This window comes from Mus musculus, chromosome 5 (genome assembly GCF_000001635.26).
Source record: "Mus musculus strain C57BL/6J chromosome 5, GRCm38.p6 C57BL/6J".
NCBI lineage: Eukaryota > Metazoa > Chordata > Mammalia > Rodentia > Muridae > Mus > Mus musculus.
This window is the reverse complement of record NC_000071.6, coordinates 91855196-91927284: the sequence shown is the minus strand read 5'-3', so window position 1 is coordinate 91927284 and position 72089 is coordinate 91855196. Positions and strand designations below refer to the sequence as shown.

At 42.8% G+C, this 72089-nt stretch overlaps 1 long non-coding RNA gene across 5 annotated transcripts; it reads right to left on the bottom strand.

The window, feature by feature from the left end:
- Positions 1–17538: 17538 nt before the first annotated feature.
- Gm36357 lies at positions 17539–65544 on the bottom strand. Of its 5 annotated transcripts, XR_389334.1 has the most exons (4): positions 65253–65544; positions 19454–19564; positions 18886–18996; positions 18438–18461 (listed from the first exon to the last, which is right to left on the bottom strand). It is a non-coding gene; the product is annotated as a predicted gene, 36357 (long non-coding RNA). The 5 variants fall into 5 exon arrangements; XR_389333.3 differs by having other exon boundaries at positions 17539–18996; XR_389335.3 differs by having other exon boundaries at positions 17539–18996; positions 65388–65544.
- Positions 65545–72089: the final 6545 nt, after the last annotated feature.

Sequence of the window (72089 nt, the reverse complement as noted above, 5' to 3'; positions counted from 1 at the left end):
CTTGGGATCCCCTGGGATCAGTGTCAACTCAGAACCAGTATCCAGCAGACCCCGAAAAGTCTGATTATTTCCTTTTCCCCAATGTACAGTTACCCTTGTAAAAGGCCGTAGGTCCCTCTGGGGAAGAACTGGAGAAAGGGTAACAGCAAAACCTTTGAGTGTCTTATCAAGATCCTTCCTCAGAGGAACCTGGCCACCCCTTCATTCAAGGGGTTCTGGATCTGCAAACTGTCTCAAGTCTGGAAATTGACTCACTGGCCGAGATTGCTGTTTACCACGATCTAATGTAGCCTTTCTTTCATTTGGCTGTTTACCACGATCTAATGTAGCCTTTCTTTCATTTGTTTGAGAATTTTTCTGCTTATACAGATCAAACAAATATGCAGTAGGCTTCCTATGTATTTCATTCCTGGAAACACCATGATTGGTTAGCCAGTACCAAAGGTCCAACCGAGTCATGCCATTATAAATTTCACCTCTCCTGTGCTGACCATTACTGGGTATGTTATTATAAACATTCTTTTGTCTACGCTGTCCATTATAATAACTAGAATCACCTTGTCTCGGGCGATTCAATGCTGCCACCTGGCCCTTGTTACCTCGGAATCCAACTAAACCCAGTGAATTTAATTCATCTAATTGAGCAGAAGCATCTCCAATGCTAAGATCTGGCACAAGGAAAAGGGAAAGAACAAAACCCTTCAAATGTGCTGGTGCCCCTCTCACCAATTTGCGTCTTATAGAGCTGGTGAAAGGCATATCTTCTGGACCTTCCCATTGTGGACAATTATGCTTTACACAATATATCCACTCTAGCATTGCAATTTCCCTAAGTCTTAAAATCCCTTCATCAACACTAAGCCACGGAATATCAGGCATCTCCAAGTCATTTCCAGTAGGCCATCTTTTGATAAACACCTCAGCCAACCATTCAAACAAACTTTTGACACCTTTTTTAACTATGCGAGCTTCCGTATTAAACCTAGAATCTCTACTCAGAGGACCCATGTCAATAAACTCAGCCTGCTCTAGTTTTATGTTCCTTCCACCCTTATCCCACACCCTTAAAATCCATTCCCACACATATTCACCAGGTTTCTGCTTGAATGAATTAGCAAACTCATTAAGCTCCTTAGTAGTGTAGCGAATTTCCTCATGGACTACACTTTCTACCTCCCCTCTAGGAGCCTGTTTTGCTTTGAGTCTGGTTACAGGTCTAGAAGAAACTATTGGTGGGCCGTGAGCAGACTCTGCAAAATTAATTTCCTCATGTGGGGAAGGCATTATTTCAAGAGGTGGGGCTGAGGGTACTACTTCCTCAGGTGGGGCAAACCCTTGAGAATCTGAGGATTCAAAATTCTCAGCTTCAACATGGTCTTCCCACACATCCCCATCCCATGTTGTAGGATCCCATTCTTTGCCAATTAGAGCCCTTACTTTAACTGTCGACACACTCTGAGGCTGAGACTTGAATTTTCGCTGTAGTTCAGCCAACCTTACAATGAGAGTTTCTGTTTGATTTTCTGCAACTTGAGCTCTATTGCTACAAGAGAGAAGATTCTCCTCAAGGACACACTTAGCAACTTTTAGATCGTTTACTTGTGTCTGGAGCCTTTCGATTTTATCACACAACTCCTTCCTTTCATTCATCATTTTTTCCACAGATACTAAGAGCAGCCAGCCTGTAAAATCATTTTTCGATTTTTTCCCCATCTTGTAGAAAGCTTTGTGCACTGAATCACCTAATTCATTAAGAAAATCAAGGGCATTAGCTTCTTTAAGTTCGGAATATAGTTTCAACCATGGGTCTTCAAAATTCTCTGAGCTCCCAGGAGGGAGAGAATCTGGAGAGGTTTCAATAGTTGAAAGTGCTGGTGGATCAACAAGCCAATTCCAGAATTTTAAAAGATTCATCCTTGTACTTCTGTTACTCTAGAACCACTCCTGGTACCAACTTCTGTATTAGTCAGGGTTCTCTAGAGTCACAGAACTTATGGATAGTCTCTAGATAATAAAGGAATTTATTGATGACTTACAGTCGGCAGCTCAATTCCCAACAATCGTTCAGTCACAGCTGTGAATGGAAGTCCAAGGATCTAGCAGTTACTCAGTCTCACGCAGCAAGCAGGCGAAGGAGCAGGAGCAAGAGCAAGAGCTAGAGCTAGACTCCCTTCTTCCAATGTCCTTATATTGTCTCCAGCAGAAGGTGTAGCCCAGATTAAAGGTGTGTTCCACCACACCTTTAATCCCAGATGAAAGGCGTAGCCCAGATTAAAGGTGTGTTCCTTAAACTCGGAGATTCAATCTTCTGGAATCCATAGCCACTATGGCTCAAGATCTTCAAACCAAGATCCAGATAAGGATCTCCAAGCCTCCAGATAAGGGTCACTGGTGAGCCTTCCAATTCCGGATTGTAGTCATTCCAAATATAGTCAAGTTGACAACCAGGAATAACCACTACACATGGCCTGCTGTTTCTTATTCCATTGCAAAACTAAAAGCATACGGCCAACCATTCACCAGCCCCTGACAGCAAATATTATTCTAAAATCAAACTATGGAATATTTTCTATTCAAATGGAGAACTACTAAAAGATGTATCATCACTTTAATTCCTATTTATTGGAAATTCCAGGTGCTACAGAGACCATAAAAACAATAAATAGGAGACTGGAGAAGTAGTTTACTTGCTAAGAGTGCTTCCTGCTCCACTTGAAAACCTGAGTTAAATTCTCAGCAGTCATGACCGGAGGCTCACAGCCACCCATAATTCTAGCTGCAAGAGATTCTGACACCTCTGGCTTCTGTGGGCACTGCCACTCAAGCACACAGACCACGTGCATGTGATTTAAAGTAAGTTAAATCTTAAAATAGCAGTAATTGGCATCAGTGGTGGAAAAGCAAGAACATAACATAAAAGTGATGATATGATTTTATATTTAGAAATATATGACATTAGTACATAAAAACACAAAAATAAATGAGAAGGTTTGCTTAGGTAACTGATCCAAGATTTGTGTGTAAATTCTAGGATTCAGGATACAGACTCAGGAGGACTGCTATAAATTCAAGGCCAGTCTGGGCTGAAATGTGAGTACCTACTTAAAACTAACTTTAAGTATTTTTAATTAAGTAGTAATAAGCATGAGTTAAGAGACATAGGATTTTTATAAATGATAAAATCCACACAATACTTAGAAACATGTTTTGAAAGAGAAAAGCCCAGGAATTATATGAAGAAAGTTGTAAGGTTTAAACATGTGACATAAAAGATGATAAGAACAAGTGGGTGGAAACACAGTGTCTATAAGTTAGTAGTTTGTGTATGTTTTGTAAGTTAGTAGTTTGTGTACATGTGAGGCCCGAGTTTGCTTCCTGGCATCACAAAATCAATCAATGAGTAAACATACAAACAAATGGGCCCTTAAACATTTTAGCTTTTTTTTTTTTATGAGTTTGTAGAAATTTTAAGACTTTCAGGACACTCTTTGTTTAATTCTCCATGTACAGCTGATCTCTAAGCCCTGACCACCGAGTGCTCCCAGGGGATGCATACCCTCCTGGCACTTTTATTCTGACCATCCTGCTTGGCTGCCCCACCGTGAGGTTGCCTTCTTCCCTTGCTCCTGCCTGATTCCTTAGGCCATGATGGTGGTGGTGGGCTTTCCTTTGTTCTTCCTGGCTAAGCTGTGGGTGATCAGAGCCCACTCTCCTGTGATGAGGATGCCCAGTTGTTTGAGTTCATCCAGCAGTTAGGGCTGAATTGTTTTGGGAAGGAAAGCGGGGCAAAGCACAGAAGGATGCTAAGAAGGGGGGATCATTTCTCTTTCTTTTCTTCTTCAAGGCATTCAAATATAGAGATTTTTCTCTAAGTCAGATTTAAGTGAACCTCACTAGTTTTAACGTAGAGGGCTTCCATTGTTCTTCAGTTCCAAGATTATTGGTTTTTGTTGTGACTTTCTACTTAAGCCAGGTGCTAGTTATTTATTTACACAAGACTTTGTATCTAACATGATTTTACTTGATTTTGCCAGCCATATTAAGAGCCAACATTTTTGTTTTTCTGATATAACAAAGAAAGCCGACCAGCATTTGTATGTTTAAAATGCATTTAAGCCATCACCAGGGTCCTACAACTGGAGACCAATCAGAATGCTAAGCTTCTTAGAGATGAGGAACTGTTGCCCCGGGATGTACTGCCCCAGGAGAATGTTGATTCTCTGAAGTCCGAGGTATCTTACAAATCTTTGCTAGATTAATGCTGTCAGACCAGTTTGATCCCACAGAGAAGCTGTGCTTTCCTGGCAGCTTCCAGGGGAGTGGGTGTTTGCTTCTTATACCATCAGGTTTCATCTCCAGAGCTGTCAGCACCTCACTTCCCAAGGCTAGAAGGCAAAAAAGCTGGGGAAGAAAAAGCCATCTCCGAGAAAGCCCCAAACTCACAGTTAGGGATGAGCCCCAAACTCACATGATGAGTTATGTAATTTCTGCCTCTGTTTGATTAATAATGTGAATCTTTGTTTCTGACTTTACAGTACATTGGCTACTATACTTGCAGAATTGGTGATATCATACAACCAAAAGATGCCCCACCATGACACAGGGCCACATGTTCCACTATGTTCAGAGCGGCCTTATTTATGATAGCCAGAAGCTGGAAACAACCCAGATGTCCTACAATGGAGGAATGGATACAGAAAATGTGGTTCATTTGCACAATGGAGTACTACTCAGCTATTATGAATGAGGACATTATGATTTTGCAGGCAAATGGATGGAACTAGAAAATATCATCCAGAGTGACATAACTCAGACCCAAAAGGACATGCATGGTATGTACTCACTGATAAGAGGATATTAGCCAAAAAGTAAAGAATACCCAGGATACAATCCACAGAACTCAAGAAGGTTAACAAGCAAAAGGGCCCAAGTGAGGATGCCTCAATCCCACTTGGGAGGGAGAAGAAAGCAATCATGGGAGGCAGAGGGAGGGAGGGACCTGGGTTTGGGAGAGGGGACAAGGAGGGGAGAAGGGGAACATGATCAGATATTGGGGAGGGGACAGGACTGAAGTCCTGAGGGCCAGCAGAAAGAATAGAAACAGGTAATCATGGGAGGTAGGTAGGGGAACCCTCTAGAATGTACCAGAGACCTGGGAGGTGAGAGACTCTCAGGACTCAAAGGGAGGGAGGGACCTTAGACTAAATAAATGCCCAACAGTGGAGAGAGGGAACTTGTAGAGTCCACCTCCAGTAGAAAGACAGGGTATCAAGTGGAGGGATGGGGTTGCCATCCCACAGTCAAAAACTCTGACCCAGAATTGCTCCCGTCTAAAAGAAGTGCAGGGACAAAAATGGAGAAGAGACTGAGGGAAAGGAGGTCCAGTGATAGGCCCAAATTGGGATCCAGCTCAAGGGGAGGTTCCAAGGCCTGACACTCTTACTGATGCTATGGTGTGATTGCAGACAGGAGCCTAGCATGGCTGCCCTCTGAGAGGCCCAACAAGCAGTTGAAAGAGTCAGATGCAGATACTTACATCCAACCAATGGACAGAAGCTGCTGACCCCTGCGGTTGAACTTGGGAAAAGCTGAAAGGAGCTGAGCAGGAGGGTGACCCCATAGGAAGACCTTTACTCCTGAGATCTCTCAGACACTGAGCCACCAACCAGGCAGCATACACCAGCTGATATGAGGCCCCTGACACATATACAGCAGAGACCTGCTGGGTCTGACCTCAGTGAGAGAAGATGCTCCTAACCCTCGAGAGAATTGAGGCTCCAGGGAGTTGGGAGGTCTGGTGGGGTGGGGGTGGGGACATCCTCTTGGAGATGGGAGAGGAGGTATGGGGTGAGGTACAGTCAGAGGGCAAGCCAGGAGGAGGATAACAACTGGACTGTGAAAAAAGATTAAAGAATTAAGGAGAGAGAGAGAGAGAGAGAGAGAGAGAGAGAGAGAGAGACCCTTCTAAGAAATGAGGTCACGGCACCAAATGTGCCACCACCTTGATCTTGAAGTTCCTGGGCTCTAGAAATGTGAGGGAGAATTTTTTTGTTGCTTGTAAGACTCATGCCTAGTATATGGTACATCATGAATGAACACAGACCAAAATATGAGTTTAAAATTTTTTCATTGTTCTGTCAATTATTCCTATACTTAAAAGCCCGTATTATCAAACATATACTGCTTCGTGGTCATTTGTTCATGCCACAGGGTATTTTAACAACTTATCCGAGTTTTTAGAAACTTGAGTATCAAATTATATATTTATAATAATATAAATATATTTAATTTCTTATTCATTTCTAGCAAGTTTATCTTCTTCTCTATCTCATCCAGCACTGCTTTTCTTTTAAAATTTAACTCATGACTCAGCTTAAGAACTTAGAAAGTGGGCTGGAGACACAGCTTAGTGGTTAAGAGCACTGACTGCTCTTCCAGAGACCCTGAGTTCAATTCCCAGCAACCACATGGTGGCTCACAACCATCTGTAATGGGATCTGATGCCCTCTTCTGGTGCATCTGAAGACAGCTACAGGGTATATGTATATGTATATTTATACTTGAGATATATATATCTCAAGAACGTGTACTAGCTTCAAGAAAGAGAAAAACATCTTAAAAAAAAGAAACTTAGAGAGCAATAATTCAATAATTGTATTTATCAGTATGTTCACTTCGTCCCCTGCTACCCTGCTTAGGCAAATTTTGCCTAAACTTTGTTTTTTGTCATTGTGTGGCTTTAAAAATAATTTTTCTAAATGTATATGCATTTTATGATAAGTATATCTGATATATGTATATAGCAAATAGATATGGTATATATGTTCATACATACGTATAGTAAGTATATATAGTAAATATGGGTGTTGTATACATATAAACATACATATTTGTGTACATATATGTCAGAATACAGTATTATCTGTTTTTAAACTTTAAATAGTGTGTGTGTGTGTATGTGTGTGTGTGTATATATATACATGTAAAAGCTCCTAGGACTCGTTTTTATTACTTAACATTTCACAGATTCAGCCATGCCATGGTAACTGCAAATTAGTTATCTTATAAACTGTTCTGCAATTTAAAGACATCATCCTATCGCAAGTGTTAAGATTTGTTATTTCAAACAGTGCTGCCATGAATATGTGTGTATGCCAAGACAGTAGTCACAGCAAGGGTTTCTGTCATACGTGTTGGGCACATACTATGTTAGACACAGAGATGGACATGTTTGTGTCTTTCTGTAGTGTCAGAATCTATTGGTTAACATCACAAATTCACAAAGTAAGTCAGTCTAGTTGGCCGGCACTTACCAAGTGCTCCAATTTCTGCTCGATCCACTTGAACTTTGGAGTGTTGTTTTGTTCAAATTGTGATTAATGATGGTAACTCTCAGATCACACATTATCTACATGCATGTGTGCCGTGGCATTGTGGCACCAGGAAAAGTCTGGAGGGCAGATAGGGAGTCCTACACAGGGACACAGCACTCACTGACCAAGCACAAAGTTGCAAACTACAGCCCAAGTGGCAGGCATTTCAGGTGTCAGTCTGGAGCTGGCTGAGTGTCAGGGCAGCAGGGTCTGTGGTTGGTCTCAAGCTTTGGGACAGAGGCAGAGAGGTCCCTCACTGGCAATATTCCCTTCCAAAGCTTGTGATGGGTGGCTAGATGACAGGTCAGTGTGTTCACCACATCTCCCAGGTGAGGAGGTTGTATCAGTGTGAGTGATAAGATCTATGTCTGGCTTTTTAAAATGTTTGATATATTCACAGATGTCATTAATTATGGTTATAAATAAATCATGAGTTTGTGCCTCCTGGTGTGCTGACAGGTAGTAGTTAATGAGTCATATTTTCTTGTCACTTACACTCAAAATGGAGTAACTCAAGTCAAAACTGTTGCCTTACAAAATGAAAATACTTAAGGCTAGGCAGCTTGAAATCTCCTGTTCTGTACAAAGCTGGATAACCCAGAGCAGAAACAGCCCAGTACCAATGTGTAAACTTAGGAGTGGAAATACTGAGATATATTCTGTGTAAAAGTTCAACTTTTATTATCATCTGTCTACTTATCTATCATATCTGTCTGTCTGTCTTAATTAGGGTTTCCATTGCTGTGAAGAGACACCATGACCAAGATAACTCTTACAAAGGATATTTAATTGGGACTAGCTTACAGGTTCAGAGGTTCAGTCCATTATCATCAAGGCAGGAAGTGTCGCATCCAGGCAGTCATGGTGCTGAAGAAGCTAAGAGTTCTATATCTTGTTCCAAAGGCAAACAGGAGACCACCTCTGTCTTCAAGATAGCTAGGAGGAGGGTCGCAAAGTTCTATATAAATGTGAGGTGAAGATGGGCTGATTACCAATTAATAACCAATGCTGCTGATGTAATCAGGTGTAGTTAAGTAATGAAGTTTCCATAAAAGTCTCCAAGTGACAGGCTTGGAGCACGTGCTGTTTGACGGGTGTCAAGGTGTTGGGAGGTTCGGGGTGCAATGGAGCCTGCGCAGATGCTCTGCACCTCCTCCCTCCATTGTGTGACCAGTGTCTCTCCATTCGGTTGTTCTCTCCTGTGGCCTTTGTAACAAATAAGCAGATGTAACTGAACTCTTCGCACCCACTGTGAACTGTACTACAGAATACTGATATTGCCCGCCTTTCCTTCCTTCCTTCCTTCCTTCCTTCCTTTCTTTCTTCCTCCCTTCTTCCCTTCTTTTCTCCCTCCCTTTTTCTTTCCTTCCCTCTCTCCCTGGTCCCCCCACCCCACCCCCCTCTGCTTTGAGACACTAGCCTGGCTTCAAATTCACAAGTTTCCTGCTTCAGCCTCCCAAGTGCTGGCATTTATTACCACACCCCACTGGAACTCCAAACTCGAATCGAAGCTGGACTAAGTGTGAGCATCCTGAGACTCACTACTTGTTCCTAGTGTCTGAAGTGAAGGAAATACTGGATGAATTTCCAGTTGGTTCAATGCTAACTCCTAATAATAATTCTCAAAATTGAAATTAATTGTGGGATCTCCCAGCTGCCGGGCAAAGGTTGAGAAAATTGATTAGAGTGAGAAAAAAAAATCACACATATTTCATGACAGAGGTATTTTTAAACGTAGTTTAGTAATGTCATCCAAACTGAGAATTTAACATAAACATGTTATAATTACTATTAATTAGGACTTATTCTTGACAGTTTAGTTCATGTTTCACTATTTATTTATTTATTTATTTATTTATTTATTTATTTATTTATTTATATTTTTTGACAAGGTGTCTCCTTGTAGTCTTGATTTTTCTGGAGCTGCCTATGTAGACCACAGTGGCCTCAAACTTACCGAGATCTTCCTGCCCCTGCTTCCCAAGTGCTGGGGTTAAAGGCATTCACCACCATGCCTGGGTCTACTACTATGTTTTATTTTTAGCTATTTTAATAGGCTTTTGTATTTTCCTCGTGGCTAGATTTCAGACTTCGTTATATCTATTTATTTATGTCTATACATATTATCTGTTGAAATTTCTTTTGTCCGTGTTTGCAGTGCCCATGGGGAGCCAGAAATGGACATAAGATCCCTTGGGACAGTAGCTATTGGCAATTGAACCTGGATCTTTTAGAAGAACAACCAGTGCTCTTAACCAGAGAACCATTACTGTAGCCCTGTTTTATGTTCTTAGCAATAATCGATCGATGATAAAAGAATTTTCTCTTGTATTTTTCCTAAAATGTTTTGTAGTTTTTATGATTCCCATTTAAGACCATGACTTATTTTTTGTAAAAAAAAAACAAAAAAACAAAAACCCCCCAAAACAAAAAACAAAAACCACCACCACCACTACCACCAAAAACAAACAAACCCCACGAAGCTTATATTACACTTTATTTGTTTGATTCTAAGTGTTTACTTGTTTAAGGACCATTTGTGGCTGCCCCAAGGCTGTCTTTCCTCTGTTAAATTGCTTTGGACCTTTCTAAGAATGTTTTGTCATGTCTGCCAGCTCTGTGGTCTGTTCTGGCCATCCGTGCCTCTTCCCTTTGACAGTACAACACAGAAAATCATGTAGGTTGACTCTTTCTACATGAAAAGTTTTATTCTTTAAAACTCTATTAGTGGTTCTACTTCCTCTGTCTACATATCAATTTGACAGCAATCTTGTTTACAACTGCAAAAGTCTTACAAGGGTTTTGATAGGAGTTATGTATTAACTTGGGAAGAATTCATAATTTTATCTTGAGCTCTTCCAGCCCCATAACATGGACATAACTCTAGACTTATTTTCTCTTCTTCTGTGGTACTGATTCTAGTATTTAAGTCAGCTTTTGTCAGATAACAACAAAATAGCACAGAGTGTGTGGCTTAAGTGGCTAATGTTTAACTCTACAATTTTGGAGGCTCAGAAGTCCCAGATAAAAGGATCAGCTAATTTGGTTCCTGTTTTATTATCAGGTGCCTTCTTTTTCACCCTTACATGGGAGGAACAAAACTCTGGAATCTTCTTCAGCCCTTATAAGTACACTAAGAACATTATGAAGGCTCCATCCTCATGACTTTGTCTAAATCTAACCACCTCTAAAAGGCATTGTGGGTTAAGAATTTAACACATGAATTTAAGGGCATACACATTTTTGATTGAGTTGTATTTAAGTATTTAATTTTCGAGTTCATGGATCATCTGTAGAAATATAATGAATTTGTATATGCATCTTACATTCTATGACTTTGACAAAGTTCTAATGGCTACTGAAGTCTGCTTTTGAACCCTTGAACTTTCTGTATAACTAAACCACATGTTGAATGAAGTGGTGAGTTAGCATACTTGTCTTATTTTTGACTTTTATGAATGCATTCAGCCTGTCGCCATCAAGGTTGGCTGTAGGGACATTTGCAAATAACCTTTATCAAATAGAGAAGAGTTTCTTTTCTCCTCCTCCTCCGCCGCCTCCTCCTCCTTCTCAATAACAATAATAAATAATAATAATAACAATAACAGTAATAATGAGTACATATTGAATGTTGTCAAATGATTTTTATGGTTGTGATTATTAGTACTGATTGCTACCTTGGCAGGATCTAGAATCACTTAGAAGACACACTTTGTCATATCTGAGAGACAGTTTCTAGGTTAGGTTAACTGAGGTGGGAAGACCTACCCTGAGTGTGTGTGGTCTTGTTTCAGGGGCTAGGGTTTTTTGGGCTGCATAAAAAGGAGGTTACCTGAGCACCAGCATTCACGCCTCTGCTTCCTGACTTGCACACACGATGACCATGTCTGCAATCGATGGTAATCTCAAACTATGAGCCAAGAAAAACACCTTTCTCTCTTAGGTTGCTTTTGCCAGGAAGTTGTCACAACAATGACAAAGGTAGCTAACATGTGCTCTAATCGGTATAATTGTAGTCTTTCATTGTTTTTTAGCTCATTAATATGTAGCTTACATTGATTTTAAAATGTTAAATTTATTTTGCATACTTGGAAAAAAATCCACTTGGCCATGTTGTATAATCTTGTGTGCACGTGTGTGTGTGTGTGTGTGTGTGTGTGTGTGTGTGTATGTGTAAAATGTCTTTGTATGGTTTTGCTTCATAAATAAAATTGGAATATGTTTAGGATTTCTTTGCATAGAGTTGGTGTTAATTTTTCTGTAAACATTTGATAAAAAATTTTCAGCAAGACCTTTTAGACCCAACGAATTCTGTTCTGGAAGTTGTAAGATGGTAAGTCTGATCTCTTTTTTTAAGTTGATAAGGCTGGCGGTACTTAACTGTAATACACAGCAACTCCTTAGAACTTTCCTGGGTTGTTAGGGTATCCTTTCCTGGTCATCTCATGATAGAACAACCTGTTGTTATGGTTTTATCTGTGCCCATTGTTATTTGCAAATTGTCTGCTTCTACAGTCCTGATTTTGAGGCATATGAGGCAAAAGGAAACAGGATTCACAACCATCATTCCTTGAGCCTTTAGATCCCATTTCTGCCTTCTCTCGATTTTCCAGAATCTTATGTTAGTTTTAGTCAAAGCATCCAAGATTTTTTAGTAAGAATAGGGTTTTTGTTTTGAGTGAGAATAGGGTGATTTGAATTTTCCCTCCCCATTTCCTAGAAGTAGAAGGCCAGAGTGGGGGAATTTACTGAGGGGAAATAAAATCTTTACTAGAGATAATATTCTAGTTACATTTTACTGCTGTGACAAAACACTCTGAACAAAAGCAGATTTGGGGAACAAGGAATTTATTTGGTTTATACCAAGTCACAGGTCATCACTGAGGAAAATCCAGGCAGCAACTGAAACAGGCACTCCAAGTAGAATCCATGGAGAAGCACACTTGTTGGCTTGCTTGCAGAAATATGCTTAGGGTTTTTTTTTTTTTTTTAAATATAGCTCAGGACCCCTTACTTAGGGACAGTGCTCCCTATTGTAGGCTGGGCTCTCCTATATTAATTAGTAGTTAGTAGTCAAGACACTCTCTAAGACATGCCAATGTAATCTGGAAAGTCAACTATGACTCCCTTCTCAGTTGATTCGGGGATAGGCCAAGTTGACAGTGAAAGCCAATAGGGACCAATTAGCTTATTCAAGGTCATATGGAAAGTGAGGTTTAAAGCGGGGCTTATAAACTATATGTTAAAAATGCCATGATTGAGGGATAATCCCTCCCTTTTCTGGGAATTTGAGTCTTATTTCTAGTGTCTGTAGTGGTTTGAATGAGAACGGGCCCCATAGGCTCGTATATTTGAATATTTGGTTTCTACAGCTACTTGGAGAGGACTAGGACATGTGGCCTTGTGGGAGAAAGTATGCCAACGGGCTTGAAGGTTTCAGAAGCCCACACCATTGCTAGTTACCTTGTTCTCTCTGTCTCTCAGCGACTGCCTCATCACCATCCCTTCCTGCCTGCCTGCTTGCCTGCCCGCCCGCTGCCATGCTCTCTGCCATGCTGACCTGAACTCTTACCCTGTGAAGCCACGGAAGTTGCCTTGGTCATAGTGTCTCTTGACAGCAATGGAAAAGGAACTAAGACCATGTTGTAGCACATGGTTCCCAATGAGTTCCTATTGGGAAGTTGAGCACTCCTTGTTTCTTGTTTATTGCATCAACATGTGGCCCTTGCTGAGCCACCCAACTCTCAGTCCAGTGTACAGAATGTGTTGGGCTGCCTTCTGCCTTTCTGACTCCCATTCCAGTGCTAAACAGATGCAGGCAATCTGTAGCCATCAGTTGATCCTGATAGTTGAAGCCCATGATGAGAAACACTGCGACGTGTTAGGAAGGAGGAATCACCAGCTGTGTCTTCTTTCACATCTGTCTGGGCGTAGCTCTCTAGCCTCAGACACAGTATATAGTGGTACTATTCTTTCATCACCATCTCCACCTTGAATTCCCTTCCACTACTTTTTGTGGATTGCCTAGTTTAAACTTTCAGTTTCCAAGCTAGTCCTTGCTAATTCTCTGATTTTCCTGGCTCCTGGAATTTCAACTCCCCCAAAGATAAGAAACTAAAGTTCTGTGGAGCTTCATTCTTAGGTGACTGATAACTCTCAATAGGGGCAAGTTTGAAATGTATGTTTTCCATTAGACTGAGCTGAAGCTGCACTTCTGCAGGACTGTACAAGACGGTACTACCACCGGACTCTCTCATTTCTTGTCCCATTGCCCTCTCTGTTCTCGTTTCCTTGGGAGCTCTTCCTTAATAAATCACCTGCACACAAAGTGTAATCTCAACTCTGCAACTGGGGAGGCTGGCCTAAGACATCTATCAAAGGAGTCCAAAGTAGACATGTGTGTGTTTGGAAAGTGAAGGTGTGTGGTAAGGAGCATTGTTACCATGGTCACTGCTGCTGAGGAAGACAGGGGAGGAGTCTCAGCCAACTAGCCATGAGCTTGTTGTTATGGAGACAGACATGCTGGGCTTTATCACAATGCTGATTTTCTCCAGGTATGATGTTGCTGTGGAAACTCAGAGCCCAAAGCCTCAAAGAACACTCATGTCTAATCTTAGCTACTTTATCCACCTGCTTATGGCTCATTAGCAAAAGTAGCCTGGTGCGATAGGAGATGTTCACGGTATCAGTATTCAACCCAGCTCTCTAGAGAAAGGCCACAGTCCCAGACTTTTTCCTGGGTGCATGGGAATCTTGGACAATCTTTTTTTTTTTTTTTTTAAAGATTTATTTATTTATTATTATATGTAAGTACACTGTAGTTGTCTTCAGATACCCCAGAAGAGGGCATCAGATCTCATTACGGATGGTTGTGCGCCACCATGTGGTTGCTGGGATTAGAACTCAGGACCTCTGGAAGAGCAGTCAGTGTTCTTAACAGGTGAGCCATCTCTCCAGTCCCCTTGGGCAATCTTAAAAATGAGGTTTGCCAAGTTAGACGGAAACGGATTCTTTTCCTGTGATGCGTGATTTTCAAAGCCACTGCTGGGAATTTCTCTACCACATGCTCATTTTAATCTAAGATCAAACAGATCCACTTTAGACACTGTCTTAGTTTGAGCCTATAGATTCTTTCAAAACCAGCCTGTATTCCCATGAATGAGAGCGGTCATGCTAACCCACAGATAATATCTTCTGTGCTAGACGAACCGAAATAAGAGTAAGTCTGGCTGTGGCAGCTCTAGTGGCGATGGCACTGATGATGAACTGAGTGTGGTTGTGCCCCCTGCCTGCTCCCCAGTGGACCACAGAGTGTCTCAGTTATGGTTCACTAGATAGAGACAATTTCATGGGTAAGGAGTTGGGATTTTGGATTAACCTCTGAGACGGGGAGAGAGTACTGAAAACAAGCTGTCTTAGTCTAAAAAGTTCCCTGCTTTGTCACTGAGAAGTGAGGATGACTTACAGCTTTCATGTTGAAATTAAACTCTGCCAATTATTTAAAATTTCAAGGTCTTCCCTGCCCATTTTACTACCTGCCACTCTTGAAAAACATCAGCTAGCCTGAGGAGTCTAGGTCCAATTTCAGAGGAGAACTGTGGGTGCAGTTAGGAGGACAGACATCATGGAGGGCTTCCCACAGGACACACTTTCCTAATAGTCTCCAAGGAGGCTGGGAAGCAACGATTCAGGGGACAGTCACAACTGTGCTCTTTCAGGGATCCAGAGAGCCTCCATGCCACTCAGGGGTAAGGACAGACGAGATGCCACTCTTGGCCCCCTAGCTCTTTCACGGTTTTCGGAGGGAGGATTTAAAGGGAATCTTCAAGCTTTTATTAACATTCTCCACTTCTGAAACCCCCCTATTTGCCAGGCTAGCAGAGGGAGATTAATTCCACCCCCTTTCTGCCTTCTCAGCCTTGAATGACTTGACAATAACGATTGCACCTCATTACACACCAGATCCAGGACCTGCATTGAGTGCCTGGCATTTAATTCTTGGCCTTCTAGCCCTGGAGTTATAACGGAGAACAAAGAAGAAGATGGGAGGGCGTGGCAAGCTGCCAGATAATATCTGGTTGTCCATTTATCTGTTGTTTGCTTACCAGTCACTGGGCGTGGCTTCTCAGCACTTAAAATTGTGACCTGGTGATGTGTGCCACCTGGATGTTTCTAACCATGTGTTGTAATTGATTTTGTACTTGCTTTATAATTTGAATAGAGGCATTCACGATTCTATGCCCCACAGATTGATCTGGGTCTACTAAGACTCAGCAGGAGTTCAGGGAAGTGGAGAAGCCAAGACCCAGTGATGACAGTATCGTTAACTACATGGACCGCAGACTAACAATGCCAATGCAGATGATGGATGGCGGTGATGTCAGAGATGCTGATGCGACCTGTTCAGCGTCCCTCTTGGTCTCATTCTAAGTGCTTTTCATGTAGCAACTCACTCGATCCTCATCTTCGCCGCATAAAATCAATACCATTAAAAACTTTTATTTTCCAGATGAAGGCACTGTTGCATCGTGATTAAATAACTTTTCCAATATCATACAGCCTGTAAATAGCGGATCCAAGTGAATCTCAAACTAGCTCTTAGCCATACAAAACACGGGGCTCCTAAGCAGCCACGATGACGTTTTGTTCATTTGTTGCTTTCTTCTGAGTATTTTATTGAGTGCCACCAATCCACATGTCTTCCCCGACTCTCCTCTGCTTACCCCTTGCATTTTGATGCTTATGGAGAGATTTCTAGATGCTAGTTACTCTGTTAAAGGATTTTCAGGTACTGTATCATGTAAGACTCAGAACAACAACGTTATGAAGCAAAGGGAGGTTAATCTATCTAGTGGGTCATCTAGCCAGATGTCATCGCTGTGCGCCTGAAATCCGAGCAGTGTGAATTACAAAGCACTGCGGGAATAAAGTACCACCCAGATTTTGTACATGCTATGCACTGGGAGATGCTCTTCCACAGTGTCAATCTCATTTCTACCTCCTGCCTCTTCATCTCAGGGTTGCTGAGTCATGTTAGCCACAGAAATTTACAAAGGGTGATGCTGTGGGCAAGGCAAAGCTGAGTGGGAGCTGATGTGGTCTGTGGACTTGGGCCTCTGAGAACACTGTAGAATTTCTTTAAAATGCCGGTGGCATTTGGGGGTGAGTATCAGGTCAGTCTTGTGGAGAGGCTGTGTTGTAGTCAGGAACTGTTAATTACCAGCCATCCGCCCTGGATGTTGTGCAATGGCGAAAGGCTGTCTCTTGCTAGGCTGGTAGAGAGTACAGTGGAGTCAGGTGGGAGTGAGTCTGGGGCTTTGAAACTTGGAGGCCACTCTTTCAATTTTCCAAGTCTAGCAGCCCAGTTTCTTTCTCCAGGCTGGCTACTTAATGTGCTTCTCTAAGCACAGAGTGGAAGGTGGCTTCATAGAGCAGATCCTTGGCTAGCTGTAGTAGCCACGCAAAGTTCTGTGGCAGGGAAACCTGATCGGCAGGGTTCTGGTTAAACACGGTCCTCTGGCCCAACGAATAAGCTGGTTTATGTAAACTGAATAAGATGACTGCAACAGAAATAGCTGCTTCTATATTTCTTACTTGTTATAGTGTCACAGTTGACTACTTTGCTAAACTTTCATTCCTCTCCAGTAATTACCAAAATTCTTTCCAACTCTATAAAGAAACACGGTTAGTGGTTTTATTTAAGGTTGTACTGGATTCTGTACCAAGAATGCCATCTTGGGTTTTGCTAATATAACCATCCTTCTCTACCTCCCTAGAACAAAGGGTTGGACCTCTAGAGCCTATCAGTGGTCAGTGAGCACTCTATCACAGAGCTACACTCTGGCAGTTTTATTTTCATCTTGAGATAGGTTGTCCGGGCTAACATCCAGCTCGTGAGCCTTTGCCCCAGCCTCCTCTGTAGCTTGGACTGCTTTAATCCCAGCACTCTGGAGGCAGAGGCGGGCCAGCCTGGTCTACAGAGTGAGTTCCAGGACAGCCAGGGCTACACAGAGAAACCCTGTCTCGAAAAAAAAAAAAAGTTAAAAATATTTATTATTTTAAATTATTTGAGAATTTTACAGATGCATACAATGTATTTTTTTTTCATTATACCCCCTACCCAGTGCCTCCAATTCCCCCAACTTAAACCTCAATTACTATACTAGTTTCTCAGCAGCATCTAAGACCCGGAAAGGCGCTGTAAAGGAATGAGAGCTGCCAACAAAGCTCCGAAGACAAAGCAATGCCAGGTGTCTAACAAGCGAGGCGACCTGGACAATACCTCGTGTGTGTGGTCAACTTTTGAAACCCATGGTTGCCCTGTTGGCCTCTTGGCTGCATAGGCTAAAAGTGACCTTTCCCCCATAGCACAAGAGCATCCGAAATAGAATCCTCCTTTTCTAGTCTGAGCCCGGAGCTGGCAGCAGGCAGTTTTCTGTGTTGGGAATCATCTGCATGCACTGGGCACCTTGCCTGCCACCTACCGCGCCTGGGTGACCTCCTGGGATGCTTCCTTTGGCAGGAGTGTCTTACAGCTGTGAGGATTATTAGTGAGCCTCTGAATTATTTATGTCGATGCTCTTTCATCAGTGCGAATTGTCATGAATTGGTTGTAATCAAAGTGATTTAGGTTTGAAGAACAAAAGGGTGAGGAGCTTCAATTTGCGGGTTTGCTGTTGCCATTAAAGCCCTCAACAGCGAGAGGGGCTGTGGTTTGGCGTGCTGGAAGTGACCACGGAGTTGGAGTCAGAAGGCTTGTGTTCAAGGCTCTGCCCTTCCATCTAGATTGAGCATTAGAGCCAGTCCTTTAGGGAGCTCATGTCTAATGTATCCACATCAGCTGAGGGCAGCTCCAAGCTGCTTAGTGGAGAGCCAGAGCTACAAGCTAGGTGGCTGGGTCTCCTCTTTGCTCTAATCCACAGGGATCTATGTTGGTTGACCTGAAGGATGTTTCTTTACCTTCTTGGTGTTTCAGCTTATTTATCTTTTAAAATAAATGCCCAAGTCTCCCAGGACCGCTTGGTAAGAACAGGAGGGATGAACAATTTCTTTTTCTACTGTGTGAGCATGCATTAGGAAGACAGCCATCTGCAAGCCAGAAGAAACTGTCTTGGCACTTTGGTCTTAGAACTTCAAGCTTCCAGAACTATGAGATACACACTTCTCTTGATTAATCTGCCTGGCTGGTTCATTTGGCTATGGCAAGTAACTCTATACAGGGCCTAGGACAGAGCATGGTCTATAAAGTCAGACAGCCTTATCCCTTGGATTCTTCTAGAAGTAGATCTTGAGGCAAGCAAGGGTCAGAGCACCAGCAGTTTATATAGGAAACTATTCAGGAAGCACTGCTTGAGGGCTCAGGAAGGTGAGGTAGAAGGACCAGAAAGCCCATGTGGGTTATAATTTTGGGTAGCTGGAGCCAAGTCATTGGAAACCTGTTAGAAGGCTGTGGGCAAAGTGCTTCAGAATTTTCCTAGGTTGAGAGGACTTTGGTACTCAAATGCCAACTTACCTTCTCACTGCATACATCTCAAAACTTCAGCCAACTGCCACATGCCAGTCTAGCAAGCCACCGTATTTGCATGCTGTTGGGCCATGATGTACAGCAAAGCGGGCATGGGTTCTGAACATAAGAACACAAGCATAGCAGATAGATCATTTCTTTCTTTCTTTCTTTCTTTCTTTCTTTCTTTCTTTCTTTCCTTCCTTCCTTCCTTCCTTCCTTCCTCCCTCCCTCCCTCCCTCCCTTCCTTCCCCCCTCTTTCTCTTTCCTCCCTTTCTTTCCTCCCTTTCTTTCCTCCCTTCCTTCCTTCCTTCCTTCCTTCCTTCCTTCCTTTCTTTCTTTCTTTCTTTCTTTCTTTCTTTCTTTCTTTCTTTCTTTCCTTCATTGTTTGTTTGTTTGTTTGTTTGATTGATTGATTGATTGATTGATTCTTGAGTCAGGGTTTCACAACATAGTCCTAGCTGGCCTGGAACTCAGAGCTCTTCCTGCCTATGCCTCCCAAGGGCTGGGATTAAAGACTAGTATTACCATTTCTAGCCCAGAGACAACACTCTGCTAGATAGTAGGTAGTACTTACCTTTCAAAGTGAGCCCCCAGCATCTCAGGGTGGTGACAATACAGATTCTGACCCTTTGCTCGGTCTAGCTAGTTCTCAGCAATGCTCATTGTAGCTGGGCCATGGATTAGACTGTAAGTAAAAACAGAATCTTGCTCAGTTCAACAGTGCTTAGTGGATGTCTGTGGTCTGTCCTCTGGGGATGTATTGTGTTTGGTTGGCATAGAGAAGCGTGCAACCAGAGTACTGGGATCAGGGGCTACACAGACTGCACAGATAACCTAAGGTTACCTTGTCTTAGCCGCTCGGGAGATTGGAAGTGCACAACACCTATTTATTTTGAAAACAGGGCAAGAGGAAGGTGGGGTCCGTTCAAATGGTTTGTTTATTGAACAGGATTCTGCCTGTAAAAATGGTATAAGTCATTAGCACAAATCCACCTTAAAGTATGAGTCCCATTATCTTAGCACTAGCCTTTCTGAAACTCCGTTTTCTAAAGCTTCTGTTCATTTTTAACATTAAAAAAAAAAACCAACCCACTTAAGTTTCCATAAAAACAGTACTTCACAGTTTACAAAGTGTTTTCGAACACATTATCTCATTATGTCCTTTGCAGGCTGGAGAGAAGGAAATTTGCAAATGGCATTTTAAAACGAGTCTGTGACCCATTAGGGTGAGTACATCTCACAGCTGGGTATGTGACATTCCAGATCCAGTGACTATGCAAAGTGACTATGAAGAAGAAGGCACATAAGCATACACTGTGACCCAGGGCACTTAAACTCTACATGAGCTATGAAAAAGGCCACGTTAGAAGCTGAGACTTGTCTACAAGGGTCTCACAAACACCCTTGCTCTTGGTGTGGATCATTGGTCCAACCATTTGGCTCTGTGGTCTGTCAAGCAGCATTGGGGTTATCTATAAAATGATCTGCCCTTGTGCTAAGCCTCAGGAGTGTGGACATAGCATATGGCTGTCACCTCTGCCTGGGTAGCCAATGGGCTCCAACAGTCAAAGAACAAAATGTAAACAAGATTTAGAAAATATTAACAAGATGGCCAGGTAAAGTGACTCGAGTTTACTAAGTCTTGCAAAACCTTTGCTTTAGTCACTGGGCATGGTGCTTTGTGCCTATAATCCCAGTGACAAAGACAAAAGGGATAAAGAGGTAGAAAGATCATGAATTCAAGCTTAAATTGGCCTACATAGGAGGACCTAGTCAACAAACAAACAAACAAACAAACAAACAAAAATAGCTTGCAGAGTTCCATGAATCTTAATCAAGTAAAACATAACTGTCAATTGTATCTAGTTTATAACTATATAAAAATGAAAGCTTAGATTTTGCTTGTAATAATAATAAAATTATTTATAAGAAGTTCTATAGAGTGTTATGTAAGACATTACTCAGTTAAGATGCTTTTTACTCTGAGAAACGGAGTGTTCAGTGTGGCTGGGAGCAGGTGGTTTCCGAGTTGGTTAATTTAACAGTATCCTTGCTCCCTGGCTTCTGGGTTCCCACTTCTGGTTCTTCCGTTTTTCATTTCATGGTCACACAATAGCTACCATAGCGCCAAATATCCTGTCGTCTTATACTTGGATTCGAACAGAAAGGAAGGTACTACTTTTATTATTATCACTGTAATCCGGGAGAAAACCCATCCTCAGAAGTACCTACTGAATTCAGTTCAACTTTTTGAACTGAAGTGTCTGTAGTAACATTCTGGGATTGTGATTTCTTTAGAAAAAGATAGAAATATGTTGTGAATTTGGTCCAATGCTACTTATGTTAATTTGGTCCCCCAAATTACAGGGGAATCTGCACAACTACATGTAAGATGCTGAGGGACCCTGCTCCCAGTTAGTTTTGAATGGTGAATAAAGTTGCCAGCAGCCAATGGCTGGGCAGGGAGACAGAGGTGGGACTTTTAGGATTCCCCAACAATTTCTGTGACAAGGGGGCTTCACTGGACTTGCTTTGGTTACTATATGTTGTCCTGTAAGGCTAGAGCAGGAAGCAAAAATCCTTGAGCACATTGCTTCCCCAATATTGAATAAAATAAGTATTTCTAGCAAGAAAAAGGGAGAATAATGTGGATAGGCAAGCAATATTATCTGAAGTGTGCATTTTTACTATTCTTTGATATCGGTTAATTTTATGTGTTTGCTATGCTAAGGGATGCTCAGATAGCTAGCACAATATTATTTCTATGTATGCTTGTGAAATTGTTTCAAGAAGAGATTAGGATTTGAGTCAGTTGACTGAATAAAGGATCCGTTTCTTCAAGATAGGCTGACATCATACAATTCATTGTGGACCTCATTAAAACAGAAAGGCAGAGTGGGATTTATCGTGTACTGTGCAGAGATGGGATCACATACTGTGGGATAATCTGTATCTATTGTACATATGAATGTTTTATAAAATGGAAAACCTCAATAGCGGTAGGTAGTCCTGCCATATTGGTGTGTAGCCAAGATCTCCAGGGGAGTTAACCGAGAAATGGTGTGACAGCAAAAGTGAACGGGAAGCGATACTGTTGAGGTGGCTCAGCAGTAATTATGGGTCTTGAGGAGGACCCGTGTGGTGGCTCACAGCTATCTGTAACTCCAGTTCTAGTGTACTCAACACCTTCTTTTGGAGCGTAAAGTTAGGGGGTAGGGAATGTAATAGTATTTATGGTGGTTTGAATATGCTTGGCCTGGGGAGTGGCACTATTAGGAGGTGTGGCCCCGGAGTGTGGCTTGTTGGAGGAATTGTGTCACTTTGGAGGTGGGCTTTGTGGCCTTTCTCCTAGCTGCTTGAGAATGCTGTGTCTCCTCCCGTTTGCTTTTGGATCAAGATGTAGAAATTTCAGCTCCTTTAGCACCATGCCTGCCTGGATGCTGTCGGGCTTTCCACCATGATAATAATGGACTGAAACTCTGAACCCATAAGCCAGCCCTAATTAGACACTGTCCCAATATTAGAGCCACCTTGGCCATGGTGTCTGTTCACAGCAATGAGACCCTAACTGAGACAGTATTCTACTGTGATTAAATACCTGCTTCCTTTATGTATTTGACAAACACAGGCAACAATGTGAATTAATCTAGAGTTGATGTCTGCTTGCGAGTCTGTGTCTTTCTTTTTAGTGATAACGTAGTTGAAGAGTTGTGACTTCAGTGGGGTCACATGGTCACATTCTCACCGCTGATTTCAAGGATAGCTATGGCATTCCCCCTCTACACTGCCACTGCCAATTGAAAAGCCGTTTAAGGCCCGTTGGAAAGTCCTATGGAAATGTTGAAATTTTAGAGCCATCATATTCGATGACATCTCATGCTCTTATGTGTGTGCTTCAGACTTTACCAACAGCACGGAGGAAAGAGGGAAGCAGAGAAGGCGGGAGAACGAGTGTAAGCTAGTTTCTTAAGAATCGTTCACAATAGCTGTGAGCAGTGTATCTGCTTATACCTCACCATTCAGAAGTTAGCCTCACAGCCCACCTAGCTCTGAGACAGGCTGCCAATATGGCTTCTGTTTTAAGCAGATATGAACTTAGCTAGGAGCCCTGCTACCACAGAAAAAAGGCAGAAATGATACTGGGCAAACAAAAGAAAGCTCTCCCAGGCCTAAAGCCCTGCCCCCTTGGAACGGAAGACTAGACTAACACTCTAGGCTCTTTGCACTCATTTGTGTTTACTTAGCTACTTAGCAGAAAGTTCTTTTATCCCCTTTGTACCTCATGAGGACCTGAACAATTCTTTGTCATCTACTAAAGTTTTGTTTACTGTCAAAGCTTAAGACAGTGCCTTGTCCACAGAAGAGTGCTCTGAGGGCCTTGCTGATTATAAATAAGTTCCCTACTCTGCATAGCTCGATTCTTATAGCAGGAAAGTGTTTATTTTGGTCCACACTAACCACCATTTATCTTTAGACTGGAAACTTTCTGAGCCCTGAATCTTTGGCTGAACCATGTTCCAGTCTTTCATATGGGTAGAATGAAAGAGAAATGAACTCACATCTTGTTTAAGCTAGGGTAATTTTTTTGTTGTTGTTCTTTTCTCATTTACGGCCAAACTTAATTCTATGTAAGACCCTTCCCTCTTTTCTAATCAGACATGGGCACCATTTTATTTCTGATAAGATCACATAGATACCATTCTAAAGGAGTTTGGAAGACCTAATGAATGTTAACAAATGGAAGAAGATAGGAAAATATTCCTAAATGCGTGCTGCGATTTCAATATTTTGAATTGAAGAGTTGGTGAGGCACAGGGTAGAGTGTAATTTAAAGGAGGACCACTGGTGGGAAAATTCTCCCCGAGTCTTGTTTCCAGGTAGTTTATAAAAGGAATGAAAGTGCTTTGTAGGGTTCCTAAAATTAGATAAGATACCTACAAGGAGCTTGGCACTTAGAAAAAGTCCTCTAAGCCTTTAGGTCCTGATCATTGTTAGAGCCATAATACCAGGTGCTTGCACTCATTAAGGAAGAAGATCTATGTTCCCTTCCCCAGAGCCCCCAAGCCCACTTTACAGTGGCCATGGGTTGGTGAAAGCAGAGTTGACACAGAAGGCAACTATTGCCGGTGACAGAAAAGGAAGACAGATCTTTGGACACCTGTAATTGAGATAAAATTTGACATATTGACAAGGACAGTGTGCTCCCACCATCTGCCTAAAAGTATCTGGATAAAAAATTTAGATGTAAAATATAGGCACTCATGGATGCTCTCAGTTGTCATGGAGACATGGCAGATGATAGCAATCGAGAGAAGTAGCAGGTCAGTTGGCTGAAATGTGGGCTGAAGCTGATCTAGTGCATCGGATCCAGAGTTAAGGCACCCTAGGCTTTTCATAGTTCCCCAATGAACACTGAAACTCTAGGCTTTATCTTTATTGACAGCAATCCAGAAGTTATACGTATCACGAGTCAAAAGCAATGCGTCTAAACTTTAGAAGTAGAATACAACAAGCATATGTTGAAATTTTAAGGAAGATTGGAAGAGTTAATGTGAAGATTTGTTTAAAAGATGACTGTGGATGCTTCCCAAAGCTTTAAGAGTGATTTTTTTCTTTATTTTACATCATGCAAAGGCTCCAGAAATCCTCTGCTGTACCCAAAACATACATAACAGGTGTGTAGTGCTTGTTTCCCAGGTCATAAAACTCTTTGGGAATGTTAATTTGCTTATATGTTCTGCTCCTTTCCTATAACCACACAGGGAATTGCTACAGACACAGCAGTTGAAACAATACTTTTTTTTCTTTCTTTCTCACAGTTTCCAGGGGTCAGGAGTGAACTGCTTAAAGGGCTCGTCTCCTACGTGTTTCATAAGCTGTGGTCCAGGGCTGTCCTCTCATTTGGTAGAATTGCCGGGGAAGAATCTGCTTTGATGTTCATCCCAGGTCTGCATAAGCATCATTCATCGCAGAATTCAATTTTCCTTGTGTGTGAAGCCCTGCTGTTTTTTGCTGTACTCTTGACATCTTAAGATCACCAATAGCAGTGGTTTCAACCTTCCTAATGAGGAAGCCTTTTAATATAGTCCCTCATGTTGTGGTGGATCCCCCCCACAACCATAATTTTATTTTCATTGCTACTTCAGAACTGTAATTTTGCTTCTGTTATGAATCATGATATAAATACGTGATATGCAGAATATCTGAACCTTTTTTGAAAGGAAGCGGTTGTGTGCGACCCACCGCTTGAGGACCACCGACCTATAGTGTTTGGGCAAACAGCATCTTCCACCATGAGCATTTCCTTCTTCAAGCCAGCAAAGGCATTCTGCTGAGTCAATTATTATATGGCATATATTTGCACACAGCTAGAATACAGCCTGTTATATATTTTAAACAATATCTAGATTACTTGCAACATTCAACCTAATATAAGTGCCATGTAAAAAGTTGTTTGTTACGGGAAATAGTAAAAAATCAAACCTGCATGTCCCTGCGCTTGTGCTGCCTACTCTCTGCCCCAGTGGGCTGGCTGGCCATGCACTGGTGGGCAATGGCCGACCTGTTTTTATCTCATGGAGACTCTGACTTAGAACTCCATAATCTCTCAACCCAACTCGCTAAGTTCCCACTTGTAGGTCACTACCATGCCAACCCCCGTGCTTCAAATTGGCCTTTGTGGAGTACATCTGGCAAACCCACGCTTTGCCACCCTACCTTTCTCTCATGAACCCAGTCGAACCACCTCATGACAGAAAATGCCACACAGACTTAGTTCAGAAACAATGTTAACTCAATTGCTGGGCACAACAACTAAAATCCTAATCTTATATCCTCTGGTGGCAAATCCTGATGGATCCTTCATTGAAACTGGGAGACATTAATAATTACATATTGTTCTCATGCTATCCCCATCCAAAAAAAAAAAAGGCCTAACTCTCTCCTGCTTCCTGTCTTCCCCGCTCAACCCAGAAGTCCTGCCTACTTGCTCAGAGATTGGCTCCTTTATTCAATAGGGATCACAAGAAGTCACCTGAGTATGACTCACTTCTTATCCACAGCCCCTCCCAGGAGAGAGGAATTAGCATCAGCATAAAAACAGCACCAGGCCCACACCAAAAAAGTTGTTGTGCTTTTTTAGGAAATATTACCCAGAGAACAGTTTGTAAATGTTCAGTATGGATAATAATTGTGAGAATATTTTTAATCCATTGGTTGAATTTATAGATGTAAGACCTATGAAGGGCTGACTGTATATACAATGTGGGAAGTGACCCTTCACTGTCTCCAAATTCTACTGCTTAAAAGTGTGTCTCAGGTCTCATCCCCATGCTCATCCCCACTCTTGGGGAAACAAAGGCATAAGCATGAGGAATCGGCCATCAGAGAAGATCATTAATGGGTCCAGCTATCACAATGATCCTCAAAGTCCTTTGAGTTGAGCTGCAGAGAGGCTCAATTCTTTTGAACACATCAAAAGATATTGTGCTTTAATTAATTAATTAATTAAATTTAATGATTAGTTATGTTAATTATAATTTACAGACAAAATATATAAAATAATTATAATTAATTAAACATTATTAATATTTAATTAAAGAGGCTAGATGGGCTGATGGTTAATTGAAAGTTTCAGTAGAGTCTGGTTCCCTAACTCTTAGTTCCACTATGAAATTTTGACTATCTAAGTTATTGTCTATATCCATCCATTCACACATCTAACCATCCTAACTCACTGTTTGTTTTGTTACCTAAAATATTTGTATAAATGTGAGCAATATTTTAGCAAACCCATTTCCTTCAGTTCAACAGTATTACCTTATATCAGACAGGCTACGCAAGATTCCCTGTGAAGCAAGATTCAGTGGTAACTACTGAAGTCTCAGGCTGGGGATATGCCTCATTTAGTAGAGTGCTTGCTTAACATAAAGCTCTGGGTTTGATCCCTAGCACTGTGTAAACCAAGTGTGGGAATGCTTGCCTATAATCCCAGCCTATCCTGAGCTACATAAAGAGTTTGAGGTCACCCTGGTCGACAAACAAACTCAACTGCAAAATCTCAATGGCAGAAACAGCAAAGGTTTGTTTCTTGCTCACGTGGCCTTGTCCAGTGCAGGTGAGCTGGATGCCATTCCAACCTTATTACTGGTCCCAGGCCAGTGTCCCTGTTACCACCTCGAAGATGCTAATCATCTGGCCAAGTGGGAAAGAAGATTGGTGAATTTTGCAAGGGCAGCCACACTTTCTGCTCTGGAATGGACATATAGCTTACCACTCACTGGACAGAAGTACTGACATGACTCCACCCAGATCTCAGTGAGCCAGGAAGACCAATTTTACCCCAGAAGTGGGCAGAGCTAGAAATACTCAGCATATAATTGATGTTCTTAATATTACCAACCACCATCTTGAAACTAACGTTCCTGGACTGAATAATTATGTCTCCCTGTCCCCCATTCATAAGTTAAAATCCTAGACTTTCAATGTGGTCAAATTAAGAGGAGAAGGCTGTAGAGGGTAATTGGATCGTGAAGGGTAAACCCTTAGGAATGGGGCTAGACACCCCAGAGGGACAGCTTGCCTCTTCTACTGTATAGAGACACAAGAAAAGTTACCATTGATGAAACAGACACGGGTCCCTCACCAGGCTCCAAACCAGCCAGTGCCGTGACCTTGGGCTCCTCAGCCTCCAGAACCATTGTTTTCAGGCCACCGATTTAACATATTTTTCTGATATCAGCCTTCATACTTAAGATGTGTGTGGAGCTCGGAAGGGATCCTGGAAGCTTTGCTTTGCTTATAATCGCAGTCTACAGCCCCTCAAGCCAACCATCTTGCTTTTGCTTTGTGTCTGATCTTATTAACTTTGCCTTTGGCTTCCTGATTTATTTGATCAGACCTACATCACCCCTAAAAGCTGGGATTTGTAACTGCTTTTCCTTCTTGATTATAATCTTTGCTTTGTAGTGTTCCCATAATAGTCTTTTTAGACAACTAATCCACAAACTCTTGCTGCACCTCCATGACCCTACATCTAGACCCAAATCTTACGTGGTCATACCTCTATGAAGCTAAACAAGTCATTCAAAGTATGGTGACTCCACAATGAATGACATTTAGGGAGACGATTAGGATTATATCATTAAGGACTCCCCCTCTGTTCCTTTGTTCAGAGAGACAACAGGGACCAACCTAAATTTAATTAGCAAATGTCATGAAAAGAGAAACATCGATGGAAAAATATAGATCAAATAATTAGCCATGGCTGAACCCAGCAGGAAAGCCTGGCTGACCACGCTCTGGACAAATAATTATCTAAAAAAGGTGAACAACAGCCCAACTTATCAGTTGCTCTTTCCTTGTGGCTCACTGTAAAAGCTATACCAAGTGAGCTAAAATATTAATGCCCCAGTAAGCCTTCTCTGAAGAAGGGTGTATTAGCACAGCTTCTTCGTGGGGTGTGTAACAAGGTAACAAAGGAAAGGAAGCAAGTGGTGTTTTCAATGCATGTTCACTGTGAAAGAAACACTTTGAGCTCCTACAGCTACATAGTTAATCATTTTGGGCATTACTGCTAACTCATAGACTAAATTGTACCCAACTTCATTGTGCATAAATTTCATCACTACTGTAGCAGATGAAAGAAACTTGTTTGAGACCAGGGGGAATAGTGGGTTAGTAAGAACAGAAATTCTTCCTTTGTAAGATAAACTCATAGCCTCTAAGATTTAACCCTACAGGGCCAATTGACTGACCAGGATGAAGTGAAGTGAGCTTTCTTTCGCCTCCAACATTCTCCCACCTTGATTTGTGTGTGTGTGTGTTGGGGGGGGGGGGCGGGCGATGATTTACTCAGACTCTGCAGCCCCTGGATTCTTCTGGCTCATTTTTAAAGCTCTGCTTCATACCCAAGTGAGGTCCCTCCCTTTGTTCCCACTAACACAGACACCCTGGGAAGCCTGCAACTTATAACAACCTCCGGAGTATAGACCTCTACACTAGAGGTTTGGTCTTTTCCATAGTTTGGTCATTGCTAGGACCCGTGAGTCCTGTTGTCTTCCCTTCCCTGTCCAGCTGTCTGAATATGAGTTCCTGACCCTTCATAGCTCTGAATTTAGTTGGATTGAGAGGTTCCCCCCAGAAGCACAGGCAGTAGGGAGAAGTGAGACAGACAAGGAAAGGAGCTAATAGAATTTGTGAGTAGGCCCATGTTGGGAAACCGGGGTTCAGACTCATGGGGCACCCATTGTGACATGTTGGAACACGCTGCAGAAGTACCCTACTGCAGATCCACGGGCCCGGGTTATTTCTTTGCTAGGTACTAACCTTCACGGTGGAGAGAGATGACCCAGGAGTCACTCCCCAGCACTTACATGCTGCCTTCGCTGTGCCCACTCAGGAGGTGCTCTCTAGGCAGAGCAAAGGAGGTAGATGATGAAGGTCATTATGCCATATGGAAGTGCACACGAACTCCTGGCTGAAGCTGCAGGGTGCCTGAGAGACTACTGGGGGTGGGGGAGGGCAGTGAAGGTATCATCATTGTCAGCAACAAGGAGGAGCCCATAAGAGCTGGCTGTTCCCAGAGACACCCACGGCCCTCTCAGTGGGCTCTCTGAGTGTCTTAGTCCTCACTCTCAAGAACTAGATCTCAATGAGTATAAATCCATATACATAATGCATATGTGGTCACCCACATACCCCACGTGCACACACATACTACCCCCTACATCTCATATCTACACTACTGTACCACACAGACACATATATACATTCAACATGCACACCACACATGCATGTACATGCTACATCATGCCATGTATATACATCATATATACACATACCATATGCATATACATTGTGCTTCCCTAGTACACTACACAAATACCATATACATACTATACATACTAATATACACTATCCACACCAGACACCCACACATTCCACATGCACACATTACATATCAACACATACACACAAACACACATGTATAAACATACCACACACATAAATTTAACATTCACACCAAACATATATATATATATATATATATGCACACATATACATATATACATACACACATACATACGTACATGAACTCACAGACATGAACATACTTTTCAGTAGTTTATATGCACTCAGGAGTTCTTTCTAATAGTTTGCTGCATCCCTTGTTGTAGGAAATGACTTTGGAATGCCATAGCAACTAAATTTACTTCAGAAAATACCACAGTAGCTGTCTATATTCTTAAACATTTACTGCAAATGAAACTGTAATGATGGAATTATAAGCATAGAAGTTGTTTACTTATTATGTGTCTGTGACTTTTTTCACACTATAGGCTTATGTATAAAAAAAAAAACAGTAGATCTGACAGTTCTTATAAGTCCTCTCCTTGGTAGACAGTCATTGCCGTCATTGAAGTAGTCTCCTTAGATTAGCTCAGTGTCTGGGTAATCCAGGCTTTCAGATTTGCTTTCTCTACCCTGCTTCTTTCTAAGATGGAATCTAAGGTGATGTGGTAGTTTGAACAAGAATGGTCCCATAGGATCATATAATTAAAGGTGTGGTCATCATGACTGACACTACTTGAGAGGGATTAGGAGGTGTGGTCTTGCTGGAGTAGTCATGGCCTTGTTGGAAGAAGCATGTCTCTAGAAAGTGAGCTTTGGGGTTTCAAAAGCCCAAGATAGTCCCTGTGTCTCTCTCTTCCTACTGTGTGTGGAGCCGCATGTAGAACTCTAGTTCTTTTTGCGGCACTGTGTTTGTCTGCCCGCTGCCACACTTCCTGCCATGATGAAAATGGACTAAACCTCTGAAAGTGTAAGCAAGCCCAACTGAATGTTTTCCTTTATAGGAGTTGTCATGGTCATGGTGCCTCTTCACTGTGATAGAACATTGATGATGACCACAGATGACTTCATAGTCTCTAGTGCTACAGGTGTTCCTGCTTGTTTGAGAGACAGGCTTTGGTCCTAGATCATTCTGTTTTCTGCTTCTGATGGTATTTGCTATAAAATTAGTTTTCTTTGGACCTAGGGGTCCTTCTAGTTGTGAGTACCACTCAAACCTGGCTCAGATCATTACATTATAACCTTAGCTGAGGATTTCAAACCTGGCTCAGAGTGTTATATTATAGTCCTTAGACCATTACATTATAGCCATTAGATCATTACATTATAGCCCTTAGACCATTACATTATAGCCCTTAGACCATTACATTATAGTCCTTAGACCATTACATTATAGCCCTTAGACCATTACATTATAGCCCTTAGACCATTACATTATAGCCCTTAGACCATTACATTATAGCCCTTAGACCACTACATTATAGCCCTTAGACCATTACATTATAGCCCTTAGACCATTACATTATAGTCCTTAGACCATTACATTATAGCCCTTAGACCATTACATTATAGTCCTTAGACCATTACATTATAGCCCTTAGACCATTACATTATAGTCCTTAGACCACTACATTATAGTCCTTAGACCATTACATTATAGTCCTTAGACCATTACATTATAGTCCTTAGACCATTACATTATAGTCCTTAGACCATTACATTATAGTCCTTAGACCATTACATTATAGTCCTTAGACCATTACATTATAGTCCTTAGACCATTACATTATAGTCCTTAGACCATTACATTATAGTCCTTAGACCATTACATTATAGCCCTTAGCTGAGGGTCATTTTTCCTTTGTCCTAGTAGACCCCTTGGGCATCATGTCAGTTGACACCCAGTCCTTCCTGTCATGGATGAGATGTGAATTTGTATGAACCTTCTACATTGCCTGGGAGCTGTAGTAGGAGGAACTGCTCTGCCAGGCCACCTGCTGCTTGCGTCTGCCTCCCAGCTATGAGAGTTCTTGATTTATGAATACACAGGCTCCTTATGAGATATACAACTTGCAAATACACTCTTAGTCTATGTGTTGACCTCTCACTTATGATATCCTCGACTTATCAGTTTTTATTGGAGTAATTGAGCAGAGGAAGCCTTACTCCACAAGCCTTTCAGTAAAAAACAGTATTTAAGCAGTGACCCCACCTTGCCCCGAGGAAAGTAAAACTTAGGACAATTTGTGTGTCTTTGTGTGTGTGTGTGTGTAAAAGACCATCAATAGTGGACAGTATTTTTGCCTTGGTCTTCAGAAATCTAAAGGAAGATATTTACTGAGGGTGAGGGATGGTATCTCTCTTTACTTCACATCCTTATACCATGGATAGACCCTTCCTTGGCAATTTGTAGAAATTAATCAATTTAAATCAATTGGACTTTAAAAGGTAGTTGTGCAATATGAACTAACCAGTACCCCTAGAGCTTGTGTCTCTAGCTGCATATGTAGCAGAAGATGGCCTAGTTGGCCATCACTGGGAAGAGAGGCCCCTTGGTCTTGCAAACTTTATATGCCTCAGTAGGAGGGAACGCCAGGGCCAAGAAGTGGGAGTGGGTGGGTAGGGGAGTGGGGGGGGGAGGAGGTTCTGAGGTACTTTTGGAATAGCATTTGAAATGTAAATGAAGAAAATACATAATTTAAAAAAAGACACCAAAAAAAAAAAAAAGGTAGTTGTGATAGCTCTCTATGGTTACCAGATTAGAATGGATAAGTACCACCTGATAAGCATGGTCAGAGAGGGAAGAGGGGAACACTTCAGGATGAAATCCCCTGGTAGAAGAGTCAACACAACTGCTCCATCATTTACCTCACTCTGCCCTTCATAAGGAATGCAATAAATAGTTTCAGAGCCCTGTGACCTGGAAGGCCTTGGGTTAGCTGTCACTATGGTGGGGAAGGTGTACACAGGAGGATACCTGCCTGGAGTCCACAACTTGCTGGGAAGGAGAAACACACTGTCCTTATGGGACACCAGGCTGCCTAAAACCAATACTGATGACAAGATTGCACTGCTTGGCTGAAACTCTGATGACCCTTGTTATTGGAAATGTGACAAAACTGGAAGGAAAGATGGCAGCATGCAAGACAGGTGACACTATTTGTCTCCACTGGTCAAACCTGTTAAGTGAAACAGCTTTATTCTGGTGTTGGGGCTTTGGAAGCATGCACTGGTGGAAGCATGCACTGGTGGAAGCATGCACTGGTGCACTGGCAGAGTGTAGCAGGTGATGGAATGGGAGAGTGCATGCATACCACTGGCTGTGTGGAGACAATTCTGCTCCCAGAGGACATTGCTATGGAAAAAGACAAGGGTCCTTCATTGTTTGATTTGCATGGACCTCACATCAAAGCTACTGGGGTGAAATGTGGGGACTCAAGCCACCTGGCTCTTTGGCAGAACCACATGGAAGAATGACAACCTTTTAACGTGTAAAAATGGCAGATGTTATGAGGACTAAATTAAAGAATTCATGCAAAGCATTTGGCGGTAAGCCTAGAGCATAGCAACCTGCTAATACTCCCTACAGATGCTTCTGGGACAGCTTGATTCTGGAGCCTTGGGAGGACCCTTTATTTCTGAGCCTTGTCCTGTTCCTGGAAGGGTGTAGGGATACTTGGGAGTGAGGGAAGGAGAAGACTATATTTGAGACTGAGGCCCAGGGGCAGCCATGTGAATTCACTTAGTGCCTACTTTATGATCAGGCAAAGCCCTTGGCAAGTTGCTTTATCTATTGTGAGGACTTCCTACTTTCCCTGATCTAGCTTCACCCATTACTCTATGCTTCTGACTTATTTCTTCTCTTCCATTTCTCAGTGTTGGCCACATATTGAAGGCTCTGGGAACATATTCTATACTTAGATCACTTGTGGTTCTAAATGGGGGTGGGGGTGGGGAAGAAGGCAGGTGTCATATAGGACCAACATTTCAGATAGACAAGGCAAGTTGTGGGTGGGGCTAATAAAGCAGGAAGTGAGTTTTATGTGAGGTTACTAGCCTGGCTGCCTCCTTCCATCGATTAAAGAACAAGCCATCTTGTCTTGGAGCAAACTGGAAGAAGGAGACACTCACTAGTTGCCCCAATGTAAAGGCTGAGTAGTCAAAAAAGAGAATCAGATATAAGTTCTGAAGGGAACATGGCTACCCTTTGAAAGGCCTCAGGATGACAATACTGATCTAGCCAGGGTCTGAAGGGATAGTGAGGTATAGCTCTTTACAGGAAAAACAAAGGCAACAGTTTGAAGAAGATAGAAAAACCAACCAACTAACCAATCAACCAATCAACCAACCAACCAACGTATAAAGAGATAAATTCTTTTTTTTTTTTTTTCTGCCAGAATTCAGTGTGTGAAGGGAATTATGGGCCAGACTGGGGAGGAGTTTGGAAGCCAGAGGGAGAATCCTAGCCTTGGGAGTGGGGGTAGGTGGTTTTGGAGGTTAGTTTATCAGTATTGTAGAGGATGGGCAAATTCAGTGGAGACACAGAGGGGAGGAGATGGGAGGCAGAGAGATGGTATGAAAGTTCTGAGGTAGGTTGTACTACCTGGGCTGAGAAGGGAGGGATGGAAGGGGAGGGAAAGGACCCCTGACTGAGCAGTTAGAGTTAATAGTGATTTGTGGCTGAGATGGGGCACAGCAGGAAAGATGAATGGAGGATGGATGGCCTTTCCACCTTTCCCCACAGAGGCTGCCCAGCAATCCTCATACATGTTTAAATTTTCACTTCACTGGCTTTTCCATCTTCCCTTCCATACCCATGCATTCCCCATGCCAAGCATTGTGTACACCCATGAATAGCCCATGCTAAAGACTGTGTACATCCATGCATAGCCCATGCTAAGGACTGTGTACACCCATGCATAGCCCATGCTAAAGACTGTGTACATCCATGCATAGCTCATGCTAAGAACTGTGTACACACATGCATAGCCCATGGTAAGGACTGTGTACGTCCATGCATAGCCTCTTGCTAAGGACTGTGTATACCTATGCATAGCTCATGCTAAGGACTGTGTACATTCATGCATAGCCCATGCTAAGACTGTACTGTACACCCATGCATTCCCCTACGCTGAGGATGGTCTACAAGTGTGCAGCTCCCACACCAAAGATTAACTGGAAATATATGTATATATATATATGTATACACACACACACACACACACACACACACACACACACACACACACATATATAGTAACACACATAGATGCAGAGAAACACAGGTTCGCACATGCAGAAATCCCATAAAAGCACAAAATCAGAAGCCATTATATGTAATCCCTCCAAGAATGCCACTGGGTTTGTTTTGTGTTGGCCATCTACTGCAGAGTATGGGGCTTGCTTATATATATATATATATATATATATATTTTTTTTTTTTTTTTTTCCTGAGACAGGGTTTCTCTGTGTAGTCCTGGCTGTCCTGGAACTCACTTTGTAGACCAGGTTGGCCTCGAACTCAGAAATCCGCCTGCCTCTGCCTCCCAAGTGCTGGGATTAAAGGCATGTGCCACCACCGCCTGGCTGGAAATATTTTTGTTTGCTTATATACAAAGAGCTATCTGGTTTTATAACACACCATAACACTTTTCACCCCAACTTTCCTGAAGGACTTTAAAGGAAATGTTCACTTTTGTTTTGTTTTGCTTTGTTTTTTAAATATGGGAGGAAAGAGTCTCTGCTGGCAAGAGGGTTAGAAGGCTGTGCTGTTATTTTTGGTAAGGTAGGAAGGGAAGTTACCGGATTAGGAGCACCACTGATGAAAGGCTTCAAAGTGAGACGATTTTCACAGCTTGTTCCTCTGTGATGTCTCCTTCAGAGCCGTGATCCATTAGGTCGCGGCAGCAGCTGCTTTTCTACACCCACCTGTCTGCCCAGATGCCACTGGACTCCTCCTATCTTCCTGACTCCTCTGTGTCTTGACGTGAAGTTTAGCTTTAAATAGAGCATCAGAGGCATGTGTAACTAAGCAGCCCACCCACCAGTGGCCTGTCATTGTCTCAGCTCAAGTCTGTCCTTCAAGGTGCTCTGACAAGTTGTCTGATGCCTGGGACAGTGTACTGTCTCTCTTGGGAAGATGCTGAAGAAGGACCCCCCACCCCCACCCCCACCCCCACCTCTCTCTCCTAGCTTTTAAAAATTGAAAATAGAATTTTTTCATACAATATATTCTGATTACAGTTTCCCATCCCCCATCCCCTCCCCTTCCCCTCCCACCCAGATTCACTCCCCTTTCTTTTTCTCTTTCGCTAGAAAACGAACAGGCAGGCATCTAAAAATAATAATAAAAATATGATAAGATAAAAACAAACAAACTGGAGCAGGACAAAACAAACAGAGGAAGCCAAAGAAAAAGCCCAAGTAACACACATAGATGCAGAGAAGCACAGGTTTGCACACGCAGAAATCCCATAAAAGCACAAAATCAGAAACCATTATATGTAATCCCTCCAAGAATGCCACTGGGTTTGTTTTGTGTTGGCCATCTACTGCAGAGCATGGGGCTTGCTCTTAAGAGGTCTTTGTATACCCAGTGAGACTCCACTGGTGAAAACTAATTTTTCCTTTGCAAATGGTTATCAGTTGGGGATAGCTTATGAGTTAGAGATGGGGCCTTGGGTCTACTTGTCCCCATGCTGGGACCCCCACCTGGCTTAGACCCATGCAGGGAATGTACATTCTGTCAGTCTCTGTGAGTTAATATGTGTGTTGATTCTACTGTGTATAGAAGGCCCTTTTGCCTTGTCATCCTCTTTGGCTCCTAAAATCTCTCCTGACTCCTCTTTTGCAGGCTTCCCTGAGCTCCATAGGAAGAAATTTAAGGAGACATCACGTTTAGGACTGACCGTTCAAAGCTATCTCATTTTCTGTACACTGCGGGTCTCTGAATTTGTTCCCTTCTACTGATGGAGCAAACTTCTCTAATGATGTCTGAGCAAGGCACTGATCTATGAAGATAACAGAATGTCATTAGGAGTTATTTATTGCTACATTCCTTTAGCAAACCAGCAATATATTTTTTTCTTCTAGGTCCCTGGCCTATCTAGTCTTAGGTTCTTGGCCACCATCATAGCATCTGAATAGGTTCCATCTCACAGAGTGGATCTTAACTCAAATAGTGGTTGGTTACTCCCATAAGCTTTGTGCTACTATTACACTAACATATCTGGTGGGCAGCTCACTCTTGTAGACCAGAGGGTTTATAGCTGGGTTGGTTTTTATCTTTCTCTTTTGGTAGCATGCAGTGAACGAACCTTCTGCTACTATGAACGCTAGTCAGTAGGGGTAAAGGCTCTTGCACCATCTCTACTTCTCTGTGTTGCTTAGGTATTGCCCTCAGCAATAGGGCCTTATCATCAGTTTGTGGAGAGCCTGAGTTGATTGGGGTTTCCAAAAAGGCCCTTGGCCAATAACTCAATTAGATGTAACTCATTCCTAAAACTGGAGGTTTTATTCGGTGACCAGAGATGTCTTAGTTAGGGTTTTACTCCTGTGAACAGACACCATGGCCAAGGCAACTCTTATAAGGACAATATTTAATTGGGGCTGGCTTACAGATTCAGAGGTTCAGTCTATTATCATCAAGGCAGGAGCATGACAGCATCCAGGCAGGCATGGTACAGGAGGAGTTGAGAATTCTACATCTTTATCTGAAGGTTGCTAGCAGAATACTGGCTTCCAGGAGCTAGGATGAGGGTTTTAAGCCCATGCCCACAGTGACACACACACTCCAACAAGGCCACACACACTTTAACAGGGCCACACCTTCTAATAGTGCCACTCCCTGGGCCAGCGTATAAAAACCATCACAGATGTCTAGATGTGGCTCTGTCCCTTCCTCCAACCCCCTGGTATTTGATGATTGTATTAAGATTTCTCTCATATATGTATTTTAAGAAGCTTCTACTATAGTAGTTATCCATAAAAGACTACAAATGGCCCTTAGTTTTAGGTGTTCCTCCCATTGTCCTAGTTCCTCTCTAACCCCCTCCCCATTCTTCCTTCTTGATATTCTCATTCCATCCCTTCCATCCATCTGTAACTATCTGTTCTATTTTCTCTTCCTAGGACAATCTATGCCTCTCCCTTAGTCTTTTACTCTATACCTAACTTCTGTAGCATAGCTTGGTTAGCCATTGACTTAACAGTTAACCTCTCCATATAAGCAAATACATACTGTATTTTTCTTTTTGGGTCTGGGTTACCTCATTTAGAAATTTTTTTTTCCTAGTTGAATACATTTACCTGTGATTTTCATTTTTTATTAGCTGAATAATATCCCACTGTGTAAGTGTACCATATTTTCTTTATCAATTCATCCACTGATGGACTGTAGAGTTGGGGGTCCCTTGTTCACTCTGCCACAGGGCTCTGCTCCGGGGCGGGGGTGGGGGTGGGTGGGGGTGGGGTGGGGAAGTGCAGTTTGAGGAACAGGAATGTCAGAGCTGGCTCAGGGATTCCCAGGCCTCCGACAAGGCTTCCCAGGGCTCTTGGACACCCAGGCACTGCTGGATGCCACGGAAGAGCTGAAAGCAGAGTGGGGGCCTGTGGGCTGGATCTAGCCCCGGCTGGGATGTGGGAGAGGGGAGAAGGGGAGTTTTGGCAGGTCTCTCGGGGATAGTCCTTGACATATCAACATATCCATTTTTGTGCCAATACAATGCTGTTTTTATTACTATAGCTCTGTAGTACAATTTGAGATCAAGAATAGTGATACTTCATCTTTTATTATTCAAGGTGTGTGTGTGTGTGTGTGTGTATCTGTGTGTGTGTGTGTGTGTCTGTGTTTCCACCTGAAGCTGAAAATTGACCTTTCAAATTCTGTGAAGAATTGTGTTGAAATTTATATGGGGATTGCATTGAATCTGTAGAATACTTTTGTTAGGATGGCCATATTTGCACTATTAATCTTACTGATCCATGAGCATAGGAGATCTTCTGATATCTCCTTTAATTTTGGTATTTGGTGTAATAAAATTTTTAATATACATGTCTTTCACTTGCTTGGTTAGAGTTACCTCAGGATATTTTATTTTATTTTTGAGGCTTTTGTGAAGGTTTTGTTTTCCTGATTTCTTTCTCAGTTCATTTCTCATTTGTATATAGGAAGGCTACTGATTTTTGTGAGTTAATTTTGTTTCCAGCTACCTTTCTGAAAGAATTTATGAGGTGATAGAATTTTTGGGGTTACTTACTAATGTATACTATCATATCATTTTCAAATAAAGATACTTTAACTTCTTTCCTTCCTTTTTTGTATCCTCTTTATCTCCGTCAGTTGTTTTATTGTTCTAGCTAAGACTTCAAGAAGTATATTGAATAGGTATATAGAGAGTAGACAACCTGTCTTGTTCCTAATTTTAGGGGAATTGCTTTGAGTTTCTCTCCATTTGGTTTGATATTGGCTGTGAGCTTTTGTAAATGGCCTTTATTATGTTGAGGTACATATCCCTTGGATCTGAAATCTCTCCAGGATCATGGAAGAATACTGGATTTTGTCAAAAGCCTTCTCTGCATCTAATGAGATGACTGTGTGGTTTTTTGTCTTTCAGTTTGTTTATATCCTGGGTTACATTTGACTGTTGAACCATTCCCATAACTCAAGTAGGATGAAGCCTACTTGATTATGGGTGGGTGATCTTTTTGATATGTTCTTGGACTTGATTTGCAAGTATTTTATTGAAAAAATTTGCATCTATGTTCAAAGAGAAATTGGTCTGTAATCCTCTGTCTTTACTGTGTCTTTTTTGTGCCTTGGGTTTCAGAATGACTGTGAACTCATTAAAAACACTGGGAAATGTTCCTGCTGTTTCTATCTGGTGAAATGATTTGAGAATTAAAGTTAATTCTTTGAAAGTTTGGTAGAACTTTGTTCTACAACCATCTATCTGACCCTGGGCTCTTTTTGGTTGGGAGATTTTTAATGTCTGCTTCTATTTCACTAGAGGTTATAGACCTGTTTAAATTGCTTATCTGATCTTGAAGTAACTTTGGTAGAAGGTGTATATCAAGAAATGTATCCATTTTTAAAAGAATATTTTTTAGTTTGGTGGTGTACAATCTTTTAAAGCATGTCCTTTTGACTCTTTGAATTTCCCCAGTGTCTGTTGTTATGTCTCCCCCTTCACAACTAATTTTAAATTTTATTTTATTAATTTATTCACCTTACTTCCTGATTGCAGCCTGTCCAACCTCCCTTCTTTGTTCCCAGTCCTAGCATCACAAATCCCTCCCCTCATTAGCCCCTCCATTTTGGGTACCACCCTGTCCTGGGACATCAAGTCACTGCACAACTAAGGGTACCCTTCTCCATTGAGGCCTGACCAGGCAGCCCAGCTAGGGGAAGGGGATCCAGTGATAGGCAACAAAGTCAGAGATAGTATCTGTTCCAAACTGCACATCTACTACAAATGTATAGGGGACCTAGGTCCAACCCCTGCATGCTCTTTAGTTTGTGGTTTAGTCTCTGTGAGCCCCCATGGGTACAGGTTAGTTGACTCTGTAGGTCTTCTTGTGGTGTCCTTGACCCCCTGGTTGGATCAATCCTATCCCCCACTCTTCCACAATACTCCCTGAGTTCCACCTAAAGTTTGGTTGTGGGTCTCTGCATCCATTTTTATCAGCTACCAGATGAAGCCTCTCAGAGAACAGTTATAGTAGGCTTCTGTCTTCAAATATAGCAGAGTATCTTTAGTAGTGTCAGGGGTTGGTACTCACTGGATGGGTTCAAGTTGGGCCAATCATTGATTGGATATTCCCTCAATTTATGCTCTATCATCAACCCTGCACATCTTATAGGCAGAACGTGGGCCAAAGGTTTTGTGGGTGGGTGGATGCTCTCCTCCCTCCACTGGAAGTCTTAACCTGGCTACAGGAGGTGGCCATTTCAGTCTCCATATCACCCAACTGGTACGAGTCTCAGCTAGGGTCACCAGTAGATTCCCAGCACTCCACCTGTCTCACATCTCAGGTCCTAGAGATGCTCACCCATCTGATTTTCTTCTCTTTCCCAGCCCTCTCGCTCCCACCTCCACATCTTATCCTGATTCCCGGTTCCCTCCTCACCCCCTCTCTCACCTGATTCCCTTTCTTCATCCACCTGTGATGTCTATTTTAATTCCCCTATTCTCTGAGATTCTCCCCTGGGTCCTCCTTATCACTTAGTTTCTTTGGGTCTGTGGACTGTAGCATGGTTATCCTGTACTTTATGGCTAACATCCACTTAAAAGTGAGTAAATACCATCTATGTCTTTCTGGGTCTGGGTTACCTCACTCATAATATTTTCTAGTTTCATGTATTTGCCTGCAAATTTCATCATGTCCTTGTTTTTAATAGCTGAGTAGTATTCCATCGTGTAGATGCACCACATTTTGTTTATCCACTCTTCAGTTGAGAAACATCTAGGTTGTTTCCAGTTTCTGGCAATTATGAATAAAGCTGCTATGAACACAGTGGAGCAAGTGTCCTTGTGGTATGGTGGAACATCTTTTAGGTATATGTCCAGGAATGGTATAACTGGGTCTTGGGGGGTAGAACTATTCCCAATTTTCTGAGAAACTGCCAAATTGATTTTGAAAGTGACTGCACTAGTTAACATTCCCACCAGCAATGGAGGAGTGTTCTCCTTGCTCCACATGCCCACCAACATCTGCTATCACTTGAGTTTTGATATTTGCCTTTCTGACAGTTGTAAGATAGAATCTCAGAGTTGTTTTGACTTGCATTTCCTTGATGACTGTACTGGCTAGTTTTGTGTCAACTTGACACAGCTGGATTTATCACAGAAAAAGGAGCTTCAGTTGAGGAAATGCCTCCATGAGATCCAACTGCAAGGCATTTTCTCAATTAGTGATCAAGGGGGAAAGGCCCCTTGTGGGTCGGACCATCTCTGGGCTGGTAGTCTTGGGTTCTATAAGAGAGCAGGCTGAGCAAGCCAGAGGAGGCAAGCCAGTAAAGAACATCCCTCCATGACCTCTGTATCAGCTCCTGCTCCCTGACCTGCTTGAGTTCCAGTCCTGACTTCCTTGGTGATGAACAGCAGCATGGAAGTGTAAGCCGAATAAACCCTTTCCTCCCCAACTTGCTTCTTGGTCATGATGTTTGTGCAGGAATAGAAACCCTGACTAAGACAATGACTAAGATCCTTAAACATTTCTTTAACTGTTTCTTGGCCATTAGAAATTTCTCTGCTGAGAAATCTCTCTTCAGCTCTTTCCCATTTTAAAACTGGATTATATGGTTTGTTGGTGCCTGGTTTCTTGAGTTCTTTATGTATTTTGGATATTAGTCCTCTGTCAGATGTAGGATTGGTGAAGATCCTTTTCCAATCTGTAGGGTGCTGTTTTGTCTTATTGATGGTGTCCTTAGCCTTATAGAAGCTTTCAGTTTCATGAGGTTCCATTTATTATTTGTTGATCTTAGTGCCTGAGCTGTTGGTGTTCTGTTCAGGAATTTGTCTCTGGAACCAATGAGTTCCAGGCAGTGCCCCTCTATGTCTTCTATTAGATTTAGTGTGTCCAGTTTTATGTTGAGATCTTTCATCTATTTGGTTTTATGCAAGGTGGTTACTGTGGGACTATTTACATTCCTCTACTTGCAGACATGCAGTTAGACCAGCACCATTTGTTGAAGATGCTTTCTTTTCCCCATTGTTTTGTTTTGGCTTCTTTGTCATAGATCAAGTGACCGTAGGTGTGTGGGTTAATCCTATTCCATTGATCAACCTGTCTGTTTTTATGTCAACACCATGCAGTTTTTATTGCCATTGTGCTGTAGTACAGCTTGAGATCAGGAATAGTAATACCTCCAGAAATTCTCTCATTGTACAGAATTGTTTTAGTTATCCTGTTTTTTTTTTCCATATGAAGTTGAGAATTGTTCTTTCAATGCCTGTAAATATTTGTGTTGGAATTTTGATGGGAATTACATTGAATTTGTAGATTTCTTTTGTTAAGATGGCCATTTTTGCTATGTTAAATGGATCTCAGAGAAAAGGACCCTGCTGCTCACCTCTTGTCTTCGTCAGGGTTTCTATTCCTGCACAAACATCATGACCAAGAAGCAAGTTGGAGATGAAAGGATTTATTCATCTTACACTTCCACATTGCTGTTCATCACTAAAGGAAGTCAGGACTGCAACTCAAGCAAGTCAGGAAGCAGGAGCTGATGCAGAGGCCATGAAGGGATGTTACTGGATTGCTTCCCCTGGCTTGCTCTGCTTGGTTTCTTATAGAACCCAAGACCACCAGTCCAGGGATGGCACCACCCACAATGAGCCCTCCAACCCTTGATCACTAATTGAGAAAATGCCTTACAGCTGGATCTCATGGAGGCATTTCTTCAAGGGAGGCTCCTTTCTCTGTGATAACTCCAGCTTGTGTCAAGTTGACATACAAAACCAGCCAGTGGGCCTCTGCTGGCTGTGCCCTAGGTGGACCCGGCAGTCAGGGGATTGTCTGGGGAGGTGTCTAATCTGGACATTCCTGGGGCCCCAAAAGGTTCCCTGGGAAGGCAGGAAGAGCCATGGGCCAGATGATAGCAGCTTCAGCCATGTGGCTCTGGTTTTAGAGTTAAAACATAGAAAGGACTGCTGGGACAATTGATGCTGGTTAGCCAGAGCTAAGAAATTAGAGCTGACTAAGAAGATACTAGCATCACTGAGGTGAAATCTGGGAAGTGTTTTCTGAGCTCACAAAGAAGCTATGTTTCAGAGATAGCCAAAGTTGTACCTTCTTCTGCAGCTGCACTTGTTAATGTGTAAGAGTCACCCAGTGGTACTGATTTTGAAGGCATGAAGGGGTCAATGGAGAGCAGCTGAGGCTTAATACTGTGAGAGACCAGGGAAGGCCATTGATGAAGGTACAGCCTTAGTTGCAGTTAACAGGCAAGGACTGAAGGGGTCATGCAAAGAAATCTTAGGCTTGGCACCATGAAGAGAGCCTATGAGAGGTTATTGATGAAGCCTAGTTGGAGTGGAAGCCCCCAATGTATTAGAGATGTCAGTACCATGTGATGATCACCAAGAACAGCAGCAACAATGGAATAGAGTCAACATGAGCCTAGAGTGCTACAGAGGGCAGAGCTGTACAAGTGACCCAAGCCCTTTGGAGGAGTCTAGAAAACCATATGTGGACCAAACATTGAAACAAGAAGGAGTAACATTGAAGTTGCCTTGGAGACCCCAAGATGTTCAGGATGCCAGAGCCATGGGATATCTGCTGAGGAAAGTGGCTAACAAGAGTGGAACCAGCCAAAGAGAATTGTGCTGTAGTTAACAAAGATGAAAGGAGTTAGAGATCTGAAGAGTGCTTTGACATCAGACATAGAAATGTAGAGTTTGGAGTTTGCCCAGCTGGTTTTTGGTCTTGTTTGTTCTAGTATTTACTCACTATGACATTTTGGAAGGATACTCTTATGTCCTGTGATGTTTAAGGTATGTGATCTGCCTTTTGATTTTGACTTCATAGGGGATTACAGTTAATGATTGAATGAATTTCAGTAAAGACTTTGAAGTTTGGACTTTTAATATTGTTGAGACTAAATGTATTTTGCATTATGCTGTCTATAGGTATGGCCTCCATAGACTCATATGTTTGAACAAGACTATGGAGTCCAGGGAGTGTAATGTGGTGGTCTGAATATGCTTGGACCAGGAAATGGTACTGTTTGGAGATGTGGCCTACTTAAAGTAGGTGTGGCCTTGTTGAGGGATTTGAGCCACCATGGGTGTGGGCTTAAAGACCCTTGTCCTAGCTACCTGGAAGCCAATCTTCTCCTAGTGGCCTTCAGATGAAGATGTAGAACTCTCAGTTCCTCTCACTGTGCCTGTCTGGATGATGCCATGCTCTCTCCTTGATGATAATGCACTGAGCCTCTGAATCTGTAAACCAGATCATTAACTGTAATCCCCTATGAAGTCAAAATTAAATGTTATCTTCATAAGAGTTGCTTTGGTCACGGTGTCTATACACATCAGTAAAACCCTAACTAGATTCCCATCCTGGAACATTGGCCACTGAGAACAGTACACTCTTTGGATGGGTTTAGAGCTCTATTGAATCTAGTACCTTGAATGTTAGCCTGGCACCATCAGCAGGACAAGGATCATTTTGGGGGACATTCCCTATGCACTTAGGGACAGAAAACTCTTTGTCGTCTTCATGTCAGAGCCATAGAAGAACTGTCTACAGGCCACCCCTCCTCACCCTTTACCACAGCTGAGGTGACTGGAATAAGTCCAGGACATGATGGGATCATGGGGAAGAAGGAACTGTACGTGAGTCTGGAGAGGCTGGTGTCCTCCACATTTACTCCAGGTAGACTTAGTATTAAGGACACCAAGAATTTCTTTTGTATCCTGCATTGGCAAAGCAGGATAGAGATTTACTTTTTGTTTGAGGGTGAAAAAAAAGGAGCAGTCATTTCTCTCACTCTGGTGATGTGTTAGCTCCTGAGAAGAGAGAGGCAGCATTGTTTGCAAGGATTATGGTGGTTGCCCTGGCAGCACTTAATAACAGGCCTTACGAGATCCACTATTGGAAGGTGTATACCACTGTATACTGTTCTTAGCTTTGAGGAAGTCAGAGCTGGCTGCTACAAAGGTCAATGCCAGATTTAAATGCACCTTCTTTTTCTTGGCAATGATTTCCATAGTGTTTTATTCACAAACATTAAATGGCTTGCTGTTTCTCAGGAAAAACAGTCATTAACATTTTTATGTAGCTCTCATGGGTTATAATTATGTTGTTACATATACGGACACTTTAAAAAGGTCTTACTGAGGAAAAAAAATCTACTCTTTTTTTTCCTTCTGATAATGAGGGGATAAGAGGGGTGACTGATCCCACTCAGCAATGACTCTGAATAAATGTTTTTTTTTTTTCTTGGTGTGGGTAGAGGAAATTCTATTTACAAAGGTCCATTTGTCATTTTAAGCTGTTGAAAAATAAAAGCAATTTTAACACTAAAGAAAAAAAGGCATCATAATTTATCCTGGATATATACATGTGGATATATATATATATATATATGGACATACATGTGCATCTCCAGTTTAAATTATAATATTTTGTCATAATTTAATACATGCATGTTGTATGGAGCATATAATTGTTTCATTCAATGATTAGCGTCTTTTCTTTAATAAAATCACCAGGGAAAGGAAACATGCACGATATAGGAAGTGCTCTGGAGAGGGAGGCTGCTGTCCAGAAGCCTGTTCCCTTCCCTGCCTCTGGAAGGATCATTATGGTCCCTCTGTAGATCCCTGGCTCCTGAGGATTCCTGTTAGAACACACTGGCCTACAGGGCAGGTTTCCTCCAAATCCTCAGCTTAATGGTTCTCTGGGACAAAGGAGTGACCTGTGTTGGTTTGTGTTTGAGGATTAGACCCTGTATACCTTCTGCTTGCCTGTGGGTATCCTAAGATCCCATACCAGCTGGGATTCTAGATCTAGTTGGAGATGAGACATCTGAAGAGGCAGCTGAGAGACAGAGAAGCAACGGGGAAAGCATGAGCATGAGGGGCAATCTAGGGCCCACAGGATCTTCCCATGGCAGTGAGCAAGGACACAGCCTGGAGCAATTGCTACTGAGATCAAGGAAGGTCTGCAAGTGGGGAGGAGAACCACTTGGAGGAAAAAAATAAAGTACTGTTATTTATTCCTAAGGATTAATAATCTTTTCCTTTCAAAAGTATCTCAAGGGGGCTGGGAGGATAGCTCAGTAGTTAAGAACACAGGATGCTCTTGCAGAGGATCTGGGCTCAATTCTCAGCACCCATATAGTAGCTCACAACTGCCTATAAATTCCCAGGGCTTTGACATCCTTTCACAGACATACATTGTCTTAGGCTTTCCATTGCTGTGAGCAGAAACCATGACCAAGGCAACTCTTATAAGGACAACATTAATTGGGGCTGGCTTACAGGTTCAGAGGTTCAGTCCATAATCATCAAGGCAGGAACATGGCAGCATTCAGGCAGTCATGGTACAGGAGGAGCTGGGAGTTCTACATCTTGATCCGACTGCAGGCAGGAAAGACTGTCTCTGGCCGGACGTGAGCATATACATGAGACCTCAAAGCCCATTCCTACAGTGCCACACTTCCTCCAAAAAGCCATGCCTCCTATTAGCAGCACTCCTTATGGGCCAAGCATATTAAAATCACCACATACATGTATGTAAAACACACATGCACATAAAATAAACATTAATAAATTATGTCATTAAAAAGTGTCTCAAAACAAAAACAAACCAAAGTAACAACAACAACAACAACAACAACAACAACAATACCAGCAGCAGCAGCAGCAGCAGCAGCAGCAGCAGTAACAGCCCTGCCTTAACTCAGTGCAAAGGCTCTGATTATTCAGTGCTGAAAGTGAACCTGCTGCCTAGGCAACAAACCCAAGAAGCCACTGAGGAGTTCCGTGTTCTTCTTACTACTTCTGATTGGCACAGAGTTAGGCAGAAAATACCGAGACTGCCCTATCAAATAAAAGTAGAAAATACCCCAAATAGATTTGTATTTTATTTTAATTAATTGTTTTTTTTAATTTTTTTAAAGATTTTTTTTATTTATTTTATATATGTCGCTGTCTCCAGACACATCAGAAGAGGGCATCGGATCCCCATTACAGATGGTTGTGAGCCACTATGTGGCTGCTGGGAATTGAAATCAGGACTTCTGAAAGAGCAGTCAGTGCTCTTAACCACTGAGCCATCTCTCTAGCCCCTGATTTGTTTATTTTTATTTTAATTGGATGAGTATTTAGCTGAGTGTATGTCTGTGTACCACATGCATGCCTGATGCCTGGGGAGGCCAGAAGGGGACATTGGATTCCCTGGAACAGGAGTTACAGACAGTTCTAAGCCACCATGTGGGTGCTGGGAACTGAATTTGTGTTTTCCAAAAGAGCAGCAAATGCCTTTTAACTGCTCAGCCATCTCTCCAGCCCCACTACTTTAATTAATTAGTCTTTTGTGGGACTGGAACTTGAACTCAGGGCTTCATTCCTGGTTTCAGGCTATCCATTATTGAACTGTATCTCCATCCTCTAGTGTATGATGTAAAATGATGTAAGATTTCTAGCCTGGAACACAAGTGAGAGGGAGGTGTCCTTGAGAAGTGTGAAAATGAGTTAGAAGAACTGACTGACTAACTAACCAACTAACGAGCTAACTAACTACACTAATCAAATAAAATTGTGAGGCTGGAGAGATGGCTCAGCAGCGAAGAGCACTCGTTTCTCAGTCATGAGGATCCCAGCACCCAAACTCAATAGACACCTCATTCTGACTCCAAAGCATCTGTTTCTCTCTTCTGACCTCCATGGGCATCCACATACATACATACATACATACATACATACATACATACACCATACACATACATCCATACATCATACATCATACACATACATGCACACACACACACACACACACACACACACACACATACATACACACACACACACGCGCGTGCACGTCATGTCTATTGTTTTTGGATTGGGCTACACTCACAGTTATCCTTGGCCACCTGAGACATGGCTGGTGGAGGAGGAGTTGGATTATCAAGCCGAATGCTTGGAGCATTCTCGTAAAGGAGATTATAGGACTCCAGTTCCTTCCTCTGTTTCACAGAAACCAAAGGTTCACAGGCCTTGTCTACCCCATGTGACTGCCACAATGAGCTGTTACCACACATCCGAAGCACCAGGACGAATGACTATGGGCTGACCGTGGGCCTCTGAAATTCTGAAGCCAGATAAACACTTCGTCATTAGAAGTTGAGTACTTTGGGTATTTTGCCATAGCAACAGAAAGCTAACGTAATTTTCTCTTAGGAATGGAGATTTTAAAATGATCATGCTCCTTACTTATCTCCCTAGAGATTAGAATCCAACAATCTAGCCTGGAATTGATTGCCTCATTCGCTAAAGAAACATTGCTTAAGTTCCTAAGGGCTGGGGGTCAGGAATACAAACATGACTATAATATAACTCTGCCCTTAAAGGGCACGCAGCTCAGTGAGAGATATGTGTGTCTTAATAATAATAATGTCCAAGTCCTCAAATCTTGTAGAAAGGTCTGGCCTAGATGCCCAAGAACATAAAAAGAGAAAAGTTAGTTGTACTTATGATGGAGTGGGGAGGACTTGGATGACAAGGTGACTCAAGAGCTGACTCCTGGGAGTGTCACACAGACAAAGGAGACAGGGACTTCTCACCAACAAAGCTATGGAAAGAGCATGCAGTTTTCATGGGGATGGCAAACCTAGAGGCCAGGGGAACTTAGAAGTGGGAGGGAATGTGGCTGGACAGGTAGACCAGGCAAGTGGTTAAAGGTCTTCTGTCCCATGTCGAGGCACTGGAATTTCATTTTGCTGGCCACTCTACAGAATGAGGACCCCCTGGTCCTCAGTGTGATGCAACTTTGAAAGAGGTCCTTGGGAACTAATTACAGTCAGATGAGCTTGTGAAGGTGGGACCTTTCCTAGAACCCAAACATGTTGCCTCCCTGGATTTAGATGTCAGTGTCCTAGACGGTGAGAAATTCATAATTAAAACCACCAAGTCTATAGCCCTTGACTCAGAGGAGGCAGATCTGTTGGCTTAAAACTTGTCTGTGTTTATGTAATGCTGACTTTCTGTTAACGTGTATAACTCTGGTATATAGCACGGTCTATGTGTTTTTATATTCTCTAGGTTGCATCAAGGCGAACGGTCTAACGGAGAGTATGGGACCGAGTTCATTGGTTGATTCCTATCCAATGCTCTTCCAGAAGTCCATGACGAGTCCAGTTTCTAACCACACTGGGTGTCCAGCTTCATGCACCGACATGTTTCCTTGATGTTGGATAATCAAGAGCTCTCCCAATTACTCCTTTGTACACCCGTTTCCAGGATGCAAACAGCACTTTCTCTGAGGAATAGCTGAGAGTTCTATCTGGTTTATTACCCTTTCACTGCACAGGTCACTGGTGTTTTTATATTCGTTTTATATTTTATATATGGCTGCCATATCCCATGCAGTCAATAGGTAACCTTGCTCAGCAGGTAAAAGAAAAAAAAAAATCTGTTTTATTTTTAAGCTCAAAGTATCTTCTTGGTACTTTGCGGAATGCTTTTGTTTTGCCAAATGCCTTAGTTGAAAGACTGAAAACATTTGTGAGGGCCTGTTTGCGTAGGAAGTCTAGGATTAGAGACCACAAAGGATCCATTGCTGGAGCACATTTTGCTATTAGATTCCCCCCTCCAGGCCTCCGCCATTTTGAAGAAGCCAGACTTTCCTAGTGTCACTACTCTCTGGAGTGGCCTAATCAGCCTTCTGCCACTGTCACACACACCAATTGACTTTCTTTCTGGTGTCTGGAGAGGTCGAATTCTAAGACAGCTGAGAGTCTGGAGGGAGCGGTCCGCAGTATTGATTGCCCAGGAACAGGAATTACACACAGAGGGCTGAAGGGCCTGTCCTACTGTGTGTGTGCATGTGAGTTTGTATGTATGTGCACATGTACTTATATATGTACATGTATTTACATGTGTATCTATGTATGTGCATATGGGTATATATGCAGTTGTGTAGGTTTTTTTTTTTCTTTTAAAGATTTATGTATTTATTATGTATACAGATTCTGCCTGCAGGCATACCTGCAGGCCAGAAGAGGGAACCAGATCTCACCATAGATGATTGTGAGCCACCATGTGATTGCTGGAAATTGGACTCAGGACCTCTGGAAGAGCAGTCAGCGTTCTTGACCATCGAGCCATCTCTCCAGCTCTGGCTGTGTGTATTTATGTGTGTTTGTGTAGGTGTGTTTGTGTGCACACACATGTTTGTGTTTCTGGGTATATGTGTGTGTTTGCGTTGTGTGTGCACATGGGTTTGCACGCATGAGCATTTATTTATGTGTGCATGTGTGCATGCATTTGTCTGTGTGTGTATGTTTACCTACCTTTCAGGTGAGTGAGTGTCAGAATTAGAGGCAGGAGAAATCAGGCCATTCTCCCCCTGCATTGCTCAGCTGTCTCCAGAGGACTGCATTCTCTAGAGTGTTCATGCCTCCAGAAGCTATGTTTTCCTTTATCACCTCTTGTCTTCTGACACTGCACTGAAATCTGTGACCAAGAAAGCCACATCCTGAAGTGGGCAGAGTTAAGACTCTCAACTTATGTTCACATTCCAGTGAGCACTGATGCCCATTAGTACAGCAGTTTCCTCAAGCAGTTGGACCGTAAACGAATCATTAATAACACATATTCACTTCTCGGTCTGTGATAGCTATGGGCTAGTGGGAAATGTTTGAGGGTTAACCGAGAGTCTGGGAAAAGCTCAACGCTCTAATGCTTGGTATACATAAATACGTTCCATGCATTGCCTTCCGTCTAGGGAAATCAAAATGCTATGCTCTCAGCAGGCCCCAGACTAGAAGCCTCTTTCAATATCCAGCCTGTTTACGTTGGGGATGGAGCAGCTGTTCCTAAAGCAATTTACATTCAACAGGTGCTCCATGGCTCTGACTAATTGATCTGAGAGATACAGTGGAAAGAATTGGAAGAGAATGTGGCCCTGCTGGACCACATGGCACTGCCAGAGAAATACCAGAGGATAACACTTTTTAGACTTTCTGTGTCTGTAGCTTGATTTTGCATTTGTTAGGCATCAGGGCTGCATTTTCATTTTTAATGCTACGTGTTTTATGGCTATGTGGAGAGCGGGGAGCAAGTCTCCACAGCCTGTATATTTATTTTTCTTTTGGGTTAATGCAGTTTATACGATAGTTGGCTTTTGAAAGTTGGAACTTAAGATGCTCATTAAAGAGATGGGAGATGGAGAACAAATGAAATTGTAATTGAATAGCTGACATACACAGTGGGATTTGCCAAAACATCTCTTCTCTCCAGTTTTAGAATTCTGTGTGCCATTAGATGCTATCTTCAAAGCTAGAAACAGCAACAACAGAACCCATCTACAACCTTCCATGTTAAACTTTCGTTTAGGGCCCAAGTTCTCTTAATCAGTGAATTGAGAAATGCTTACAGATCTCAACTATGCCCTAATCCTGTGTTAGGAACTGCAGTGTTCCTTAGTCTCTGGTGTGATAAGGAGGTAAAAGGTGGTTCGTTGATTTCGAAGTGTTCAGTCTCAGGTAGCTCATTTAGCTGGAAATGAGCTCAGCCTGGACTATAACAAGAATTTCTGGAAGTGAGATAAAAGCCAGCAGTCCTCAGGGACTTGTGAAACTTGTTCCTCTTTGCCAAAAGAAGTCCTTCCCCTTACCTCTGGCAGAAGGAACAAATGGCCACCTGTGGTGCCTATCAAAGCTCACCAGGGTCCTGGCTTCCTTGGTGTAACAGTCCCTGCTACACATTTCAAAGTCCGAGCCAACTTCTAGGCCCTTCCCTCCCTCCAGCTACTGGCCTCTTTGTAGTTCACAGAATTTGTGCACCCATTCTCTCTGTTCCCACTCTCTCTATTTCTTGTTTACCCTCTCTCTTTCACACTCTCTCTATTCTCTCGCTTGCTCTTTATTCTCTTGTTTTCTCTCTCTATTCTGTCTCTGTCTCTATTCTCTTGCTCTCTTTCTCTCTCTTCTCTGTCTCTGTCTCTATTCCCTGGCTCCCTCTCTATTCCCTGGCTCCCTCTCTATTCCCTGGCTCTCTCTCTATTCTCTTGGTCTATCCCTCTTGCTATGCTCTGTTTTTATGTCCTGCTCTCCCTCTCTTGACTAATCCCGTACTCTCTCTTTCCCTCTCACTTCCCACACCATTTCCCCTCCCACTCCCCACACTGTATCTCTCCTGCTAAGCTGTATTCTTCATCTCTTGCTGTCTTACTAACTCCACTACTCTCACCCGTTTCCTTAGTCCTAGCCATATCCATTCTGCTTTCTGTTCTCTCTGCTTTAGACTCGTTTGGATGTCTCTGGATTTTTTTCTCTCTCTTATTCACAACACCACAGTCCCCAATCATGGAGCAGTCACGTTGGTGGTTTCTTTACTGCACCCTTCGCATACAAGGACATAAAATATTGTATTACATTGGGGGATTTCTAGAACTTGTTCAGCTTGCTTAGGAAAAATTTCAACTGAAAATGTCTGTTAAATACCACACAACCCCCAGTTTGCTCTCTCTCTTTCTCTCTCTCTGTCTGTCTCTCTCTCTCTCTCTCTCTCTGTGTGTGTGCTCGCGCGTGCCAGTGCATGCATCAGCAGACAACCTTGGAGTCAGTTCCTACTTTTCACCTTATTTGACACACATTCCTTGCCTTGCTGTTTTTCTGCGGTGTATGCCTGGCTAGCTGACTTGTGAACTGAGAATTCTCCATTTCCATCTCATATCTCCCCGTAGGAGCACTGGGGTTACAGATGCTTGAGTTATAAATCAAGCCTTTGCGTGAGTTCTGGAAATCTGAAAATCTGGTCCACTAAGACATCTCTCCCAGCTCCTTATGTGTCTGTCTCTGTTGTTTGTTTGTTTTGTTTTACCCTCTGTCTAGCGGATAATTCTCTAGCCTCCCTTATAGCTAGAAGTGACCGTGTGTCTCAGTTGCCATCAGTGATGTGGAGTGGCTTGATTGAGAGCTTGTGGGGAAATGGCTTCATTGACAAGATTCTACCTGCCCACTTATTGCCTGTATGTAGAGTGATGCACAGAGCTGTGGCAGCCACACGCTGAGCACAGATCAGCAAGGACAAAGATGAGAGGCTAGCATGGAATAAAGAGTGGCTTGAGCCTAGCTCTATGGTGATATGGCTGAACTGAACCACTGCACTGGCCTGAATCATACTTCCCCAGGTTTCATGCTACAATAACTAAATGTCTGTCGCTAGAACTCTGCTGGCTGAGTGGTTTCTTATAATCAAAAACATTTTTAATGCTAAACTAACCAATTGACCAACTGACTGACCAACCGACAGACCAACCGACCAACTGACCAACCGACCAACATCTTCTCATTTCTGCTCCTGTGCTGCTTTTCCTTTTATAGTCTCTCTCTTAATGTTTACTTCTTCTGTCACCAAGACTCTTGGTGACCTTTCCCAACCTTTTATTCTGACACCTATCTTTTTTTAATATAGGACTTATTTCTTGCCTACCCCATTTTTACTGATCCCTAGTACAGAGAAGGCACAGAACAGGTATTTGGTGGACTGAAGTAGAGCGACTATGTATGTCATGGACTGGCTCTCCCATAATAACCATGTTTTTATGGAGGAGGAGATGATCCTGGGATATGTTTTGGTTTTCAGGGCTAGAGAAGATTTAGCTTTTCACAGGCTGTCAAACTTAACTTCATCCTCCAAATGAGAACTCTAAGTCAGACCTCTGGTAGGCCAATGAGAACTGAGACAGACATTTGACTTAGTCACCTCAGGCTGTAGAACAAAAGAACACCCTCAGAGAGTGTGGCTTAAGCAATGTAAATTTGTTTTTATGGCTCTGAAACCTTGGAAGTCCAAGAACAGGTACAAGCAGGCCTGGCATCCTGTGGGTGCCTTTAACTAATCTGTGCACAACTATCTCTTTGTTCCTTCTTGAAGTGGCTACGGGTTAAGAGAGAGGGCAGTCACCTTTGTGTCTTCTCTTATAAGTACACTGATCTCATGCTAAGGGCTCTGTCCTCCTGGTCTGATTACCTTTAAGAAGGTCATCTCCAAATAGTATCATCCTGACCTTTACCATGTGTAATCTGAAGTGTAATCTGTTCAGTACATAGCATTTGTTCAAACTTCTCATATTACAATAAATATGCCAAGATGTAATATTAAGTAATCACTGTGCTAGACTGTAGAGTTAACTAAGATGTGATGGGTTCCTAGAAGCCAGTTTGTCCCAGAAGCCTCCTGTGCGGGTGGAACTAGCCACATCATAGTCAGCTGCAGTGAATTTATGCATGGGATCTATTGTCAGTGAGTTCAGGAACTGGGAGTTTTGAATGATTTGCCTTTTGACTTTAAAGAATTGAGAACAAACTTAAGGTTATCCTTCAGTCCTCTATTCATGTTCCTTTGTGTGGTAGGAAAATATTAAAAAACGAACCGGCACATTCCCGCACTTGTGCCAGCAACTCTCTGCTCCAGCAGTCTGGCCGGCCATGCACTGGCAGGCAATGGCTGACCTGTTTTTATCTCGTGTAGACTCTGGCCTGGAGCTCCTGAAACATCTCCACTGAGATCACTAGGTTCCCACTGGTGGGTTGTTACCAGCCCAACCCCATGCTTCAAATCCCCCATTGCCTTTGTGGTGCACATCTGGCCACCCCATGCTGCCGTACCTTTCTCTCTTGAACCCAGTCGAATTGCCACGTGAAGGAAAACATCACACAACTTAGTTCAAAAAACAATGGTAACTCAATCTCTGGGTGCAACAACTAAAACCTAATCTTGTAAGCCTTATTAAAATTTGATTCCTCTGGTGGCAAATCCTTGCAGATCCACCATGATACTGGGAAACTCTAGCAGCTACATCTTACCCTTATACTGTCCCTGTTCCAAAAGAACCTAACTCTCTTCTGCTTCCTCTCTTCCTCTGTCCAACCTGGAAGTCCCTCTTACTTGCCTAGTGGTTGGCTCCTTTATTCATTAGGAGATTGTTTTACACAAACAACACCAGGCCCATCCACAACACCCTTGTTTCTTTGAGGGACAAGAAAGCAATAGTGGTTGTTCTTAACCTAGATTACTAGTGTGGTACTTAGCATCAGGTCCATCCCAACAGAAAAAGCCTGAGTGCTCCTATGTTTGTGAATACTGAACCTTACTGAACCAAGAGATGCTCAGGAGATTATTAAAACACATTTCTGTGTGCGTATGAATGAGGGGATTTCCAGAGAGGATTGGTAAATGGGAGAGCAACCAATGGGGAAAGACCTAACTTAAGGTGGGTAGCTTCAGGGCCTGGTGGAATAGAAGTGGTAACAGAGAAAGCCAGCAAATGACAGTGTCATCCGTCCAGGGCTTCTATGATGCTGTTGGTGCCTATAGACACCAGACTCCAGCCCTTTCAGCCTTGCAGTGTGAACTAACACCAGCAACTCTCAGGAAGTGTTCTAGACCTTCCTATACCAATGCAACCCCACTGGCCTGCCTTATACTAATATTCTAGCTTCATGGTCTTAAGTGGCTTCTGTAGCATTCAGATGGTCACTGCTAATGAGTGGGTCTCCTTTCATAAGTTTATGAAATTATGTTGGTTCTAGTGTTCCTGTTTGCTGTGGTAAAACACTCAGGGAGGAAACTCTATGCTCCCAGGATTAATTTTTCAGGCCACAGACCATCATTGAGGGAAATCCGGGCAGGAACTCAAGCAGGAGCTTGGTACAGAAACTGGAGGAATGGATGCTCACTGGCTCATGCTCAGCCAGTTTCTTATACAGCCCTGGATCATCTGCCTAGGGAATGGTACCTCCTACAGTGGCTGGGCCCTCTTACACTAGTTAAAAATCAAGATCACCTCCACAGATGTGTTCACAGACCAGCCTCATAAAGATAAAGACCATCACTCAATTGAGACTTCCCACCCCATGTGATTCTAGGCTGTGTTGAGTTGACAAGTATGACCTGATAACCAGGACAATGGTTTTTGGTGAAACTTTGTTACTTTGTTTCATTTCTTCATCCCTCCCTCCCTCCCTCCCTGTCTTACTTCCTGTCTTCTTTCTTCTTCTTCTTCTTCCTTCTTCTTCTTCTTCTTCTTCTTCTTCTTCTTCTTCTTCTTCTTCTTCTTCTTCTTCTTCTTCTTCTTCTTCTTTTGAGAAAAGAAGTGATCATTTTCTTTGGATACAATGTTAAGTAGATGTGGAGCCTACATCTTTTATCATCACTTAAGAGACCTGAGCTGGAGCTGGAGGAGGGATAGCTCAGTGGCTATGAGAATGAATCTTTTGCAGAGGACCAGAATTCAGTTCTCAGTACTAACATCAGATGGCTAACAACCACCTGTAACTCCAACTCCAGGGGACCTGATGCCTTTGATCTCCATGGGCACCAGTATTCATGCTTACACACTCCTACACAAACATATACATAATTAAAAATAAATAAGTCTTTTCAAAAGAGGTGAGCCATGAGCTAGGGTGTTTTGTTTGTTTCTCTCTCTGTCTTTGATCTGGTGCTTCAGGTCTCATTGACTATTTTTGATATATATACATTCAATATATTTTGCTATATTAATTTATGTCTTTACGTATTCAGTAAACATTGGGAGAGCCAATCTGTGTTAGACACCAAAGGAGATGTTTCCCGGCAAAGGGCCATGTTGCTGATGCCTGTATTTCTCAGCTATTAGGTTTTAAAACTGAGCGAAGATAATTAGTACAGCAAGAGATTATATTAGAACAGTGGTGGAAGTGTGATATGCTGTTTTCATGATTAGCTTCCTTTGTCAAGCTGTGCTGCAGGGCACGCTGGAGTACTTAGTAGCCATGGAGTGCACTCAAGTGGGCATTCAACCCATATTGAGAATGTTGATGATGGTGGTGGTGATGATGATGATAGTGACAGGGATGAGGAAGCTGCAGCACCTTGCAATTTGTGGCAAACAATAGCAATTACACAGCACTGGCTGTTGATATTGACTTCCCGGCAAGTGCTCGAAAACGATAATTAACTGGAGAGATTGCCGCAGAATCTCTTGGTAACAGGCAACCTTTAATTCAGCCAAACTGTGGCAGTCAGTGTGGTGTCTGGAATAAACCATTAATTGTACGAATTATGGTGTTTCGTGGCAATTATAAATCTCCAAAGGGGGGACATCTTGGGAGAAGAGTGCCTGTGGAGGCTTTCTGGGTGAGATCAATGTGGTAACGGGGACCGGATGGGGTCAGCTTGCTGCTTCTATTGCCACAAGGTTGTATCTGCTGCCTCAAGATGGCCTCGAGTCCCAGGAGTCTTGCTATGGTTTTGGTTTTGGGGTAGTCAGATACGCTAAGGGCAACTCCAGTACAAAGGAAGGATAGCTATTCTCAGGATACTGCCTGAGAACCCAGATCTGTCTTCTGAGCTGAGCGTGGTGCAGGATGTTTTGGGGATAGGCCGCTGTTGTCTCTCACGTCACTAGCAATGGAATTCTTGGCGAGTCTAATAGCCTTGCATTTTACACAGCAATCTGTAACATCTGCAGCTGGTCCTCATGTTGCTGCTATTTACACGTCCATTTTTTTATTTCCTCGTTATTTCATAAAGGGGTGACTTTAGATCAAATATCAGCCAAAACAAGGTCGTTCGGTGTGTCTGTGTCTTCCCTTTCTTAGCCAAGATCCCCCACTCAGATTTGGGACTTCAGGTAACTTCTTTCAAATTAATACTTGAGTAAAGATAGGGAGTGGTGGTGTTTGGTGAGTCTCTGGCTCCTGCCAGCACAAGTGAAAGCCAGGGGTGGGGAAGAAAGAAGCAGAAATGGCTACCTTGTTGTGAAGGGGTGGGGATGGGTTGCAGTCTGGAGGGTGAACTCTCTGAGCTCAAGAGTCTTCTCCCAGTGTGGGAGGGAAAACAGTCAAACGCAAATGATGATGTTTCTCCCTAGAAAAAGCCCTCTATTGTTCCGAGGCTTCACAACGGTCCAGGTGTACAGAGCTAATCCAGACCATGACGCCAGCTATCCTATCTGGGAAGACAGTTCGTCTTTACAACTATTTTGTGGGGGAGGAGTCGCTCCTTTTCAGAGATGTTAGCACTAGCTCAAGAACTTTACAAATGAACCTGGCATGGTGGCAGACACCTTTAATCCCAGCATTTGGGAGACAAAAGCAAGTGAATCTTGGGAGTTTGAGGCCAGCCTGGTTTTCAGAGAGTTCTAGGTCAGCCAGCATGACACAGAGAAATCCTGTCTCAGAACAGCAGCAGCAGCAGCAACAACAGCAACAACAACATCCTCAAAACTCTAAAACCAAACCAAGCCAAACCAAACCAAACCAAACCAAACCAAACCAAACCAAACCAAACCAAACCAAACAACAAACAACAAACAACAAACACGCAGAGAAGAACGCTGCAAGCGCTGTTGGTAAATGGCATCGCTGACTTCTCAAAGCAAACCTGGGAAGCAGGCTGCATTCCTGTTTCTATTTCACACCCGAGTGAACGGAATCCTGGGGATATCCCGTGAGACAGGTTCCAAGTCTTCCCTGGGACCGCATCCTTAATCACACGGAGATCTTGTTGATACAGGTCGGAGAATGAGACTCACAGAGGTTCACTGAATCACAGCATCACAGGGTAGGTTCCAGACTTAAGCAAACTGGCTAAACTGAGCAGAGTGGTATTCTGCTTTTTCTTATTCCCATAGTCTCAAGGATATCATTCATCAAAGGGGTACCAATGATGGCCCTTAATGACTAGGATCAGTTCATGAGTATAGGACACGATTGTCTATCCGTATCCTTGAGGTTTTGGTTCCAGGACTTGAGGATACTTTAACCAGAAGATGTGTATGAAGCCCATAGGTGGTGAAGGATTTACAAGTAACATACATGTCCTTCTGTATGCGCAATAATGTCTAGATTGCTTAGAACACCAGATACTGTGTAAACATTATAGAGAGAGTTATTATGCTATATCAGTGTGTTAGTCAGGGATATACTATGGCCGTGCTGAAACACAACAACCAAAGCAACTTGTGGAGGAAGTTTGTTTGGTTTATGCTTCATTAAAAGAAAATCAAGATAGGCACTTAAGCTGAGCAGGAACTCAGAGGCATGAGCTGATGCAGAAGCTGTGGATGGGTTCTGCTTACAGGCTTGATCCCCCTGGCTTGCTCAGCCTGCTTTCTTATAGAATCCAGGACCATCAGCCAGGGATGGCACCACCCACAATGGCTGGTTCCTCCCTCATTAATCTCTAATTAAGAAGATGTCCTACTGCTGGATCTTATGGAGGTCTTTTTCTTTTTCTTTTCTTTTCCTTTATTGAAAAATAGATTCTCTTTTCATACAGTATGCCCTGATTCTATTTTCCCCTCCCTCTACTCCTCTCAGTCCCCCCTCCCTGTCAACTCCTCTCCCCTCTGAGTCCTTTCTGTCTCTCATTAGAAATGAACAGCTTTCAAGAGATAAGAACCAAATGTGAGAAAATAAAATATAAACTGGACACAGCAGCCCAATAGGAGGAAAAAAGTCCCAGGAGCAGGCACAAGAGTCAGAGACCGACTGATTCTCACAGGCATGGAGACACCTATGCCACTGAGGTTCCCTCCTTTCAGATAACTCTAACTTGTATCAAGCTGAAATGAAGCTATACAATACAGTTGGTTATGATAAGAGTCCACACAGGTTCAAGGCAAGCATTGTGACTGTAGACCTGACTCATAGGACATGCCATCAGCAATGAGTCTTTTGTTTAAAATATGGAAGCGTCATCTTTCAGTCTGTAGTCCCTAGAAATGACAAACATAGGCAAGGGTTATATGTTGATATTCAGTTGGCAGATGTGATTCTAGTGCATGGAAAGTAAGGGATAAAGGCAGGAAGGCAGGCATGGTGCTGCCGCAACTGCTGAGAGCTTTATATCTTGAGGCACAAGCCTGAGGCAGGATCTCTCTATCTCTATTTATCAGTATATCTATCTATCTATATGTATATCTATTTATCTATATCTATTTATCTACACATCTATATTCTATCTTTATATCTATCTATCTTTATATCTATCTATCTATCTATCTATCTATCTATCTATCTATCTATCATCTACCTATCTACCTAGAGAGAGAGAGAGAGGAGAATCTGACTGACAGTGACATGGGGTTTTGAAATCCCACAGCCCACATGTAATGACCCTCCTCCAACAAAGCCATACTTCCTAATCTTTCCCAAACAGTTCTACCAGATGGAAACCAAACATTCAGATATCTGATCCTGTAGGGGCCATTCTCATTCAAACACCATGACCACAGTACTTCTCAGAGGAATCCCAAGAACCTTCTGACAGCTTGTTCCTACCTTCTCACCCCCAAAACATCTCCTATTGTTCAGTATTTGTCCCATGGAGTCTCTTGTAGTTCCTGGCTTGTTATTTAGCCACTGTGCCAGCACCTGGGAATGCTGGTACTTGGCAGAGCTGTATAGATTGAACCTGGCATTTGTTCTTTACTAGACAGGAGGCCAGCTGCCAAGGTAGGATGTGTAGTAACCAAGTGCCTGGGATGAGGCTGGCCAAAAGTTGCATAAGTGGTGCGTGCCACACAGTGCAGGCATCCTGCTTCCTAAGTCCGAAGTCTATGCTCTTCATGTGATAAGACCAAGGTGCCCTCACGTCTATCCTGACAGAGGATGTACAAAAGTACCTGGTCACAGGATCCTTATCATTTGCAACCTCCTTAAGAGGTCGAGTGAATGGAACCACAATCCCTAAAGCTGTAGCTGACTTTAACATACAATACCCGCCACCTCCCTCTATGACAACTTAGTTCAGTCTTGTGCTTCCCTGGACACACACATTGGTTGATCTTGGTGAGAAGCCTGACAGAAATTTCAGATCTCAGTCTGTAAGAATTCTGTGTCCTCAGTTGTCTTTGTGGTCTGTAGTAATTTTTTGTGTTCACTAACCCCCACCATTAATCAACTTCAGTATTAAGGTGTCCTACCAACTCTTCTGTGTTTGAGATAGAAGCCTTCTGTTTTGTCCTGTAGTATCGACCAGAATGCCTTGTGCTCATTGGTGCTCAATCAAGCAACATTTTAAACCTGATTTTTAGCCTTAAGTTACCCCTAAGTGGACAGTGCTAACAAATAGCTTTCTAGCTGTGGACTTCTTATGATGACACTTTGAAATGTATCTTCCCTCCCCCTGGTTTTTACCCCAGTGAGAAGTAGGACCTCTAACTTGGTGGATGTTTTCTTCTTGGAAGAGGATTGATAAGGGGAACCACTTCTTTCCTTACCACCTGCTTCCTAAATCGATATCTTCTAAGGGGGACAGTGCTATGCACTGGTCTTTGATACAGTGTTTATGTAGTATCTAGAGAACAGCGCCTGTCTTGATTAGATATTTTTGTCAGCCTGACACAAACCAGGGTTGTATGGGAAGAAGGAACTTCAATAGAGGAAATACTTACATTAGATTAGTGCCATTAGCATAGCCAAGTCTGTGATGCGTTTTCTTTACTGATGACTGATAGGACAGGGCCCAGCTCCCTATGGGCTGTGCGACCCCTGGACTGGTCATTCTGTTTTGTATAAAAAAGCAGGCTGAGCAAGGCACAGGGAGCAAGCCACTAACTACATTCCTCCATGGTCTCTGCTTCAGTTTTGTCTCCAGGTTCCTGATTGAGTCCTGCCACCATTACACCCCAATGATGGAATGTAATCTATAAGATGAAATAAACCCTTTCCTCCCCAGTACTTTTGGTCTGTATTACTCCAAAAGAAAACTGAGACGGTACCCAACATTGAAGATGTTCTCATCTATACTCAAGTGAGTCAGTTATATGCTCTCCCGTTGTTCTGTCAGCCTGGCTGCTTCTGGTAATAGGGTATACAGTAGGACTGAAACATCCTGTGGTCACATGTTCACTGTTGTGACACCTTTATCTTAAAGTGATTTGTGTGTGTGTGCACGCGCGCGCATGTGTGTGTGACTGACATTATACATCTTATTAGCCTACTGATATCACATATGACAGAGGCAAGCAGAAAGGGATGGAGGTATAAAATAGTATTGATTTTTACAAAGATCAATGCTGTTCCTTTGGAAGGAACTGCACAATATTGAGGGCTCCGCACTGGTTTCTTGATCTGGTGTGGTTAGTACTGAGCAGTGACACTGACTGGATTAGACTGAGTGGTAAGGGACTGATGTCCTGGCCCTACAGAGCTGCCATCCTTGGTACCAGAGGCACGTGGATCAGGAGCTGTCATGTCACTTAGATGATGGACAGAGGAGAGCTGGGAATCCATCAGATGCATCATCCTGTCCATCTGGCTCTTGGCTCCGCCTTTGAAGTAGGTAATTTGCTGTGAGCATCCGATGAGGCACAACACCCCTGTTTTGTGTCCATAGATTCACCTATAGACTTTTTACAAATCAGCTTTTACCCTTGTTGCCTTTAGGCCTATAAGAACCCAGTTAAACCATTAGTGGATAACTAAGGACCTGTTTAATCCACACCTCAGGCCACTTTTGCAAACAATCATGCTGCTTTGGAATTTCACACTGGAGGAAATTCTCTTACCCTTGTTTTCTGAGACTCCCAGGAGGGGGCTGTGGTATGGTAGTGGTATCATTTCATGTGGATGTTGTGAACTGGGTCTGGTCTAAGTCTTCTTGCAGCCTTTTTTTCACAGGGACCTGCTCATAAAGGCCTATGCAAGGTTCAGGGTGTCTTACCACTGGGTGTCTCAGACATAGTAGATCAGAAATATCTCCTTTGTGAGTTTGCTTTCTTTAGTACTTCTCTTCAGAGCTGTCTTCTTCCTAATCCCAATCCAGTTATTGCACTGATTTATTTTGGCTCTGAGTATCAATCGTTGGTACACAGGCAGGATTTGGCCCACCACAGGGGAAAGTTGGAACTAGAGAGAACACATTGATATGTTGCTAAACGGACCAGCCTTTGTATCAAATGTCTACTCACCAATAGACTTTTCACAGCACGCTATGTAATTGGTGTATCAGTAAACTCTGAAACCAAATGGCCTACAACCAAATCCAAGCTCTACCACCATGCTGAGGCAAGCCTTTTGGCCTCTCTGTTTTCCAGTGTTATCCATCAAATGGGCAAAATATTTTGTATGTTATTTTTATAAAACATGTATTATATAACTCTTGCAAGTGTTAAAAGCTTACTGTATATAAACTACTTGGAAGCTACCCTGATATAGCCTAAGTATCTTGTATGTATTTGTTATTATTTTTGTTTTTAATAATATCACCCAAAGAGTCAATGTGTCTTTTCCCTAAGAGCAAAATAATTTACATATATTCTTACTTACCTTCTACTGCTGTGATAAACATCATGATTAAATGCAACTTGGGGAAGAAAGGGTTTATTGCATCTTCCAGCTCCCATTTTACAACAATCTGCCACTGAGGGAAGTTGTGGCAGGAGCCTAAGGCAGGGCACTGGAGGCAGGACTGACACAGAGACCAGGGAGGAGTGCTGCTTACAGACTTGCTCATCGTGGCTTGCTCAGCCTGCTTTTTTACATAACTCAGAGCCCTCTGACCAAGACTTTCACTGCCCAAATGAGCTGGGTCCTCCCACCATCGATTGTTAATCAAGGAAAGGCTGCCACGGACTTGTCTACAGTCTGGTGGAGGCAGTGTCCCAATCTGAGGGAGGCAGCCCCTCAATTCTAGTTTGCTCTTCCCAGATGATTTTAGCTTGTCTCAAGTTGAGGGAAAAAACTCTAATCATCACACTATGTTATGTTCTAAATGTTTCTTTTGTCTTATGTGTATGATGTTTTACGTGTGTGTTTGTGCACCACACGCACGCCCAATGCCTGTGGAGGCCACAAGAGGGAGTTGGATTCCCTGGAACTGGAGTTACAGATGGTGGTGGGTGTTTGAAATTGAGAACCTGGGTCCTCTGGAAAAGCAGTCAGTGTTCTTAACAACCAAACCATCTCTCTATCCCACAAAGTGTGTTTTAAAAGGCTTCCACTTAATGAAGGTGTGGATTTCAAAAGTTTGGGGGGGTGTTGGAGTAGGGGGGGAACAAAGACTTATTTACATTACTTAAGCACTTCAAAGTTTGATATTTAAACTAGGTTAAGAGATCAAAAAGACCAATCTAGACTGCACACGTAAAGATGGGAGTCACTGTGGCCCATATCCATGCTCCATTCGAGGTGAGATTCTGCAGTTCTTCTGAGCAGGTAATGGAATCTATAGAAGTAGTTTATTAACTGCCACATGGCTCAGCTGACACTTATTAAGGTTCAGGCCTGTGAATGGTACATTCTAGAGCCAGGCAAGTTAAAGACACGAAGCAGCCTAAATCGGAGCTGCTGCTGCTAGCTGAACCACAGATCTGAGCAATACAGGAAGTAGATAGCTGTGTCAGGGTGAGGGCATGGTGACAGGCACCAAGTGTGGAACAAGACCTAACCTCTACCCAGGGCTGACTCTATGTCACACCAAGTCACTTCATCTTGATGACAGCACTGCTATAGGGTTGTAGATAATAGGAGCACTGCTGGCTTCTGTTAGTCACAGGCACAAGGGACATCTCAGCCAAAGTCCTGCAGATCATTGGATAAAGACCACGATAGACAAAGCCAACTCCCTTTACAGACCTTCTCCACCGGGGTTTCTCAGGAGGGACTGATACTGTCACTAGACAGAAGTTCACAGCACTTAGCTTAGCTTTTGGATGTGAAAAAAGCCGGAAGCAGAGCGTAAACAGCAGGGTCTGGGGTCCCATCACATGCGTGCTGAGCTGGATTTGGACCTCAGATTCAATCCTCTTATCCCCCCCTAGGAAGTACTGAAGGCATGAAGAATCCACAGACTTACAGTGTGTCCAACGTGGCACTGGCTTCTGCCACCACTGGGATTGCTGCCAACGTCTTCTCAGGTGGCCTTTCAGCAGGCCTTGATTATCTTGGAAGCCCTGGTTAACGAAGCCGTGGGGATCAGGTTCCGTCTTACCTGTGTCTGTGCCTCTTGCATCTGTTTTCCTACTCACATCCAATGAGAGGAAGACAGGAGTCTCAAGAGAATAAGGAGGGTGTTCTTCCACATTAGTGACAAATGTCTCCTCACGTCTCAGCTGGAATACCTTAGGCACCTATGTCTGAGCCATCCTCCAGCAAGAGTACGGGATTGCTCTGACTGGCTGGAACTAACCAGGCCCCGCCCAGGAGCTGCAGCTAGAGCTAGTGTTTCCTCAGCTGCTCACCTCCTCTGCCTCTGGTTTACTGTTGCTGTTTCAGCACTAGAGGGTGACTTAAGCTCAGGTTTGCCCTAACTCTGCTCTTGTAGTGTTTAGAAAGAATGATGAGAGTGCTCTATCCCACAAGCTTCTACCCTAGGCCAGTGTCATCCTACCTCTCTCTTCTGCAGTCACTGGGCTGTGGTTAGAATAGGGTGGCATTCCAACTCTGCTCCACACCAGGCAGAGACCAGCCTCAAAGTCCTATAGATGATTTGACACTTCTCTTCCCCCAAGCAATGGTTTTCTTTGTGTTATGCTTCTTTGGTGGGGAACAGGCAGGGGATGGACAGGAGACTTCCCGGTCTGTAGTGCTGGAGCACTGGCTCACACCTGGAGCCTACATCCTACCAAGAATGGTACAGCGAATAGTCAAGTTCAAGGATCACATGGCTGCCTGCTGTTGAGGAAGACTGTTGGCCCCAAACTGCAAACTTCTTCCATTAATGTATCTTTTTTTTTCTTTCACTGTATTAAAGAAAACTAGGCCCTGCTGTCACATCTATTTTCTTTTGCTCTTAGGAAGTTAGGTCGGAATGTGAGTAGCTATGAATATCATAGGGAGATGACTGCTGGATGGTGTTTCTCATCTGGCTTGCTCTGTTCATGGCAAGATCTACTCTTCATATTTAAAGCGTTTGAGCATTGACACAACACAGGGAGAGAGCCATAGGGACACAGAAATAGGATGAGAGTGATGTACCTACCAGCCAAGGAAGGTCAAGGGTTGCCAGGAAACAAGCCAGATGAGAGAATCTCCCTCACAACCCTCAGAAGGGTCCAGCTCTGTCATTGCATCCCAATGTCTAGTTCAGCCAGTGGCAACACATTTCTCTGTTGAAGACACCTCGGTTCAGGTGATATGTTATTACAGCAGAGGGGACCAGCACAGCTGTGTGCAGGCTCTGTACTTCAGTGTGGCCGAGAAGGATTCTATCTCATTACTGAATTTGTTCTTCAGCTGTGTTGATCCAGCTGTCCCCAGCCATTTGTAGTTTCAGACTTAAGATCCATGACAAGTTTGCTTTCAGAATAGTCTGTCTTTATTCCACACATAGAACAAATTGGTGTTTCTTTGCCTATCTGATGCTTTTATTTCAAGCTGGATTAGAGGGATTAGATAGAATTAGGTCTAGTTGGGGTTTACATATTAAATGTACCAGATAAGATTTTACTCATCGATGAGTAACAGGAATCACAATGAAGTATGATTTATGTAAGTATTTTATTTTTTAAGTTATGAATTTAAAAGTGTATAAAAGTGAATCTAGAGTTGGCATTTAGGGTCCTGGCTTCTTTCATCTTAGTATCCTATAATTCTGAGCACACAGACATCATCGTTTTTGGAGGCAAGATGGCTGCTTCACTTCATTGCATTGGACATTCTTGGCTATGAGAAAGAATGCAGAGTTTAAAAGGGAAGAATGGATGTCTATGTTATGCAGTCTCTGATTGAATATGACAAAGGTTCAAGATGTTTGAAAGATGAAGTTTATGGCTCATATTAATGACTGAGCCATCTCCTGATCCCATAAACACATACTCTTAGTATATGTTTCTGGCTCTTCTTTAAATCAAAATAGAAACTCCATTGGAGGAAAAGATCATGTTTTTAGTTAGCACAAAATTAGTATGTAGCCAAACTTTTGGCTACTCTGTGGATTCTTCTTCCTTCCACCTTTCTTCATCCTTCTTCATCCTTCTTCAATCCCCTAACACTAGATGGGAGAGGGAAAAAGATAGAGGGGGAAAGATGTGACCATTAGACTAATTCCTTCTGACTAGGGCTGTCCAGTTCCTTGATCTTCACCATCAGAGTATCTAATTTCATTTTCTTCCCATTTCTTCTTTACTCCTGACTACTTAACAAACTGCATCCAACACCAACCAACAGCAACCAACCAACAACCAGCAACCCACCACCTCTCAGGGCTCTAGCATTTATATACCTTCTGAAGATTCCTCGGGATTCCAAATGCCTCACACTCACATAAACTATCTGCAGCTGGCAAAACCATGCCTCTGCTAGAGCACAAGGCAATCACAGTCAGCTGCTGTGGACAATCTGAAGCAGCCCCTATCCTATGCCTGGGATTAAAACAGACACATGTTCTTATAATATTTCTGTATTAAAAAAAAACAAAATTCTGATTACAGTAGTAGATTTCCATGTGGCTTTTTCTTTCTTTCTTTTTTTTTTTAAAGATTTATTTATTTATTTATTTATTTATTTATTTATTATATGTAAGTACACTGTAGCTATCTTCAGATGCACCAGAAAAGGTCATCAGATCTCATTACAGGTGGTTGTGAGCCACCATGTGGTTGCTGGGATTTGAACTTCGGACCTTCGGAAGAGCAGTCGGGTGCTCTTACCCACTGAGCCATCTCACCAGCCCCCATGTGGCTTTTTCATTTGCTCTGTTTTGGCTGACCAACCCTACCACTCACTCTCCCTCAGAATTCATTGCCCCTCCCTTCCCCTCCACCCCCCACCCCACCCCCATCCCATGGCTCCATTCTTGCTACATGGTCTTTAAGGCACTTACTCCAACTTAATCACAGCTATCTAAAATGTCAAGTTTAAAGTCTGCACATGAGAGAGAGAACATAGCATGATAGTCTCTCTGGTCCTGGGTCGCCTCACTCCGTGTAATATTTTCCAGTTCTATTCATTTTCCTATAAAGTTCACAGAATTGAATTTTACATTTAGAATGCCACATTTTTATTTTCTATTCATCTGTTGGTGAACTTCATGGCTGATTCCATCTTTTAGCTATTGTGAACATAGCAGTGACAAACTCGAATGTACAAGATAGAGAACTTCGGGTGTTTGCCTGAGAATGGTATAACTGGGTCATATGGCATCTCTATCGTTAACTTTTTGAGAACCCCCCATAATGACTTCCAAAGTTACTGTACCAGGCAGGTTACACTCCACTCAATAGCAAATAAGGGCTCCTTGTTTTTCACGTCTTCACCAGCATCTATGATCGTCATAAAAGCAACTCTGCTCCCAGAAATCATATTTCAACCCAAAATTCCAGTGCTAGATATAGGACACCTCCCTATGAGTTGTTGTCTAGTTGTCCCACAAACAACATAGGCTATTGTCACTGCCCCCAGGAATAGACAGTAAGAGCCTGTTGCTGCAGAAATTACACACACTGGACATAGGACAGAATGAAATTAAGATGCAACAAAGCAGAAAGCTCCTTTCTACTGGCTTGCACTTATAGCTGATCATGCTATGCAGGCTGCTGTGGGAGAAGTCGGTAGTGATCATACCATACTATAGACCTAACCTGTTACAATAATGAGCTGCCTGGCAAGATATGCTCACTGGTGGTGTGAATGTTTTTGGGGTAGCTACCCACTTCCTAATTGGGTTTGAGGCCTGTTCTATGGGAGGAAATGGATGCCCAGCACTGTAAAACTGATCAGAATCATACTGTTAGGAAGGTCACAGGCTTTGTGGAAGAATCTACTGGTGTTTTGCTAAATGAAAGTATGATTAAATGCCTTAATATTTGTATTTATTTGTGCAGACCACTGCTACTCTCAGCCTTTTTGGCAGTCAGAAATGGTCACAACAGCTACTCACAACTAGCCCATGTATAAAAAATAAGTTATTGTTGAGAACTTGGCTCCAAACGAGACATCTGTTTCACTCACTCATGTAGAAGAGAGGATGGAAGGACTTGGGAGCTGAAGGAAGAAGAGTAGTGTGTTGGGAAACTGTCTTCAGGGTATGATATGGTCATTGCAATTGTGAACACATAGCAGCTGTGACTGTCTATGTGGAGCCAGAGAGAAAGAGAGAAGGAGAGAAAGGAAGAAAGAAAGAAAGAGAGAAAGAAAGAAAGAAAGAAAGAAAGAAAGAAAGAAAGGAAGGAAGGAAGAAAGGAAAGGAAAAGAGGAAGGAAGCAAGGGAAAAAGGGAGAAAGAAAGAGAAAAAGGAAGGAAGGAAGGAAGGAAGGAAGGAAGGAAGGAAGGAAGGAAGGAAAGAAGGAAGGAAACTCTACAAGGTAGGAGGAGGACTAACTGGAAAGAAAAAGAGGGTTAGTGGAGGTGGGGTCTAAGACTCAGTGGTCAGGATGAATATAACCACACTGCATTTTATACAAGAATGATATTGTCAAAAACTTTACAATGATCTAAAAACTGAAAGATCTGTGAAGACAGAGTCTTCTTGTTGGTTGTCTTCATGACCTGAATGTTATCTGGTATGTAAATGATGCTCAATGGAAGATGGTCCGATGGATAGATCAGCGTTTTTAGTTTTTAACTTTGTCTTTTGATTTTTGTAATTGTTTCATTAGGCTTCAAACTTACTAATCCAGCTAACGTTTAGTTTTGACCTTAGTATTCAACCAAACAAATGGAATTGAAGCTGTGGCTTTGGTGTCGTGACCTGGGGTGTAGATGACCAAACACCAAGAAGTGTTCAACCTTCACTGTTGAGGGAGGAATTGCAGAATGAGGTGCTACCACAAGATGACTAGAGTAAGGTGAATGACAGCTCGTTCTTTCTTCTCTTTTCTCTTCTTTTCCTTTCTTTTTCTTCTCAGTTGAAGTCAATCATAACATCCAACAGGTCTGAGAGATGCCTTGTCAGATATACCTTCACAAAACATGTTAAAATAGGACAGAGAAATGACTAGGGTACATTTAAACATCTACTGGAACATACAACACCAACAAACAGGACTTTCAGTCTTGCGTTTCTTGAAGGTAACACAGTTCCTTTGCTGGAGCTTGCTAGAGACAGAGTCTAGTTGGTGTTCTTCAGAGCACAAGGGTTTCCTGGATGCCATCAGCTCAGAGTCCTGGTTTTCCATTTTGCTCTTGGGAAGATGCTGGAATTGCTGTCCTTCCTATGGATGGGGAGCCAGCGGAAACAGAGATTATTGCATAATCTGAAAGCCAGTGATGGGGCTCTGTGGCAACGTGTGTGAACCCAAGGTTTAGGGGTAGATAGGATAAATAGTACATTCACATATCAGACCCCCAAAATATATACAAAAGCAAAAATACTGCTTCTGACTCTGGAAGTGTTTAAAGAATATATTTTCTTCTTTCCTTTCTCTTTACTTCTATTTTTAAAATTAAAATATCATCACATCATTCACCTCCATTTCCTCTCCTCCCTCCAACCCCTTCCATGTCCTCCCTCATTCCCTCTGTATATTTTCATGGAATTTGTCACAATTCTGTTTTGACGTCAGCAAAATTGGACAATCACTGTAGAATAAAACTTCAGGTCCAGAGGCTGAATGCCAAGTTCTCATCTTCCTCAGTGGACTGTCCTGTTCCGAATTCACATCTGTATCTGATCTACAGGACTTTGTAGATCAGGCCCGGGTCAGGTTTACTGACATCCAGGCACTCCACATGGTGAATCCTTTATCCCACGGGCACCCTGCAGCCCTCCATTCCTGTCTCCTTCATGTTTCTCTCAAAGTTTCAGAAGCTTTAGGAGTTAGCATCTGCGAAACATAGCTTATTTGGCCAATTTGTCCCCGGAATGTCATCTAGTACATGGCCAGACCCCCACCCCATCTGCCACTACCAGATTGGCCAGCATGCCTCTAGCAAAATTCCAGGCTGACATCTTTAGATTTCTGCTGTCTTGTAGATGTCGTTGGCCCAGTAATGTTGCTCACTTTAGCTTTACAATATTTTTTAAAATTAATTTTATAAGATGTCCAGTTATTTCATTTTTCTTTATCAGGAGGATTGGATAAGTTACCAGGTCACTACCATGGAGACGAACTCTGAAAGTCTGTGCCCTATATTCTGTGCCCAGGTCTGTGCCCTGCATCCTGTGCTCAGGTCTGTGCCCTGCATCCTGTGCCCAGGTCTGTGCCCTGCATCCTGTGCCCAGGTCTGTGCCCTGCATCCTGTGCCCAGGTCTGTGCCCTGCATCCTGTGCCCAGGTCTGTGCCCTGCATCCTGTGCCCAGGTCTGTGCCCTGCATCCTGTGCCCAGGTCTGTGCCCTGCATCCTGTGCCCAGGTCTGTGCCCTGCATCCTGTGCCCAGGTCTGTGCCCTGCATCCTGTGCCCAGGTCTGTACCCTGCATCATGTGCCCAGGTCTGTGCCCTGCATCCTGTGCCCAGGTCTGTGCCCTGCATCCTGCAGAGCTTCCCATTCTCGGGCACACCTTCCCGTGCTCTCATGTTCTGTCTCTTCAGCACCAGGCTCTGCTTTACTCCTGGTATCTTTTTCTTCCCACTTGGTTCGGGTGTCTGCTAGCTTCTCTGATGACCTCCTTTATCTGTCTTTTAATTGTAATGAGAGCATGCTTCACAACCAAGAAAGCAGACATGAGTGTGTTGGAAAACATCTGTTCACCCTTTGAAAACAAAACAGTAATCACAGGTAGTTATCCTAGATCAACACGGCAGGACTCAGGG